The following is a 72,089-nucleotide window of genomic DNA, read 5'->3' as shown; positions in this document are numbered from 1 at the left end:
CCTGTTATGCCAGTTGCTGGAAGGCTTCTGTGCTGGCTAGGGTTCGAGTCTCCTGGTGGGAAAGTGTTCTAAAGTTGTACACTTCACTGTCGTGTTTAGGAGAGTTGTGCCTTAAGCATAGACACTGTGTCTTCCCATATTAACAGGGACTTGATGAAATAAACGTATAAATGACCCCTCACTTGCTCTAGTGCTCTTGGGAGGTGATGGTCTTTGGTGTATTTAAATACTCCGAAATTACCATCTCTTTTAAGGGTCTGAGCTGGTGGTGGAGCGGGTTAAGGCGTAACTGTTATGCCAGTTGCTGGAAGGCTTCTGTGCTGGCTAGGGTTCGAGTCTCCTGGTGGGAAAGTGTTCTAAAGTTGTACACTTCACTCTCGTGTTTAGGAGAGTTGTGCCTTAAGCATAGACACTGTGTCTTCCCATATTAACAGGGACTTGATGAAACAAACGTATAAATGACCGCTCACTTGCTCTAGTGCTCTTGGGAGGTGATGATCTTTGGTGTATTTAAATACTCCGAAATTACCATCTCTTTTAAGGGTCTGAGCTGGTGGTGGAGCGGGTTAAGGTGTACCTGTTATGCCAGTTGCTGGAAGGCTTCTGTGCTGGCTAGGGTTCGAGTCTCCTGGTGGTAAAGTGTTCTAAAGTTGTACACTTCACTCTCATGTTTAGGAGAGTTGTGCCTTAAGCATAGACACTGTGTCTTCCCATATTAACAGGGACTTGATGAAATAAACGTATAAATGACCCCTCACTTGCTCTAGTGCTCTTGGGAGGTGGTGATCTTTGGTGTATTTAAATACTCCGAAATTACCATCTCTTTTAAGGGTCTGAGCTGGTGGTGGAGCGGGTTAAGGCGTACCTGTTATGCCAGTTGCTGGAAGGCTTCTGTGCTGGCTAGGGTTCGAGTCTCCTGGTGGGAAAGTGTTCTAAAGTTGTACACTTCACTCTCGTGTTTAGGAGAGTTGTGCCTTAAGCATAGACACTGTGTCTTCCCATATTAACAGGGACTTGATGAAATAAACTTATAAATGACCCCTCACTTGCTCTAGTGCTCTTGGGAGGTGGTGATCTTTGGTGTATTTAAATACTCCGAAATTACCATCTCTTTTAAGGGTCTGAGCTGGTGGTGGAGCGGGTTAAGGCGTACCTGTTATGCTAGTTGATGGAAGGCTTCTGTGCTGGCTAGGGTTCGAGTCTCCTGGTGGGAAAGTGTTCTAAAGTTGTACACTTCACTCTCGTGTTTAGGAGAGTTGTGCCTTAAGCATAGACACTGTGTCTTCCCATATTAACAGGGACTTGATGAAATAAACGTATAAATGACCCCTCACTTGCTCTAGTGCTCTTGGGAGGTGGTGATCTTTGGTGTATTTAAATACTCCGAAATTACCATCTCTTTTAAGGGTCTGAGCTGGTGGTGGAGTGGGTTAAGGCGTACCTGTTATGCCAGTTGCTGGAAGGCTTCTGTGCTGGCTAGGGTTCGAGTCTCCTGGTGGGAAAGTGTTCTAAAGTTGTACACTTCACTCTCGTGTTTAGGAGAGTTGTGCCTTAAGCATAGACACTGTGTCTTCCCATATTAACAGGGACTTGATGAAATAAACGTATAAATGACCCCTCACTTGCTCTAGTGCTCTTGGGAGGTGGTGATCTTTGGTGTATTTAAATACTCCGAAATTACCATCTCTTTTAAGGGTCTGAGCTGGTGGTGGAGCGGGTTAAGGCGTACCTGTTATGCCAGTTGCTGGAAGGCTTCTGTGCTGGCTAGGGTTTGAGTCTTCTGGTGGGAAAGTGTTCTAAAGTTGTACACTTCACTCTCGTGTTTAGGAGAGTTGTGCCTTAAGCATAGACACTGTGTCTTCCCATATTAACAGGCACTTGATGAAATAAACGTATAAATGACCCCTCACTTGCTCTAGTGCTCTTGGGAGGTGGTGATCTTTGGTGTATTTAAATACTCCGAAATTACCATCTCTTTTAAGGGTCTGAGCTGGTGGTGGAGCGGGTTAAGGTGTACCTGTTATGCCAGTTGCTGGAAGGCTTCTGTGCTGGCTAGGGTTCGAGTCTCCTGGTGGGAAAGTGTTCTAAAGTTGTACACTTCACTCTCGTGTTTAGGAGAGTTGTGCCTTAAGCATAGACACTGTGTCTTCCCATATTAACAGGGACTTGATGAAATAAACGTATAAATGACCCCTCACTTGCTCTAGTGCTCTTGGGAGGTGGTGATCTTTGGTGTATTTAAGTACTCCGAAATTACCATCTATTTTAAGGGTCTGAGCTGGTGGTGGAGCGGGATAAGGCGTACCTGTTATGCCAGTTGCTGGAAGGCTTCTGTGCTGGCAAGGGTTCGAGTCTCCTGGTGGGAAAGTGTTCTAAAGTTGTACACTTCACTCTCGTGTTTAGGAGAGTTGTGCCTTAAGCATAGACACTGTGTCTTCCCATATTAACAGGGACTTGATGAAATAAACGTATAAATGACCCCTCACTTGCTCTAGTGCTCTTGGGAGGTGGTGATCTTTGGTGTATTTAAATACTCCGAAAATACCATCTCTTTTAAGGGTGTGAGCTGGTGGTGGAGCGGGTTAAGGTGTACCTGTTATGCCAGTTGCTGGAAGGCTTCTGTGCTGGCTAGGGTTCGAGTCTCCTGGTGGGAAAGTGTTCTAAAGTTGTACACTTCACTCTCGTGTTTAGGAGAGTTGTGCCTTAAGCATAGACACTGTGTCTTCCCATATTAACAGGGACTTGATGAAATAAACGTATAAATGACCCCTCACTTGCTCTAGTGCTCTTGGGAGGTGGTGATCTTTGGTGTATTTAAATACTCCGAAATTACCATCTCTCTTAAGGGTCTGAGCTGGTGGTGGAGCGGGTTAAGGCGTACCTGTTATGCCAGTTGCTGGAAGGTTTCTGTGCTAGCCAGGGTTCGAGTCTCCTGGTGGGAAAGTGTTCTAAAGTTGTACACTTCACTCTCGTGTTTAGGAGAGTTGTGTTTTAAGCATAGACACTGTGTCTTCCCATATTAACAGGGACTTGATGAAATAAAAGTATAAATGACCCCTCACTTGCTCTAGTGCTCTTGGGAGGTGGTGATCTTTGGTGTATTTAAATACTCCGAAATTACCATCTCTTTTAAGGGTCTGAGCTGGTGGTGGAGCGGGTTAAGGCGTACCTGTTATGCCAGTTGCTGGAAGGCTTCTGTGCTGGCTAGGGTTCGAGTCTCCTGGTGGGAAAGTGTTCTAAAGTTGTACACTTCACTCTCGTGTTTAGGAGAGTTGTGCCTTAAGCATAGACACTGTGTCTTCCCATATTAACAGGGACTTGATGAAATAAACATATAAATGACCCCTCACTTGCTCTAGTGCTCTTGGGAGGTGGTGATCTTTGGTGTGTTTAAATACTCCGAAATTACCATCTCTTTTAAGGGTCTGAGCTGGTGGTGGAACGGGTTAAGGCGTACCTGTTATGCCAGTTGCTGGAAGGCTTCTGTGCTGGCTAGGGTTCGAGTCTCCTGGTGGGAAAGTGTTCTAAAGTTGTACACTTCACTCTCGTGTTTAGGAGAGTTGTGCCTTAAGCATAGACACTGTGTCTTCCCATATTAACAGGGACTTGATGAAATAAACGTATAAATGACCCCTCACTTGCTCTAGTGCTCTTGGGAGGTGGTGATCTTTGGTGTATTTAAATACTCCGAAATTACCATCTCTTTTAAGGGTGTGAGCTGGTGGTGGAGCGGGTTAAGGTGTACCTGTTATGCCAGTTGCTGGAAGGCTTCTGTGCTGGCTAGGGTTCGAGTCTCCTGGTGGGAAAGTGTTCTAAAGTTGTACACTTCACTCTCGTGTTTAGGAGAGTTGTGCCTTAAGCATAGACACTGTGTCTTCCCATATTAACAGGGACTTGATGAAATAAACGTATAAATGACCCCTCACTTGCTCTAGTGCTCTTGGGAGGTGGTGATCTTTGGTGTATTTAAATACTCCGAAATTACCATCTCTCTTAAGGGTCTGAGCTGGTGGTGGAGCGGGTTAAGGCGTACCTGTTATGCCAGTTGCTGGAAGGTTTCTGTGCTAGCCAGGGTTCGAGTCTCCTGGTGGGAAAGTGTTCTAAAGTTGTACACTTCACTCTCGTGTTTAGGAGAGTTGTGTTTTAAGCATAGACACTGTGTCTTCCCATATTAACAGGGACTTGATGAAATAAAAGTATAAATGACCCCTCACTTGCTCTAGTGCTCTTGGGAGGTGGTGATCTTTGGTGTATTTAAATACTCCGAAATTACCATCTCTTTTAAGGGTCTGAGCTGGTGGTGGAGCGGGTTAAGGCGTACCTGTTATGCCAGTTGCTGGAAGGCTTCTGTGCTGGCTAGGGTTCAAGTCTCCTGGTGGGAAAGTGTTCTAAAGTTGTACACTTCACTCTCGTGTTTAGGAGAGTTGTGCCTTAAGCATAGACACTGTGTCTTCCCATATTAACAGGGACTTGATGAAATAAACGTATAAATGACCCCTCACTTGCTCTAGTGCTCTTGGGAGGTGATGATCTTTGGTGTATTTAAATACTCCGAAATTACCATCTCTTTTAAGGGTCTGAGCTGGTGGTGGAGCGGGTTAAGGCGTACCTGTTATGCCAGTTGCTGGAAGGCTTCTGTGCTGGCTAGGGTTCGAGTCTCCTGGTGGGAAAGTGTTCTAAAGTTGTACACTTCACTCTCATGTTTAGGAGAGTTGTGCCTTAAGCATAGACACTGTGTCTTCCCATATTAACAGGGACTTGATGAAATAAACGTATAAATGACCCCTCACTTGCTCTAGTGCTCTTGGGAGGTGGTGATCTTTGGTGTATTTAAATACTCCGAAATTACCATCTCTTTTAAGGGTCTGAGCTGCTGGTGGAGCGGGTTAAGGCGTACCTGTTATGCCAGTTGCTGGAAGGCTTCTGTGCTGGCTAGGGTTCGAGTCTCCTGGTGGGAAAGTGTTCTAAAGTTGTACACTTCACTCTCGTGTTTAGGAGAGTTGTGCCTTAAGCATAGACACTGTGTCTTCCCATATTAACAGGCACTTGATGAAATAAACGTATAAATGACCGCTCACTTGCTCTAGTGCTCTTGGGAGGTGATGATCTTTGGTGTATTTAAATACTCCGAAATTACCATCTCTTTTAAGGGTCTGAGCTGGTGGTGGAGCGGGTTAAGGCGTACCTGTTATGCCAGTTGCTGGAAGGCTTCTGTGCTGGCTAGGGTTCGAGTCTCCTGGTGGGAAAGTGTTCTAAAGTTGTACACTTCACTCTCGTGTTTAGGAGAGTTGTGCCTTAAGCATAGACACTGTGTCTTCCCATATTAACAGGGACTTGATGAAATAAACGTATAAATGACCCCTCACTTGCTCTAGTGCTCTTGGGAGGTGGTGATCTTTGGTGTATTTAAATACTCCGAAATTACCATCTCTTTTAAGGGTCTGAGCTGGTGGTGGAGCGGGTTAAGGCGTACCTGTTATGCCAGTTGCTGGAAGGCTTCTGTGCTGGCTAGGGTTCGAGTCTCCTGGTGGGAAAGTGTTCTAAAGTTGTACACTTCACTCTCGTGTTTAGGAGAGTTGTGCCTTAAGCATAGACACTGTGTCTTCCCATATTAACAGGGACTTGATGAAATAAACTTATAAATGACCCCTCACTTGCTCTAGTGCTCTTGGGAGGTGGTGATCTTTGGTGTATTTAAATACTCCGAAATTACCATCTCTTTTAAGGGTCTGAGCTGGTGGTGGAGCGGGTTAAGGCGTACCTGTTATGCTAGTTGATGGAAGGCTTCTGTGCTGGCTAGGGTTCGAGTCTCCTGGTGGGAAAGTGTTCTAAAGTTGTACACTTCACTCTCGTGTTTAGGAGAGTTGTGCCTTAAGCATAGACACTGTGTCTTCCCATATTAACAGGGACTTGATGAAATAAACGTATAAATGACCCCTCACTTGCTCTAGTGCTCTTGGGAGGTGGTGATCTTTGGTGTATTTAAATACTCCGAAATTACCATCTCTTTTAAGGGTCTGAGCTGGTGGTGGAGTGGGTTGAGGCGTACCTGTTATGCCAGTTGCTGGAAGGCTTCTGTGCTGGCTAGGGTTCGAGTCTCCTGGTGGGAAAGTGTTCTAAAGTTGTACACTTCACTCTCGTGTTTAGGAGAGTTGTGCCTTAAGCATAGACACTGTGTCTTCCCATATTAACAGGGACTTGATGAAATAAACGTATAAATGACCCCTCACTTGCTCTAGTGCTCTTGGGAGGTGGTGATCTTTGGTGTATTTAAATACTCCGAAATTACCATCTCTTTTAAGGGTCTGAGCTGGTGGTGGAGCGGGTTAAGGCATACCTGTTATGCCAGTTGCTGGAAGGCTTCTGTGCTGGCTAGGGTTTGAGTCTTCTGGTGGGAAAGTGTTCTAAAGTTGTACACTTCACTCTCGTGTTTAGGAGAGTTGTGCCTTAAGCATAGACACTGTGTCTTCCCATATTAACAGGCACTTGATGAAATAAACGTATAAATGACCCCTCACTTGCTCTAGTGCTCTTGGGAGGTGGTGATCTTTGGTGTATTTAAATACTCCGAAATTACCATCTCTTTTAAGGGTCTGAGCTGGTGGTGGAGCGGGTTAAGGTGTACCTGTTATGCCAGTTGCTGGAAGGCTTCTGTGCTGGCTAGGGTTCGAGTCTCCTGGTGGGAAAGTGTTCTAAAGTTGTACACTTCACTCTCGTGTTTAGGAGAGTTGTGCCTTAAGCATAGACACTGTGTCTTCCCATATTAACAGGGACTTGATGAAATAAACGTATAAATGACCCCTCACTTGCTCTAGTGCTCTTGGGAGGTGGTGATCTTTGGTGTATTTAAGTACTCCGAAATTACCATCTATTTTAAGGGTCTGAGCTGGTGGTGGAGCGGGATAAGGCGTACCTGTTATGCCAGTTGCTGGAAGGCTTCTGTGCTGGCTAGGGTTCGAGTCTCCTGGTGGGAAAGTGTTCTAAAGTTGTACACTTCACTCTCGTGTTTAGGAGAGTTGTGCCTTAAGCATAGACACTGTGTCTTCCCATATTAACAGGGACTTGATGAAATAAACGTATAAATGACCCCTCACTTGCTCTAGTGCTCTTGGGAGGTGGTGATCTTTGGTGTATTTAAATACTCCGAAATTACCATCTCTTTTAAGGGTCTGAGCTGGTGGTGGAGCGGGTTAAGGCGTACCTGTTATGCCAGTTGCTGGAAGGCTTCTGTGCTGGGTAGGGTTCGAGTCTCCTGGTGGGAAAGTGTTCTAAAGTTGTACACTTCACTGTCGTGTTTAGGAGAGTTGTGCCTTAAGCATAGACACTGTGTCTTCCCATATTAACAGGGACTTGATGAAATAAACGTATAAATGACCCCTCACTTGCTCTAGTGCTCTTGGGAGGTGATGGTCTTTGGTGTATTTAAATACTCCGAAATTACCATCTCTTTTAAGGGTCTGAGCTGGTGGTGGAGCGGGTTAAGGCGTAACTGTTATGCCAGTTGCTGGAAGGCTTCTGTGCTGGCTAGGGTTCGAGTCTCCTGGTGGGAAAGTGTTCTAAAGTTGTACACTTCACTCTCGTGTTTAGGAGAGTTGTGCCTTAAGCATAGACACTGTGTCTTCCCATATTAACAGGGACTTGATGAAACAAACGTATAAATGACCGCTCACTTGCTCTAGTGCTCTTGGGAGGTGATGATCTTTGGTGTATTTAAATACTCCGAAATTACCATCTCTTTTAAGGGTCTGAGCTGGTGGTGGAGCGGGTTAAGGTGTACCTGTTATGCCAGTTGCTGGAAGGCTTCTGTGCTGGCTAGGGTTCGAGTCTCCTGGTGGTAAAGTGTTCTAAAGTTGTACACTTCACTCTCGTGTTTAGGAGAGTTGTGCCTTAAGCATAGACACTGTGTCTTCCCATATTAACAGGGACTTGATGAAATAAACGTATAAATGACCCCTCACTTGCTCTAGTGCTCTTGGGAGGTGGTGATCTTTGGTGTATTTAAATACTCCGAAATTACCATCTCTTTTAAGGGTCTGAGCTGGTGGTGGAGCGGGTTAAGGCGTACCTGTTATGCCAGTTGCTGGAAGGCTTCTGTGCTGGCTAGGGTTCGAGTCTCCTGGTGGGAAAGTGTTCTAAAGTTGTACACTTCACTCTCGTGTTTAGGAGAGTTGTGCCTTAAGCATAGACACTGTGTCTTCCCATATTAACAGGGACTTGATGAAATAAACTTATAAATGACCCCTCACTTGCTCTAGTGCTCTTGGGAGGTGGTGATCTTTGGTGTATTTAAATACTCCGAAATTACCATCTCTTTTAAGGGTCTGAGCTGGTGGTGGAGCGGGTTAAGGCGTACCTGTTATGCTAGTTGATGGAAGGCTTCTGTGCTGGCTAGGGTTCGAGTCTCCTGGTGGGAAAGTGTTCTAAAGTTGTACACTTCACTCTCGTGTTTAGGAGAGTTGTGCCTTAAGCATAGACACTGTGTCTTCCCATATTAACAGGGACTTGATGAAATAAACGTATAAATGACCCCTCACTTGCTCTAGTGCTCTTGGGAGGTGGTGATCTTTGGTGTATTTAAATACTCCGAAATTACCATCTCTTTTAAGGGTCTGAGCTGGTGGTGGAGTGGGTTAAGGCGTACCTGTTATGCCAGTTGCTGGAAGGCTTCTGTGCTGGCTAGGGTTCGAGTCTCCTGGTGGGAAAGTGTTCTAAAGTTGTACACTTCACTCTCGTGTTTAGGAGAGTTGTGCCTTAAGCATAGACACTGTGTCTTCCCATATTAACAGGGACTTGATGAAATAAACGTATAAATGACCCCTCACTTGCTCTAGTGCTCTTGGGAGGTGGTGATCTTTGGTGTATTTAAATACTCCGAAATTACCATCTCTTTTAAGGGTCTGAGCTGGTGGTGGAGCGGGTTAAGGCGTACCTGTTATGCCAGTTGCTGGAAGGCTTCTGTGCTGGCTAGGGTTTGAGTCTTCTGGTGGGAAAGTGTTCTAAAGTTGTACACTTCACTCTCGTGTTTAGGAGAGTTGTGCCTTAAGCATAGACACTGTGTCTTCCCATATTAACAGGCACTTGATGAAATAAACGTATAAATGACCCCTCACTTGCTCTAGTGCTCTTGGGAGGTGGTGATCTTTGGTGTATTTAAATACTCCGAAATTACCATCTCTTTTAAGGGTCTGAGCTGGTGGTGGAGCGGGTTAAGGTGTACCTGTTATGCCAGTTGCTGGAAGGCTTCTGTGCTGGCTAGGGTTCGAGTCTCCTGGTGGGAAAGTGTTCTAAAGTTGTACACTTCACTCTCGTGTTTAGGAGAGTTGTGCCTTAAGCATAGACACTGTGTCTTCCCATATTAACAGGGACTTGATGAAATAAACGTATAAATGACCCCTCACTTGCTCTAGTGCTCTTGGGAGGTGGTGATCTTTGGTGTATTTAAGTACTCCGAAATTACCATCTATTTTAAGGGTCTGAGCTGGTGGTGGAGCGGGATAAGGCGTACCTGTTATGCCAGTTGCTGGAAGGCTTCTGTGCTGGCAAGGGTTCGAGTCTCCTGGTGGGAAAGTGTTCTAAAGTTGTACACTTCACTCTCGTGTTTAGGAGAGTTGTGCCTTAAGCATAGACACTGTGTCTTCCCATATTAACAGGGACTTGATGAAATAAACGTATAAATGACCCCTCACTTGCTCTAGTGCTCTTGGGAGGTGGTGATCTTTGGTGTATTTAAATACTCCGAAATTACCATCTCTTTTAAGGGTCTGAGCTGGTGGTGGAGCGGGTTAAGGCGTACCTGTTATGCCAGTTGCTGGAAGGCTTCTGTGCTGGGTAGGGTTCGAGTCTCCTGGTGGGAAAGTGTTCTAAAGTTGTACACTTCACTGTCGTGTTTAGGAGAGTTGTGCCTTAAGCATAGACACTGTGTCTTCCCATATTAACAGGGACTTGATGAAATAAACGTATAAATGACCCCTCACTTGCTCTAGTGCTCTTGGGAGGTGATGGTCTTTGGTGTATTTAAATACTCCGAAATTACCATCTCTTTTAAGGGTCTGAGCTGGTGGTGGAGCGGGTTAAGGCGTAACTGTTATGCCAGTTGCTGGAAGGCTTCTGTGCTGGCTAGGGTTCGAGTCTCCTGGTGGGAAAGTGTTCTAAAGTTGTACACTTCACTCTCGTGTTTAGGAGAGTTGTGCCTTAAGCATAGACACTGTGTCTTCCCATATTAACAGGGACTTGATGAAACAAACGTATAAATGACCGCTCACTTGCTCTAGTGCTCTTGGGAGGTGATGATCTTTGGTGTATTTAAATACTCCGAAATTACCATCTCTTTTAAGGGTCTGAGCTGGTGGTGGAGCGGGTTAAGGTGTACCTGTTATGCCAGTTGCTGGAAGGCTTCTGTGCTGGCTAGGGTTCGAGTCTCCTGGTGGGAAAGTGTTCTAAAGTTGTACACTTCACTCTCGTGTTTAGGAGAGTTGTGCCTTAAGCATAGACACTGTGTCTTCCCATATTAACAGGGACTTGATGAAATAAACGTATAAATGACCCCTCACTTGCTCTAGTGCTCTTGGGAGGTGGTGATCTTTGGTGTATTTAAATACTCCGAAATTACCATCTCTTTTAAGGGTCTGAGCTGGTGGTGGAGCGGGTTAAGGCGTACCTGTTATGCCAGTTGCTGGAAGGCTTCTGTGCTGGCTAGGGTTCGAGTCTCCTGGTGGGAAAGTGTTCTAAAGTTGTACACTTCACTCTCGTGTTTAGGAGAGTTGTGCCTTAAGCATAGACACTGTGTCTTCCCATATTAACAGGGACTTGATGAAATAAACGTATAAATGACCCCTCACTTGCTCTAGTGCTCTTGGGAGGTGGTGATCTTTGGTGTATTTAAATACTCCGAAATTACCATCTCTTTTAAGGGTCTGAGCTGGTGGTGGAGCGGGTTAAGGTGTACCTGTTATGCCAGTTGCTGGAAGGCTTCTGTGCTGGCTAGGGTTCGAGTCTCCTGGTGGGAAAGTGTTCTAAAGTTGTACACTTCACTCTCGTGTTTAGGAGAGTTGTGCCTTAAGCATAGACACTGTGTCTTCCCATATTAACAGGGACTTGATGAAATAAACGTATAAATGACCCCTCACTTGCTCTAGTGCTCTTGGGAGGTGGTGATCTTTGGTGTATTTAAATACTCCGAAATTACCATCTCTTTTAAGGGTCTGAGCTGGTGGTGGAGCGGGTTAAGGCGTACCTGTTATGCCAGTTGCTGGAAGGCTTCTGTGCTGGCTAGGGTTCGAGTCTCCTGGTGGGAAAGTGTTCTAAAGTTGTACACTTCACTCTCGTGTTTAGGAGAGTTGTGCCTTAAGCATAGACACTGTGTCTTCCCATATTAACAGGGACTTGATGAAATAAACGTATAAATGACCCCTCACTTGCTCTAGTGCTCTTGGGAGGTGGTGATCTTTGGTGTATTTAAATACTCCGAAATTACCATCTCTTTTAAGGGTCTGAGCTGGTGGTGGAGCGGGTTAAGGCGTACCTGTTATGCCAGTTACTGGAAGGCTTCTGTGCTGGGTAGGGTTCGAGTCTCCTGGTGGGAAAGTGTTCTAAAGTTGTACACTTCACTCTCGTGTTTAGGAGAGTTGTGCCTTAAGCATAGATACTGTGTCTTCCCATATTAACAGGGACTTGATGAAATAAACGTATAAATGACCCCTCACTTGCTCTAGTGCTCTTGGGAGGTGATGATCTTTGGTGTATTTAAATACTCCGAAATTACCATCTCTTTTAAGGGTCTGAGCTGGTGGTGGAGCGGGTTAAGGCGTACCTGTTATGCCAGTTGCTGGAAGGCTTCTGTGCTGGGTAGGGTTCGAGTCTCCTGGTGGGAAAGTGTTCTAAAGTTGTACACTTCACTCTCATGTTTAGGAGAGTTGTGCCTTAAGCATAGACACTGTGTCTTCCCATATTAACAGGGACTTGATGAAATAAACGTATAAATGACCCCTCACTTGCTCTAGTGCTCTTGGGAGGTGGTGATCTTTGGTGTATTTAAATACTCCGAAATTACCATCTCTTTTAAGGGTCTGAGCTGCTGGTGGAGCGGGTTAAGGCGTACCTGTTATGCCAGTTGCTGGAAGGCTTCTGTGCTGGCTAGGGTTCGAGTCTCCTGGTGGGAAAGTGTTCTAAAGTTGTACACTTCACTCTCGTGTTTAGGAGAGTTGTGCCTTAAGCATAGACACTGTGTCTTCCCATATTAACAGGGACTTGATGAAATAAACGTATAAATGACCGCTCACTTGCTCTAGTGCTCTTGGGAGGTGATGATCTTTGGTGTATTTAAATACTCCGAAATTACCATCTCTTTTAAGGGTCTGAGCTGGTGGTGGAGCGGGTTAAGGCGTACCTGTTATGCCAGTTGCTGGAAGGCTTCTGTGCTGGCTAGGGTTCGAGTCTCCTGGTGGGAAAGTGTTCTAAAGTTGTACACTTCACTCTCGTGTTTAGGAGAGTTGTGCCTTAAGCATAGACACTGTGTCTTCCCATATTAACAGGGACTTGATGAAATAAACGTATAAATGACCCCTCACTTGCTCTAGTGCTCTTGGGAGGTGGTGATCTTTGGTGTATTTAAATACTCCGAAATTACCATCTCTTTTAAGGGTCTGAGCTGGTGGTGGAGCGGGTTAAGGCGTACCTGTTATGCCAGTTGCTGGAAGGCTTCTGTGCTGGCTAGGGTTCGAGTCTCCTGGTGGGAAAGTGTTCTAAAGTTGTACACTTCACTCTCGTGTTTAGGAGAGTTGTGCCTTAAGCATAGACACTGTGTCTTCCCATATTAACAGGGACTTGATGAAATAAACTTATAAATGACCCCTCACTTGCTCTAGTGCTCTTGGGAGGTGGTGATCTTTGGTGTATTTAAATACTCCGAAATTACCATCTCTTTTAAGGGTCTGAGCTGGTGGTGGAGCGGGTTAAGGCGTACCTGTTATGCTAGTTGATGGAAGGCTTCTGTGCTGGCTAGGGTTCGAGTCTCCTGGTGGGAAAGTGTTCTAAAGTTGTACACTTCACTCTCGTGTTTAGGAGAGTTGTGCCTTAAGCATAGACACTGTGTCTTCCCATATTAACAGGGACTTGATGAAATAAACGTATAAATGACCCCTCACTTGCTCTAGTGCTCTTGGGAGGTGGTGATCTTTGGTGTATTTAAATACTCCGAAATTACCATCTCTTTTAAGGGTCTGAGCTGGTGGTGGAGTGGGTTAAGGCGTACCTGTTATGCCAGTTGCTGGAAGGCTTCTGTACTGGCTAGGGTTCGAGTCTCCTGGTGGGAAAGTGTTCTAAAGTTGTACACTTCACTCTCGTGTTTAGGAGAGTTGTGCCTTAAGCATAGACACTGTGTCTTCCCATATTAACAGGGACTTGATGAAATAAACGTATAAATGACCCCTCACTTGCTCTAGTGCTCTTGGGAGGTGGTGATCTTTGGTGTATTTAAATACTTCGAAATTACCATCTCTTTTAAGGGTCTGAGCTGGTGGTGGAGCGGGTTAAGGCGTACCTGTTATGCCAGTTGCTGGAAGGCTTCTGTGCTGGCTAGGGTTCGAGTCTTCTGGTGGGAAAGTGTTCTAAAGTTGTACACTTCACTCTCGTGTTTAGGAGAGTTGTGCCTTAAGCATAGACACTGTGTCTTCCCATATTAACAGGCACTTGATGAAATAAACGTATAAATGACCCCTCACTTGCTCTAGTGCTCTTGGGAGGTGGTGATCTTTGGTGTATTTAAATACTCCGAAATTACCATCTCTTTTAAGGGTCTGAGCTGGTGGTGGAGCGGGTTAAGGCGTACCTGTTATGCCAGTTGCTGGAAGGCTTCTGTGCTGGCTAGGGTTCGAGTCTCCTGGTGGGAAAGTGTTCTAAAGTTGTACACTTCACTCTCGTGTTTAGGAGAGTTGTGCCTTAAGCATAGACACTGTGTCTTCCCATATTAACAGGGACTTGATGAAATAAACGTATAAATGACCCCTCACTTGCTCTAGTGCTCTTGGGAGGTGGTGATCTTTGGTGTATTTAAGTACTCCGAAATTACCATCTATTTTAAGGGTCTGAGCTGGTGGTGGAGCGGGATAAGGCGTACCTGTTATGCCAGTTGCTGGAAGGCTTCTGTGCTGGCTAGGGTTCGAGTCTCCTGGTGGGAAAGTGTTCTAAAGTTGTACACTTCACTCTCGTGTTTAGGAGAGTTGTGCCTTAAGCATAGACACTGTGTCTTCCCATATTAACAGGGACTTGATGAAATAAACGTATAAATGACCCCTCACTTGCTCTAGTGCTCTTGGGAGGTGGTGATCTTTGGTGTATTTAAATACTCCGAAATTACCATCTCTTTTAAGGGTCTGAGCTGGTGGTGGAGCGGGTTAAGGCGTACCTGTTATGCCAGTTGCTGGAAGGCTTCTGTGCTGGCTAGGGTTCGAGTCTCCTGGTGGGAAAGTGTTCTAAAGTTGTACTCTTCACTCTCGTGTTTAGGAGAGTTGTGCCATAAGCATAGACACTGTGTCTTCCCATATTAACAGGGACTTGATGAAATAAACGTATAAATGACCCCTCACTTGCTCTAGTGCTCTTGGGAGGTGGTGATCTTTGGTGTATTTAAATACTCCGAAATTACCATCTCTTTTAAGGGTCTGAGCTGGTGGTGGAGCGGGTTAAGGCGTACCTGTTATGCCAGTTGCTGGAAGGCTTCTGTGCTGGCTAGGGTTCGAGTCTCCTGGTGGGAAAGTGTTCTAAAGTTGTACACTTCACTCTCGTGTTTAGGAGAGTTGTGCCTTAAGCATAGACACTGTGTCTTCCCATATTAACAGGGACTTGATGAAATAAACGTATAAATGACTCCTCACTTGCTCTAGTGCTCTTGGGAGGTGGTGATCTTTGGTGTATTTAAATACTCCGAAATTACCATCTCTTTTAAGGGTCTGAGCTGGTGGTGGAGCGGGTTAAGGTGTACCTGTTATGCCAGTTGCTGGAAGGCTTCTGTGCTGGCTAGGGTTCGAGTCTCCTGGTGGGAAAGTGTTCTAAAGTTGTACACTTCACTCTCGTGTTTAGGAGAGTTGTGCCTTAAGCATAGACACTGTGTCTTCCCATATTAACAGGGACTTGATGAAATAAACGTATAAATGACCCCTCACTTGCTCTAGTGCTCTTGGGAGGTGGTGATCTTTGGTGTATTTAAATACTCCGAAATTACCATCTCTTTTAAGGGTCTGAGCTGGTGGTGGAGCGGGTTAAGGCGTACCTGTTATGCCAGTTGCTGGAAGGCTTCTGTGCTGGCTAGGGTTCGAGTCTCCTGGTGGGAAAGTGTTCTAAAGTTGTACACTTCACTCTCGTGTTTAGGAGAGTTGTGCCTTAAGCATAGACACTGTGTCTTCCCATATTAACAGGGACTTGATGAAATAAACGTATAAATGACCCCTCACTTGCTCTAGTGCTCTTGGGAGGTGGTGATCTTTGGTGTATTTAAATACTCCGAAATTACCATCTCTTTTAAGGGTCTGAGCTGGTGGTGGAGCGGGTTAAGGCGTACCTGTTATGCCAGTTGCTGGAAGGCTTCTGTGCTGGCTAGGGTTCGAGTCTCCTGGTGGGAAAGTGTTCTAAAGTTGTACACTTCACTCTCGTGTTTAGGAGAGTTGTGCCTTAAGCATAGACACTGTGTCTTCCCATATTAACAGGGACTTGATGAAATAAACGTATAAATGACCCCTCACTTGCTCTAGTGCTCTTGGGAGGTGATGATCTTTGGTGTATTTAAATACTCCGAAATTACCATCTCTTTTAAGGGTCTGAGCTGGTGGTGGAGCGGGTTAAGGCGTACCTGTTATGCCAGTTGCTGGAAGGCTTCTGTGCTGGCTAGGGTTCGAGTCTCCTGGTGGGAAAGTGTTCTAAAGTTGTACACTTCACTCTCGTGTTTAGGAGAGTTGTGCCTTAAGCATAGACACTGTGTCTTCCCATATTAACAGGGACTTGATGAAATAAACGTATAAATGACCCCTCACTTGCTCTAGTGCTCTTGGGTGGTGGTGATCTTTGGTGTATTTAAATACTCCGAAATTACCATCTCTTTTAAGGGTCTGAGCCGGTGGTGGAGCGGGTTAAGGCGTACCTGTTATGCCAGTTGCTGGAAGGCTTCTGTGCTGGTAGGGTTCGAGTCTCCTGGTGGGAAAGTGTTCTAAAGTTGTACACTTCACTCTCGTGTTTAAGAGAGTTGTGCCTTATATATAAATATATATGTATATATATACAGGGCGCCCTGTAGTTACCAGTTGAGTTGCTCCTGGGAGTATGGGTTCGAGTCACTTCTGGGGTGTGAGTTTTCATTCGCATATAGTCCTGGGGACCATTAAGGCTTGTTCGCATATATATATATATATATATATATATATATATATATATATATATATATATATATATATATATATATATATATATATATATATATATATGTCGTACCTAATAGCCAGAACGCACTTCTCAGCCTACTATTCAAGGCCCGATTTGCCTAATAAGCCAAGTTTTCATGAATTAATGTTTTTTCGTCTACCTAACCTACCTAACCTAACCTAACCTAGCTTTTTTTGGCTACCTAACCTAACCTTACATATAAATATAGGTTAGGTTAGGTTAGGTAGGGTTGGTTAGGTTCGGTCATATATCTACGTTAATTTTAACTCCAATAAAAAAAATTGACCTCATACATAGAGAAAAGGGTTGCTTTATCATTTCATAAGAAAAAAATTATAGTAACTATATTAATTCAGGTAAACTTGGCTTATTAGGCAAATCGGGCCTTGAATAGTAGGCTGAGAAGTGAGTTCTGGCTACTAGGTACGACATATATATATATATATATATATATATATATATATATATATATATATATATATATATATATATATATATATATACATATATATATACATATATATATATATATATATATATATATATATATATATATATATATATATATATATATATATATATATATATATATATATGTCGTACCTAGTAGCCAGAACGCACTTCTCAGCCAACTATGCAAGGCCCGATTTGCCTAATAAGCCAAGTTTTCCTGAATTAATATATTTTCTCTAATTTTTTTCTTATGAAAAGATAAAGCTACCCATTTCCTTATGTATGGGGTCAATTTTATTTTATTGGAGTTAAAATTAACGTAGATATATGACCGAACCTAACCAACCCTACCTAACCTAACCTAACCTATCTCTATAGGTTAGGTTGGGTTAGGTAGCCGAAAAAGTTAGGTTAGGTTTGGTTAGGTAGGTTAGGTAGTCGAAAAATAATTAATTCATGAAAACTTGGCTTATTAGGCAAATCGGACCTTGCATAGTAGGCTGAGAAGTGAGTTCTGGCTACTAGGTACGACATATATATATATATATATATATATATATATATATATATATATATATATATATATATATGTCGTACCTAGTAGCCAGAACGCACTTCTCAGCCTACTATGCAAGGCCCGATTTGCCTAATAAGCCAAGTTTTCATGAATTAATATATTTTCTCCAATTTTTTTCTTATGAAATGATAAAGCTACCCATTTCTTTACGTATGAGGTCAATTTTTTTTATTGGAGTTAAAATTAACGTAGATATATGACCTAACCTAACCAACCCTACCTAACCTAACCTAACCTTTCTTTATAGGTTAGGTTAGGTTAGGTAGCCGAAAAAGTTAGGTTAGGTTAGGTTAGGTAGGTTAGGTAGTCGAAAAACAATTAACTCATGACAACTTGGCTTATTAGGCAAATCGGGCTTTGCATAGTAGGCATAGAAGTGCGTTCTGGCTACTAGGTACGACATATATATATATATATATATATATATATATGTCGTACCTAATAGCCAGAACGCACTTCTCAGCCTACTATGCAAGGCCCGATTTGCCTAAGTACCTAGTAGCCAGAACTCACTTTTTGGCCTACTATTCAAGGCCCGATTTGCCTAATAAGCCAAGTTTTCCTGAATTAATATATTTTTTCTAATTTTTTCCTTATGAAATGATAAAGCTACCCATTTCATTATGTATGAGGTCAAATTTTTTTTTATTGGAGTTAAAATTAACGTAGATATATGACCGAACCTAACCAACCCTACCTAACCTAACCTAACCTATCTTTATAGGTTAGGTTTGGTTAGGTAGCCGAAAAAGTTAGGTTAGGTTAGGTTAGGTAGGTTAGGTTAGGTAGTTATTAATTAAAAATAATTAATTCATGAAAACTTGGCTTACTAGGCAAATCGGGCCTTGCATAGTAGGCTAAGAAGTGCGTTCTGGCTACTAGGTACGACATATATATATATATATATATATATATATATATATATATATATATATATATATATATATATATATATATATATATATATATATATATATATATATATATATATATATATATATATATATATATATATATATATATATATATATTTGGCCCGATTTGCCTAATAAGCCAAGTTTTCATGAATTAATTGTTTTTCGACCACCTAACCTTCCTATATATATATATATATATATATATTAGTATATTTTGGTAGCAGTCTTTCCTGTAGACATATATTATTAAATATGACCGAAAAAGTAAGATTAATAATTCTAACACGAATTTTCTCAATCTTTCGTACATTACGCTTCACTGTTGGAGGTAAATCAAAAATCACTTCTCCAAAATTCATTTTTATTTCTAGTCTGACGCGACACGGGCGCGTTTCGTAAAACTTATTACATTTTCAAAGACTTCACAAATACACAACTGATTAGAACGTATCTCTGATTTTATATCTACATTTGAGTGAGGTGGGAAGGGTGATGTGGCATTAACACAAGACAGAACAGGAGGGGATATTAATAGGGTATTAAAAGTATCAACACAAGACAGAACAGAAACAATGGGTATTGAATAGAAGTGTTTGTAGAAAGCCTATTGGTCCATATTTCTTGATGCTTCTATATTGGAGCGGAGTCTTGAGGTGGGTAGAATATAGTTGTGCAATAATTGGCTGTTGATTGCTGGTGTTGACTTCTTGATGTGTAGTGCCTCGCAAACGTCAAGCCGCCTGCTATCGCTGTATCTATCGATGATTTCTGTGTTGTTTACTAGGATTTCTCTGGCGATGGTTTGGTTATGGGAAGAGATTATATGTTCCTTAATGGAGCCCTGTTGCTTATGCATCGTTAAACGCCTAGAAAGAGATGTTGTTGTCTTGCCTATATACTGGGTTTTTTGGAGCTTACAGTCCCCAAGTGGGCATTTGAAGGCATAGACGACATTAGTCTCTTTTAAAGCGTTCTGTTTTGTGTCTGGAGAGTTTCTCATGAGTAGGCTGGCCGTTTTTCTGGTTTTATAGTAAATCGTCAGAAGCATCAAGAAATATGGACCAATAGGCTTTCTACAAACACTTCTATTCAATACCCATTGTTTCTGTTCTGTCTTGTGTTGATACTTTTAATACCCTATTAATATCCCCTCCTGTTCTGTCTTGTGTTAATGCCACATCACCCTTCCCACCTCACTCAAATGTAGATATAAAATCAGAGATACGTTCTAATCAGTTGTGTATTTGTGAAGTCTTTGAAAATGTAATAAGTTTTACGAAACGCGCCCGTGTCGCGTCAGACTAGAAATAAAAATGAATTTTGGAGAAGTGATTTTTGATTTACCTCCAACAGTGAAGCGTAATGTACGAAAGATTGAGAAAATTCGTGTTAGAATTATTAATCTTACTTTTTCGGTCATATTTAATAATATATATATATATATATATATATATATATATATATATATATATATATATATATATATATATATATATATATATATATATATGTGTCGTACCTAGTATCCAGAACGCACTTCTCAGCCTACTATGCATGGCCCGATTTGCCTAATAAGCCAAGTTTTCCTGAATTAATATTTTTTCTCTAATTTTTTTCTTATGAAATGATAAAGCTACCCATTTCATTATGTATGAGGTCATTTTTTTTTATTGGAGTTAAAATTAACGTAGATATATAACCTAACCTAACCAACCCTACCTAACCTAACCTATCTCTATAGGTTAGGTTCGGTTAGGTAGCCGAAAAAGTTAGGTTAGGTTAGGTAGTCGAAAAAACATTAATTCATGAAAACTTGGCTTATTAGGCAAGTCGGGCCTTGCATAGTAGGCTGAGAAGGGCGTTCTGGCTACTAGGTACGACATATATATATATATATATATATATATATATATATATATATATATATATATATATATATATATATATATATATATATATATATATATATATCGTACCTAGTAGCCAGAACGCACTTCTCAGCCTATTATGCAAGGCCCGATTTGCCTAATAAGCCAAGTTTTCATGAATTAATTGTTTTTCGACCACCTAACCTTCCTATATATATATATGACCGAAAAAGTAAGATTAATAATTCTAATACGAACTTTCTCAATATTTCTTTTCACTGTTGATGGTAACTGAAAAATCAATTCTCCAAAATTCATTTGGGTGAGGTGATATGTTACAACAGTTTTGGATGAGGTGAAAACAAACTTTCAACACAAGACAGAACACGAAACTATGGGTATAATATTTTGTAAGTTAAATTGATGAATGGAAGTAACTGCAAAGGGCCTATTGGCCCAAACTTCTTGATGTTTCTATATTGGTGCGGAGTCTTGAAGTGGGTAGAATATAGTTGTGCATTAATTGGCTGTTGATTGCTGGTGTCGACTTCTTAATGTGTAGTGCCTCGCAAATATCAAGCCGCCTGCTATCGCTGTATCTATCGATGATTTCCGTGTTTTTTGTTAGGACTTCTCTGGTGATGGTCTATTTGTGGGAAGAGATTATATGTTCCTTAATGGAGCCCTGTTGCCTATGCATCGTTAATCGCCAGGAAAGAAATGTTGTTGTCTTGCCTATATACTGAATTCCTTCAGGCTTACAGTCCCCAAGTGGGCATTTAAAGGCATAGACGACATTGGTCTCTTTTAAAGCGTTCTGCTTTGTGTCTGGAGAGTTTCTCATGAGTAGATTGGCCGTTTTCTTGGTTTTATAGTAGATCGTCAATTGTATCTTCTGATTTTTTCTGTAGGGATAACGTTTCTATTAACAATATCTTTCAGGACCCTTTCCTCCGTTTTATGAGCTGTGGAAAAGAAGTTTCTGTAAAATAGTCTAATAGGGGGAACAGGTGTTGTGTTAGTTGTCTCTTCAGAGGTTGCATGGCATTTCACCTTCCTTCTTATGATGTCTTCAACAAAACTATTGGAGAAGCCGTTGTTGACTAGTACCTGCCTTACCCTACAGAGTTCTTCATCGACTTGCTTCCATCCTGAGCTGTGGCTGAGAGCACGGTCGACAAAAGCGTTAACAACACTTCTCTTGTACTTGTCTGGGCAGTCACTGTTGGCATTTAGGCACATTCCTATGTTTGTTTCTTTAGTGTAGACTGCAGTGTGGAAACCTCCACTCCTTTCCATGACTGCTACATCTAGAAAGAGCAGCTTCCCATCCTTCTCCATCTCGTAAGTGAAACGCAACACAGAATTCTGCTCAAATGCCTCCTTCAGCTCCTGCAGATGTCTGACATCAGGTACCTGTGTAAAAATGTCGTCAACATACCTGCAGTATATGGCCGGTATTAAGTTCATGTTGACTAAGACCTTTTCTTCGATGTTACCCATGTAGAAGTTCGCAAACAGGACACCTAGGGGAGTATCCATGGCGACCCCATCTACTTGCTTATACATGTGCCCATCCAAGCTCAAGAAGGGTGCCTCTTTAGTACAAGCTTGGAGTAGTTTCCTTAGAATGTTTTCTGGTATGTCAAGAGGAGTACAGGATGGATCACGATACACTCTGTCCGCTATCATCCCGATTGTTTCATCCCCAGTTACGTTGGTAAACAGTGATTCTACGTCCAACGAGACTCTTATCCCTGTGGCCCGTGTTCCCCCACAGTAAGTCAACAAATTCCTTTGGAGACTTCAGGCTGAAGGTGCAAGGGACATAAGGAGTCAGCAAGCTGTTGAGTCGCTTCGCCAGTCTGTACGTGGGTGTGGGTATCTGGCTGATGATTGGCCAATGTGGGATTCCAGCTTATGTGTCTTGACATTTCCATGTGCGTATCCAGGCTTATATTCCCCAATATTCTTTGACAGGTGGAGTCCGGATTTTTTGGCGTTCACAGTTTCAATCAATTTGTTGACCTTTGCTTTCAATTCGGCTGTAGTGTCCTTTGTTACCCTTTGGAATTTTGTTTGGTCAGAGAGAATGCGGTTCATTTTCGCCAGATATTCGTCTTTTTTAAGTATGACGTATATTGGCGACTTGTCACCTCTCCTGACTACTATCTCCTTGTTCTCACAAAGGCTCTTAGCTGCCGCTTTGAGCTCGGGGGAAAGTATGGTGCTTCTGTAATTGCCTCGATTCTTTCCTCCTTCTGCATTAAGTTCTGCTTGTAAGGTGCCGTTGGTGGTGACCTTCGTTTGTGTCTCGAGGTTGAATATGTCGTCCAACAGGATCTCCAACTCCACTTTTCGGGCCATCTCACTTGGTCTGGACATAACGTGACAGTATATACCCAGATTTAGGAGAGTGACGTGGTCCTCAGTGAGGTTGATTCCTGCCAGGTGACTGCCCAGACAGGTACAAGAGGAGTGTCGTAAACGTTTATGTCGACCGTGCTCTCTGCCACAGCTCAGGATGGAAGCAAGTAGATGAAGAACTCTGTAGGGTAAGGCAGGTCCTAGTAAACAACGGCTTCTCCAATGGTTTCGTTGAAGACATCATAAGAAGGAAGGTGAAACGCCATGCAATCTCTGATAAGACAACTAACACAACACCTGTACCCCCACTATTAGACTATTTTACAGGAACTTCTTTTCCACAGCTCATAAAACGGAGGAAAGATATTGAAGATATTAAGTCCTGAAAGATATTGTTAATAGAAACGTTATCCCTACAGACAAAAATCAGAAGATACAATTGACGATCTACTATAAAACCAAGAAAACGGCCAACCTACTCATGAGAAACTCTCCAGACACAAAGCAGAACGCTTTAAAAGAGACCAATGTCGTCTATGACTTCAAATGCCCACTTGGGGTCTGTAAGCCTCAAAGAATTCAGTATATAGACAAGAAAACAACATCTCTTTCCTGGCGATTAACGATGCATAAGCAACAGGGCTCCATTAAGGAACATATAATCTCTTCCCACAACCAGACCATCACCAGAGAAGTCTTAACAAAAAACACAGAAATCATCGATAGATACAGCGATAGCAGGCGGCTTGATATCTGCGAGGCACTACACATTAGGAAATCGACACCAGCAATCAACAGCCAATTAATGCACAACTATATTCTACCCACTTCAAGACTCCGCACCAATATAGAAGCATCAAGAAATATGGGCCAATAGGCCCTTTGCAGTTACTTCCATTCCTCCCTTTAAACTTACCCAATATTATACTCATTGTTTAGTGTTCTGTCTTGTGTTTTCACCTCATCCAAAACTGTTGTAACATATCACTTCACACAAATGCAGGTATTAAAAATGAAAGCCAATAATATATGCTATAATAAAATTATAGCATAATAGAACTCTGTTTAGTGTTTGCAGGTTATAGTTGTGTGTGTGTGTAAACTAAAGTCTTTGAAAATGTAATAAGGTATTACGAAACGCGTTCAAGTGTCGCGTCAGACTAAAAATAAAAATGAATTTTGGAGAATTGATTTTTCAATTACTATCGACAGTGAAAAGAAACATAAGAAATATTGAGAAAATTCGTGTTAGAATTATTAATCTTACTTTTTCGGTCATATTTCATAATATATGTTTGTAAGAAAAACTGCTACCAAAAACATACTAATATTAAAACGCCTAACCCAGCAGCAAGGAATCAAGCCTTCACGATAAAATATCGCCAAGATCTGATTCGAAATCAGATACACAAGGCAGAAAATGAAATCAAAGAAAATAAAACGCAACTACTTTATGCTACAAACAAATGGAGAAACAGCAACATAGACGAAAACCTCCGTACTCGTATCCAACAACACCTCGACATCACCTCACCACTGAAACCAGGATAATCAAGAAACTAACAACATTATATGGAGGACCTATGGCAATTCCACGACCAAGAGACGGCTTCCTGAACCTTGCTGGAATCAGCCTCACTGAGGACCAAGTCACTCTCCTAAATCTGGGTATAAACTGTCACGTTATGTCCAGACCAAGTGAGATTGAAATTGAAATTGAAATAAGTTTATTGAGGTAAAATACATACAAAGGGATGAGGTAGCTCAAGCTATTCTCACCCCGTTCAGTAAAACGTGTTAGTACATACATAGACACACATCACAAACAATAAACATGTTGCCAAACATTCTGAGAGATTAACATGTACATTTCCTCCTTCACAAGTAGTATGGTATCAGACGTACACACAAATACTTTTATGACCTAGTTATACTGTATAGACAATTTGCAAGACATGCAGATAATTCAACAAAATATTACAGTCTTGGTGCAAAATTCTTATATCTCTCAAGAATATCATCAACCTTTCCTTTGTGACACATCCAGGCTATTTGTTCAGGAACAGTCCTTATCTCAGTGTTTCTATATACATTAATCAACGGACAATCAAGAACATAATGGGCAAGGGTGTGAGACCTTAACATACCACATAGTTTACACTTCGTGTCATTATCATGAACACCTATCCCATATTCCCAGTAATATTTGTACCCAAGCCTGAGCCGCATGTACACAGAGTCACTCCAAGCATTTCTCCTTTTACCATAAGTGAAATGGGTGTTTTGACTCACATACATGTAGTGTTGCATGGTTTGACTTCTCTCATACATTATCTCTCTCCTCTCCACTCCTGCCTGTGCCTGAATATTTCTGATTTTGCTTCTTATTTGTCTCATTGTGAATTCACATTCAATGTCAACTTGTGGTTTTGATGTGGCACGTTTGGCCAAGTCATCCGCCACTTCGTTGAGCACTATTCCAACATGAGATGGAATTCACATAAATTTCACACTATGACCTTTCAGCTGTATCTCAGTTATTCTTCTCTTACAATCCTCAACTATAGACATGAAGACTGGGTTTCGACTGTTTAAGGACTCCAGTGCTCCTCGGCTATCGACAAATACAAAAACATTTTTGTCGTCATGACGTACTTCCTCCAAACACGCCAGAATGGCCTGCAGTTCAGCTTGTGTGGATGATATATAGTTACTAAGCCGGAGTTCAATTATCCTGTCCACAGTCCCAAACTCCGTATATTCCCTTATTAGGACACCACACCCGGCCCTGCCATCCTCCGCCACCGACCCGTCGTAATATACATGTAAACTGTTGCCTCTTGGTAACCGAGATATCATGCTTCCATACAAACACCGTAATTGTCCCGGTTCATGATGAATCTTTTTCGCCTTGAGGGGTACAATTTCGACGTCTATTTTCTGTACTTTCCAGGGAGCAGACATATTACACTGTCGAGAGGGTTTACAGCAGTCAAGTACATCGTATTCCCTGAGGTCATGAGCTAATCCCGTCGTGTAGCGTGTCTCCCTCAGTTTCCTGGAAGTGTGTACGTCACTCAAGCAGGTCTGAACCCTCTGAAACAGCTTATCCCCTCTTTTTCTCTGCATGAAACGAATAGATACTTTAGTGTTAATGTCACGGACTCTATCACACACACTCTGTAAATTTGTGTAGCAAGAGGCCGAGTATGGATGTTCCCCGGCCGGTGAATGTTACAGAGCAAGCAAGAGCTCTTACCCAGACACCGGGAGCACAGCAAAACAGTCTGCCCCTAACAGCACCAGTGAACCGGACGAATACGTGGGTAAAGGAGTCACCTTTACTTCGTCAGGCTCAAGCAACAAGCAGCCACGCCACCACTCAGGACTCCGGCAGTGACAGTGTAACGGTGAGTGAAGTGGCTACTGTGGCTCAGAAAGAGGGTCATAATGATATGGTCAAGGAGGTGTGAGCTGAATTAAGAAAAGTTGGTGAGTTCCTCCGAAATCTTGGGCAGAGAATCGAGTCCATCGAGGCGAAATTAAACGTTCAGGAGGTCAAGGAAATTCACAAAACGGTGAAGGAAAATCAGGATATAGTGGTTGAGGGCAATAATGAAATATTGAGTGATGAAATGAAGGAAAGTGAAGTGTGTGTGAATGATGGTAGTCGTAGTGAAAGGAAGAACCCTATAATTACACATAAAATGAAGGAATCATTTGGGCCAATAATGGACGTCACAGGGCTGAAAAAATCTCTTGAGAATCGCAATGTCGCTTTTACTGGTGAACTTGGGAGGAGGTGGGAGATGTTATACAAGGTATGGCTATCATTTAGTGAACTTATTGGGGATGACTTAGGCAGTGAATTGATTAATAATGGATCACCCTAGATTGAAAGTGTTGTCATGGAATGTTCATGGTTTAAGAAACAGGGTTACAGATGTTCATTGTTATGTGATGGGAAATGATATTGATGTTGTAGCTCTCCAGGAGACAGGGGATAGGAATAAAGGCTTATTGAAATTAAATGGTTATAAAGGGTTTAACCTCTTCGCCGCAAATAACATCAGAGGCACGTCGATTTATGTTAAGAACTCCATACCAGCAGAGTTAGTAGAACCGCCATCAAAAACGCAAGGTATAGAGAGTGTCTGTGTTAAATTATCATTAAGGGAAGGGGAATTTATTGTAGTTAATTTGTATGTATCCAGGAACTGCTTCGACGCTAACTATCTACCTGACTGCATTTATACTAATCCTTCACTGGTCATTGGGGACCTTAATGCTCGGCACACAAGCCTTGAAACAGTGGGTAGTATTAATACTAATGGGGTCAAGTGGTTACAGTTTCTACAAGATCATCCAGATACCTGTCTCTTGGGAAACAATGAACCAACTCACATCAGGGGAGGACGGCTTGACTATGCCTGCATTTTAAACTCTCAGGGGATTATGGGGGAGCCTCGGGTTGTTCGGGAACTACTTAGTGACCACTTTGCCTTGAACGTTGAATTACCACTAGGGAAAAAACAAGTCCACTTTCAAAGGAAAAGGCTAAATATTAATAAAGATATGAAAAATTATTTTATTCAAAATATGGGAGATTGGTATCAACAATACACGCCGCTCTGTGTTAATAGTTTTTACGAGGACATGGTCGAGAACATAGAGAAATTAGTACAGAGGGAAAATAACGGGGGCAGGGGAAGCAAGACGCATGGACCTAAGAAATTTAAATATTCCAATGATCAGCAAGTTAAGGGGTGGGAGAGAATGCTACGGAGTGCACATAAAGAATGGTTAAAAAATGGAATGAGGGATGAAGAGAAAAATACAATGTTGGAAGTGGCTAGAGAATGCAGTCAGGTGAGGAAGGAGGCGCGGGACACTTACTGGCAAGACTTTGCTCAGTCCATTGGTAATACTAAGAACCTTAAAGACATATGGAGAGCAGTAAATAAAATCAGGGGTTGTAAGACCAAATTCATTGCTCACTCAGATCCAGGGAAGGTTGCTAATGAGTTAGTAGATAAATGGGCTAGTGCTGCTGGTATGGAGTCCTTGCCAGCAGACACGAGAGTCACCATCGAGTCATGGGAAAATATTAGAAATGGAGTAACTTTATGTGCCTTAAATACAAGATCTATAGCGTGCACTGAGATAACTCACGATGAGCTACTGGATGCTATAAAAAGTGGCAGCTCTACTGCTCCGGGGAAAGATGGAGTAACGTATGACATTCTTAATTATTTAGCCGGTATGAAACCTAGTCCCTTACTTGATTTGTTTAATATGAGTTATAGAGAGGGAAAGTTACCAAGAAAATGGAAAGAGGCTGTCATCATTCCTATCCCTAAGTCAAACGGAGGCTACAGACCTGTCTCCTTAATATCCTGCTTTTGTAAAATGATGGAAAGGATTTTGTTAAATAGGCTACTCTACCTTGTAGGTGATAACATGTCCAGTAATCTCTTTGGTTTCATCAAAGGCAAAAGTACTGCGGATTGTCTCTTAAAGTGTTTGTCTAATATGGATGACAATTGTAGAGTTTTTGTTGATCTACAAGGAGCATTTGATAAAGCCAATGGGGAAGTAATCTTATACGAATTAGCCAATCTGGGAATAACAGGGAGATTGCTACACTGGATAAGGGATTATCTACAGGGCAGAAAAGGTAAGGTGTATTACCAGGGATACATGTCTGAGGAACGGAGGTTTCAGTTAGGTACCCCACAAGGGGGAGTATTAAGTCCCACCTTATTCAATGTATTAATGAACAGATTAGCATCAGAGATGTATCCTCCAGGGGTCACGACGATCATATATGCTGATGACATTCTTATACAAGGCACTTCTGGGAACAAAATTCAAACTGCTCTTAACATACTTGGTACAACCTGTCACAAGTTAGGCTTAGTTATAAATGCAGATAAAACCAAATATGAGTATAGGAAACGAAGAAATATAACACTTACTCTAAATGGTGTGGAACTGAGCCGTGTTCAGAAGTACAAGTATCTGGGCATGTATGTTGGATACACATGTGAGAGTAAAAATGCTGAAATAAATCATATCAGCACCCTATGTAAAGCCCGTCTGCATCCTCTAAAAGCACTGGCTTTTTCTGGTAAAGGTGTTGGGGTACCTATCTTGCGGATGTTATAGATAAGCACTGTTCGGTCCCTAATAGACTACGCAGCACCCGTTTTGTCTTACACAGGCCAAGGCAGAATTAAAAAAATAGAGCTGATACAGAACGAGGCTATGAGGATTATTCTTGGATGTCAAAGAAATGCAATGATTGAAATAATGAGAATGGAATTAAATTTACAGAGTGTGTGTGATAGAGTCCGTGACATTAACACTAGAGTATCTATACGTTTCATGCGGAGAAAAGGAGGGGATAAGCTGTTTGAGAGCGTTCAGACCTGCTTGAGTGACGTACACACTTCCAGGAAACTGAGGGAGACACGCTACACGAGGGGATTACCTCATGACCTCAGGGATTACCTCATGACCTCAGGGAATACGATGTACTTGACTGCTGTAAACCCTCTCGACAGTGTAATATGTCTGCTCCCTGGAAAGTACAGAAAATAGACGTCGAAATTGTACCCCTCAAGGTGAAAAAGATTCATCATGAACCGGGACAATTACGGTGTTTGTATGGAAGCATGATATCTCAATTACCAAGAGGCAATAGTTTACATGTATATTGCGACGGGTCGGTGGCGGAGGATGGCAGGGCCGGGTGTGGTGTCCTAATAAGGGAATATACGGAGTTTGGGACTGTGGACAGGATAATTGAACTCCGGCTTAGTAACTATATATCTTCCACACAAGCTGAACTGCAGGCCATTCTGACGTGTTTGGAGGAAGTACGTCATGCCGACAAAAATGTTTTTGTATTTGTCGATAGCCGAGGAGCACTGGAGTCCTTAAACAGTCGAAACCCAGTCTTCATGTCTATAGTTGAGGATTGTAAGAGAAGAATAACTGAGATACAGCTGAAAGGTCATAGTGTGAAATTCATGTGGATTCCATCTCATGTTGGAATAGTGCTCAACGAGGTGGCGGATGACTTGGCCAAACGTGCCACAACAAAACCACAAGTTGACATTGAATGTGAATTCACAATGAGACAAATAAGAAGCAAAATCAGAAATATTCAGGCACAGGCGGGAGTGGAGAGGAGAGAGATAATGTATGAGAGAAGTCAAACCATGCAACACTACATGTATGTGAGTCAAAACACCCATTTCACTTATGGTAAAAGGAGAAATGCTTGGAGTGACTCTGTGTACATGCGGCTCAGGCTTGGGTACAAATATTACTGGGAATATGGGATAGGTGTTCATGATAATGACACGAAGTGTAAACTATGTGGTATGTTAAGGTCTCACACCCTTGCCCATTATGTTTTTGATTGTCCGTTGATTAATGTATATAGAAGCACTGAGATAAGGACTGTTCCTGAACAAATAGCCTGGATGTGTCACAAAGGAAAGGTTGATGATATTCTCGAGAGATATAAGAATTTTGCACCAAGACTGTAATATTTTGTTGAATTATCTGCATGTCTCTTGCAAATTATCTGTACAGTATAACTAGGTCATAAAAGTATTTGTGTGTACGTCTGATACCATACTACTTGTGAAGGAGGAAATGTATATATTTATCTCTCAGAATGTTTGGTAACATGTTTATTGTTTGTGATGTGTGTCTATGTATGTACTAACACGTTGTACTGAACGGGGTGAGAATAGCTTGAGCTACCTCATCCCTTTGTGTGTATTTTACCTCAATAAACTTATTTCAATTTCAATTGCAATTCTACCCTTCAGACTGAACTATTTGCCTTGATCCTTGCACTGAAATGTGTACAAGTCTCAAAACTTGATACATTAATTGTAAGTGACTCCTTATCATCCTTAAATGCTCTCAAATCTTTAAGACATAACTGTAACATGCTCGTGTCCGAAGCTAGACACAAATACAACAAAATTATTAAGGATGGTAACAGAGTCCATTTCATGTGGTCTCCATATCATGTTGGCCTCCGAATGCATGATAGAGCTGATAAGTTAGCCAAAGAATCTGCCTTTAAAGGAGCCGTTGAGTGTAACCATGGATTGTCAATGAGCAATCTGAGAGCAGCAGTACACCGAGAACTTCAACAAGATCTGGTAGATCTGAGGCAAAGTGAAATTGACACCAGTAATTCCATCTATCATCATACTATCATGCAAGAGGAGCCACACATCTATGGATCATCCAATAAAATCAGCAGACTTCTAGATGTTACTACTGCTCGGCTTAGACTCGGTTACAAGTATCTTTGGGAATTCTCATTATCTGCTGATGTAGACCTGACCAAATGTAAACTGTGTCAACAAAATTATTCGCACACCCTCCGTCACTATGTGATGGAGTGCGAAAAGATACGTGAATTTAGAGACAATTCTATAACCAATGTTCCAGCGATGTGTCAATATTTCATTCAAAATGATCTGCTACCAGAAATTTTAGCCAAATATCCCCAGTTTGCTAACTGTAGGTAGTAACTAAGTGATTGTAACCTATCCACCGCCGCCCACTGGATGGGGGGCGGTGTGCAGGACAAACATATAAATTTTGACACTAGCTCTCCACATATGTCGGTTGCTTAATTTAGAACCTGTACTTGAGGTCGATCTCGAACCCATTGTTGATGTGATGACTTATATTGAATTTTGTTACTAGCTCATCAAGATTGTACCTTGCTTAGCTAAATGAATTGTGGGGTTCAGTCCCTGAGCCCATTATGTGCCTCTGTAACCCTTTCCACTACCGCCCACAAGATGGGTATGGGGTGCATAATAAATGAACTAAACTAAAAAAAAATTAAGATAGGGCTTTTTAAGCCCAAAGGGTCAATGGTTTGCTGACGAAGAATAATAATTTCCTCATTGTTAAACAAAAGGTTTTTCCTTCTACAATTTTATATTCAACTCTTCAGAGGTGGTGTCCCATTCTATACCAGGGACTTTCAGGGTTTGAGGTACCTTGTACCCTAGGAATTCAGCTTCTATTAACTGATTTAATGGTTAATTGTTAGAGGCCCTCGATTAGATAAGCATATTGGCCCTTAATAATTCGTGGTTAGCCTCATGATATATTTCAATTAGTTTTGACTGGCCACTAGTGGTCCCATGGAAATTATCAACGTACAGAATATTGCTGATTTCGGTTTTGTGAGGATTATGGAATTTCTTAAAAAGCATTTCCAATGTTGCCAGTAGCAGAAACGGAGAAAAGGTCGCCCTAACTAAGACCGAAGCAAATCTATAGGTGATAGTTTCACTGTTTGGATCTTTAGGATCCTTTATCCAGATGAATTTAGTGAAATTTTGGTCATCCTCTTGAAAGCCTTACATATATCGGCAGTGTAGGCATAGGCTCCAATGCAAAACCATAACAGTACATCATAAAGTCTCTGTGTTAGACTCGGGCTAGTTTGAAGGCAATCATTTAAGGAGACACAATTGGTCTTTGCTTTGGCACTACATTTGAACATAATTCTAATTGTTCTCGTAACTGAATCTTTCAGTACCACGTGGTGAGGTAGATAATGTCCCTCTTTATAGTTGTAATTTTCTACAATTTCAATAAACGTTTTTAAAGGAGTCTAAAGTGTAAAAGAAATCTAAAGGAGGTAAACGTGCCTCTGATTGAGCTGTACCAGGTTGAGACACTGTTAGGTTAGGTGCTGCTTTATGTGCATTTATCAAATTAGGTAGAGGATTGAACTTTAATTGGGTCTCATCCACATACATAGGTGCTTCTGCTATGATCTGATCTATTATATCAGGATCAGTGTCACTCTCATTCAACACATTCATATATGATCCAATCATAGCCTTGATTTGTTCAAATTTGCGATTCGCTACTCGTAGAGATATTTCTAGTTGATTATACTCAACTGGGATTCTCTTGATAAGTTCTCAGACTTATTGAGTAATCATGTCAAGTGACCGTAAAGGCCTATTAAGGATCTCTTTATTTTTCTGGAAAAACAATGTTGGCTTTGTGTTCATGCCTTGTGTGACTTGTACAGTTGTTGCTTATATAACTAGGATACTTGTTCATATAGTTGCAACAAGAATTGTAGTGATAGCCTAGTATTTAAATATTCCTACAATAGGCTATATTATCCTACGTACAGTAGAGGTTGGCAAACAAATTAAAGATTAAATATATACAAGATTTGTGTGGTGTTTTAGTATCCCTACAGGTAATTCCGCAGGTTAGTCCTTCATTTTTGCCTTTGGATGGAACAGTGATACTTAGTAACACTCAAAGATGAAACACAATAAGAGAAATAATAAATATGGTAATAAGTATGGTAAATATGAGAAATAAAATTTGAGTTGTTTGTTAGTTGTTCTAATTGAATTCCATTTCTTGGTTTGGGTCTGCACAATATTAAATTTTGGCTATAAGTATGAGGTCCACTACTACCCACAAGATTGGTATGGGGTCCACTACCACCCACAAGATGGGAATAGTTCACTAGCACCCACAAGATGGGGTATAGGGTTCCACTACCACTCATAAGATGGGTATGGGATCCATTACCACCGACAAGATGGGTATGGGGTCCACTACCATCCACAGGATGGGTATGGGGTCCACTACCACCCATATAATGGGTATGGGATCCATACCCATTAACAATTTAAATCCATACCCATTAAATAATTTAAATAAACAAATTAAATCCTGAGAATTTCCCACATAACAATTTTATTGCTAACTTCGAACCGAATAGTCAAAACTGACTATCCAATAAAGAGTCAGTGCATTAAATTTAACATTTAATCAAAAGCCAGAAATTTGGCTACTCATAATTAAATTAATGTATATGGCAGTATGTTATTGCCACAAAACTTAGCCTAACTTGGCCAATCTTCATTAACAACTTAAGTAACAACTGCTAGGCACATAGGCTCTCTACAGCTGCTCGGCTATAAGCCTAATGCATAAAGTAGCAATAGTGGACCACAGCCAATTGCTCACAGTAATAACTCACATACCTGACATAGAAGTAAATATATTCAGGTCTCCAGGAGATATGGCTCATAACTTTTACAGCAATCCTGTACTACCAGCAGCTTTGGAGTGGCTACATTATTTAACAATCATTTTTCTCGGTGGTAACGACATACATCCAACTCGCCACCCAGACGAATCAATCATCTCAGAAATATAATTCATTCCTTTAGGGAAAATAACTGCACAGTTGTGTTCAATCTGGTGGAACCTCACCAACCAATAAAAAATAATCATTGAGGAGGAAGTTCAGAATTTTACAAAGGTGCAGTTAACTACATAAACTTTCGGCTCAGAAGGAGTGTGAAATTGGAGGCTACCCTAAATACATTTCACAGGTCGACTGTTGCGTGAAAATATTTCTCCAGAGGGAGTGCACCTATCACGGGAGTCTAGAACACATGTGGCCAACAAACTAATTAATACAATCAATTATCATAGGAGAGTGTTGAGTGAAGGCAAAATATAATCTATAATATTCCCTGTGTAACTGTACATATTCTTATATAAACAAAATCCCCCCAAAATAGCACTACTCTTAATTTTGCACATCATTATTATAATATTATGTCATGCCATATATGGATGGATTTCTCATATATGGATGGATTTCTTAGGCTGGAGATGTACTGAGCAATGCACAATCCTAGCCTAACATATTACTTATGCCACCTTATATAGGGTAGGATTTCTTAGGCTGGAATTGTTCTGAGTAATGTACAAACCTCATACCCATCTTATAGTTGGTAGTGGACCCCATACTCATCCTGTGGGCGGTAGTGGACCCCATACCAATCCTGTGGGTGGTAGTGGATCCCATACCCATCCTGTGGGTGGTAGTGGACCCCATACTACCCATCCTGTGAGTGGTATTGGACTCCATTCCCATCGTATGAGTGTTAGTGAACCCCATACCTATCTTGTGGGTGGTAGTAGACCCCATAACCATCTTGTCTGTAGTAGTGGACCCTATACCCATCTTGTGGGTGGTAGTGGACCTAATACCGTTCTTGTTAGTGGTAGTGGACCCCATACTCATCTTGTGGGAGGTAGTGGACCCCATACCCATCTTGTAGGTGGTAGTGAACCCCATACTCATCCTGTGGGCGTTAGTGGACCCCATACCCATCCTGTGGGTGGTATAGTGAACCCCCATACCCATCTTGTAGGTAGCATTGGTCCCCATACCCATCTTGTAGGTGGTAGTGGACCCCATACTTGTCCTGTGGGTGGTAGTGGACCCCTTACGCATCCTGTGAGTGGTTGTCGACCACTCACTTACGCATCCTGTGAGTGGTATCGACCCAATACCCATCATGTAGGCGGTAGGGGACCTCATACCCATCCTGTAGGCGGTAGTGGACCCCATACTCATTTTGTGGGCGGTAGTGGCGCATATACCCATCCTGTGGATGGGCATGACCCCAATACCCACCCTGTGGGCGTTAATGGACCCCCCATACCCACCCTGTGGGCGTTAATGGACCCCATACCCACCCTGTGGGCGTTAGTGGACCCCCATACCCATCTTCTGGATGATAGTGGTCCCTAAACCTATCCTGTGGGCGGTACTTGACCCCATGAGCATATTGTCGACAGTAATGGACCCATGCCCATCCCGTGGCTGGTACAGGATCCTATACTCATCCTGTATGCGGCAGTGGAGGCCATACCCATCCTTTGGGCGGTAGTGGACACCATACGTATCATGTGGACAGCAGTGGGCGCCATACCCATCCTGTGGGTGGTAATGGACCCAATACCCACCCTGAGGGCGGTAGTGGACCCCATACGCGTCCCATGGGTGTTACGTAGCCCCATACCCATCCTGTGGGCGGTAGTAGAAGATATACTCATCCTGTCGGCGGTAGTTAAGCATAAACGCATTCCTTGGATGGTACTGGACCCTATTCTCATGCTATGGGCGGCAATGGAGGCCATACCCATCCAGTGAACGGTAAAGGACACAATTTTCATTCTGTGGGTGATTGTGGACCCCATACCCATCCTTTGGGCGGTACAGTGGACGCCACACACATCCTTTGGGCGCAAGTGGAACAAATACCCATCCAGTGGGCAGTAGTGGACCCCATACTCATCCTGTAGATGATAATGGTCCCACAAACCCATCCTGTGGGCAGTAGTGGACCCTATACCCATCCTGCAGGCGGTAGTGGACGCCATACTCATCCTGTGGGTGGTAGAAGACCATATACCCATCCAGTAAGCGGTAGTGGACCCCATACCTATCCTGTGGATGATAGTGTTCCCCATATCTATCCTATGGGCAGTTGTTGGGCCCAGACCCATCCTACAAGTGGTATGGACCCCTTACCTACCTAACAGGTGGTAGTGGATCCTATACCTATCCTACAGTAGGTAGTAGACACTATACCATCCTGTTTGCAGTAGTTTACCCCATTGACATTCGAATGTAATATCGTTTTCTGTAAACGTTTCTACGATACATTCTTTAAAGATTTTAAAGCATTAACTAGTGTATATAATGTTGATTGGTGAAGGCCTTTTATTTTATGTAATAAATTATAGTGCTTATTATAATTTACTAACAACAACTAATATTTCTCAAAACAAAACTACGAACCATCAATAGGATGTAGCTGATTTGTAATATTCTAAGAGCAAGAAAATATAAGGCAAATTTCACAACCCATGTGGGACCTGAAAACTACAATTTTCATTATAATTGAACCAATCACGACTATTCTACTACTCCAATCACGAACCAATCACGACTAATCACAGGTGCATGACTCACCTGTGTCGGGAAAAAAACATGCTTTTTTAGAAAAACAGCGCCATCTGTTGCACGTAGGAGCAACACACGCTGTAATCTCAGAAAGTTCTTCACCAATTGCTTTGAAATTTTGAAACAACGTTGCATTCGAAAACGTGCGTCTTTTTATATACCTACTATATAGATGGCACCCCTTGATAGGTAAAAACATGCATTTTTGAAAAACAGCGCCATCTGTTGCACATAAAGTACATCCACGCTATTCTAAATATGTCACGAATTCCATATCAGTGTTTATGATTGCATTGATAAATTTTATTTTCATAGATTTCAATTTATTTTATTTTATATTGAATTATTTTGTGTGACATTGTCTTGGAATTGAGCTCTGTTTTTTACCATACCGCTCATTTCGATTTTATAAGTATAGATGCCACACCTGTTACAGGTACAAGTATGCTCTTCTTGAAAAACAACGCCATCTGTTGCATGCAAGAGCAACACACATGCTATCTATAAAAAATAAAAATGGAAATGTTCGTTTGTTCAAAATTGCTAAAATCACTTCACCAATTGCCTTGAAATTTTCACACAACGTTCCATTCGCCTCCGAGCGGGTTTTTATATGCATACTATATAGATGTCACGTCATTGACAGTAAAAAAAACATGCTCTTTTGAAAAGCTGTATTTTTCATGTCGGGGAAATCTTCGAAACCTCTTTACCGATTGCTTTTAAATTTTTACACAACATTGCATTCGAATACGCGAGTGTTTTTATATACTTACTATATACATGCCTCACCTGTGACAGGAAAAAAAACGTTTTTTTTTTTTAAACCACGCCATCTGTAGGACATAAGAGCAACATATGCTGTAATCTCCAAAAGTTCTTCACCGATTGCTTTGAAATTTTGACGCAACGTTCAATTCAAATACGTGCGTGTTTTTATATACATACTATTTAGATGTCACACCTGTGACAGGTGTAAACATGCGTTTTTGTTTAAAACAGCGCCATCTGTTGCACGTAAGAGCAACACACGATATACAAAATATCTTATGGTTCCCTTTCATTGTTCCCAATTGCATTGATAAATGGAATTTTCATAGATTTTGATTTATTTTCATTTTGATTTAATTGTTTTGTGTGACATTGCATTGGAGTTGAGCTGTGTTGTTTACCATACCGTTCATTTCGTGGGTATAGCTTATTTGTTTCTTTTTCATGGTTTTCATTTCGTTTTTTTTCACTGTTCTTCTAATTTTTCAGTGCAATTGGTGGTGAATTTGAGCTGTGTCAATTGATCAGCATTTGAATTGAGATATTTCGTTAGTATTTTTTGTTTTTGTTCTGGAAACATGAAAATGGATAACACGTTTATTTCACAGTTGCAAATGTGCAACAAACAGCAATGAATCCACCGGCTACTACGTTAACTGTTTTCTTCACGTTATGTCAAAAGGACGTGTTTGCAAAAACACTGCTGTGTTCGGAAGTGGCTACATATTACACATAGAATGAGAGTAGAAAACTATTTGAATGATGCAAACAAGGAGAGCGAGTCGACAGACAACCTGGCATATTTAAATAAACTACTATAGGCAGACTGCACACGGTGCATCCCAATCAAGATGAATGCTTCCTTCTTCTCATGCTGTTGGTAAACGTGCCCGGTCCAACGTCTTTCCAGTCATTGAGATTTTTCAACGGCATAATTTATGCCACTTTCCGTAGTGCATGTCAAGCTCTTAATTTATTGGAAAACGACCGACACTGGGATGTATGAATAAATGACGCGTCCAACACGTCACATCCAAATCAAATACGAGCATTGTTTGCAATCATACTGACCACCTTCCTCTCCATCAGTTATGGGAGAAATATATATCGCACATGGCTGAAGATATTATCCGTTGAATATGCATTGAAAATTAAAATATGAACATAGATTTCACATCAGAAATCTACAACGAAGCGTTGATAATGACTGAAGATTTGTGCTTAGGAATCGCGAAAAAAATTCCAAAAAAATTGGAAATGCCATCACTGAATCGATCTGCTTCTGCTTCGTTCGAAGTAGAATTGCGTCGTGAACAAAATTACAACACGGGTGATCTGTTGTCATAAACATATATATATGTATATATATATATATATATATATATATATATATATATATATATATATATATATATATATATATATATATATATATATATATATATATATATATATATATATATATATATATATATATATATATATATATTGCTACGGTAATCTCCTTCAAGAGAGATTTGGCCTGCTCTTTCCTATCATCATGTTACTTCAGTACATCTACAACATCTAGATACTACAAGCAAGTGTAGTACATATTGAGTAAAATACGTTTCTGCCAGGCGCATACGTATCAGACACTCGCTCTCCACCTCCCCCCTCCACCTTCTTCGATCACCAAACCACCAGTTCCAGCCAGCACGCTGCTGATTGGTGAATCGTCGTCTGCACCTCTGCACTTCAGCGCCATCTACATAGCCAATGAATGAGCATGCACAAGCCATTGGATTTAGAATATCCTGTGCTCTCAAAGCTGATACAACCATCTGATATATGCTCTATTTATTAGTGGATGTTTTCAGCCAGCGCTTTATTCTCAGCACCTGTTAATTCATTTCTTGTCTTTATTCATTGTAGAGTAGCGTCACCACTGTTTTATTTTATGTTATTTTTTGACTTTCTAATCTTGTTTGTTTGCACTGTACATAGCCAAGGGATTATCTTTGTTCATATTTATTTTCAAGTTAATTAAAGTTTCATTGTTCATATGGTTTGTTTTGCGTGTTTTCCCTTACTTTACCACAGAAGGCAACAGCCAAGCAGTCAACTTTTTTTTTGTAAATGTGATTGGCATTGACACCAGCCATTAGGAGGACTGCCGAACACCTACACTTCTTTTTTTCCATCACAATAAATATATATATATATATATATATATATATATATATATATATGTCGTACCTAATAGCCAGAACGCACTTCTCAGCCTACTATGCAAGGCCCGATTTGCCTAATAAGCCAAGTTTTCATGAATTAATTGTTTTTCGACTACCTAACCTACCTAACCTAACCTAACCTAACTTTTTCGGCTACCTAACCAAACCTAACCTATAAAGATAGGTTAGGTTAGGTTAGGTAGGGTTGGTTAGGTTCGGTCATATATCTATGTTAATTTTAACTCCAATAAAAAAAAATGACCTCATACATAATGAAATGGGTAGCTTTATCATTTCATAAGAAAAAAATTAGAAAAAATATATTAATTCAGGAAAACTTGGCTTATTAGGCAAATCGGGCCTTGAATAGTAGGCCAAAAAGTGAGTTCTGGCTACTAGGTACGACATATATATATATATATATATATATATATATATATATATATATATATATATATATATTCGTTTTATTTAAACTTTGTTCCAGAATAGAAAAAAGTTACATATAGGGGTACAAAAATGATTATCATAAGTTGTCGCGTTCCTCCAGCTCCTCAGATGGAGGCGGGCAGGAACCCTGAATGCACTGTGCATTTCCTTTCTGTACTGCTATGCTGAGGTGTTGGAAAAAGAAGCTAGGGTCGCTTGTTGTTTCAATTACCCTAGAACCCTGTTCCGTCAAAAAACTGGTGGCACTCTTACCCCAGGCGCTGAGTGTTTCAGAAGCAATGGGGACAAAATTGTAGTGGTGATCCAGTTTTCTGTATTTACAGAATTTGGTTGATTCCCTGTGAGTGGCAACGCCATCCGATAGTGCAACACTGAAGTCACTGTAGGTGTTAGCCAGGGTTATTACGCATATGTAGTCCCATACCAACTACTTGCCATTCTTCCAGGGGTTCACTGTAGTACCATTTGGGAGACCAATAATAGCATTAGTGTTACGGGGCGTTAAGTAACAAGGCTTTCTGTCAGCTGGGCATCCAGCTGTGGTGAGGCCCCTCTTGACGTTGTCGTTAACTTCACTGTGCCTCGAATGCCATTTCCCTTTGCTTTGGCAGAGTGGCCAAAGGGAACCCACGTTGGCCGTACCTGTCGGCCACTACGTCGCCGCAAATGCGCCCAAATTTTGTGTGGATTGGGGCAGCAAGACGGGGGCCGTGTGGTGTGAGATTTGTGCCAGTTGCCTACATTGGGGTTGCTAATAGGAAGTCCTCTGCATGTGAAGCTGCTACTCTGTGAGGAGAGCACTGTCGTGTTGTGTTGTTGCAGCACCCATGCACTCTGCAGAAACTTGGTCTACAATGGGGCCATCCCAGATGGATTGCTTGAGGTTGTTGAGGAGATAAGCCTGCACGAGAGGCCCACACGGTGGCACAGTGTATAAAATTGGGAGCGTGTGCACCTGCCAGCTGATGTATGTAGGCAGGTAGAATTTTCTTCACAAGGTCGTCGGATGCCGAGGAGGGGGACAGGAAGGTTGGTACAGCGATTTGCGTTGCTGTTCAAACTCCGAGGCCCCCAAGTGTTATGGCAAGAGAGGATTGTTTCCACTGTAAGTCATAGAGAGAGAGAGAGAGAGAGAGAGGTTGAGGCCTTTTACTAGCACTGATTTCAGTAACAGGTCATACTCATCTAGTTTTTGGCTACTGTAGGATGGTGAACCCCTCAAAAGGTAGGTTAACTTGTAAAGGGACAGGTATAGGTAAAGTGCGTTATGAGCCTCAATATCATCAATCCTCCCATACATCCTCATAAGGTCAAGTTTAAATAGTCTAATAGGGGGAGTAAATAGTCTAATAGGGGGAACAAGTGTTGTGTTGGTTGACTCTTCAGTACCCACTATTAGACTATTTTACAGGAACTTTTTTTCGACGGCTCATTAAATGGAGGAAAAGGTCCTCAAAGATATTGCTAATAGGAACGTTATCCCTACAGACAAAAATCAGAAAATACAGTTGATAATTATTATGAAACCAAAAAAACGGCCAATCTACTCATGAAAAACTCCCCAGGCACCAAGCAGAACGCACAGAAGGAAACCAATGTCGTCTATGCCTTTAAATGTCCACTTGGGGACTGTAAGCTTCAAAGAACTCAGTATATAGGCAAGACAACAACGTCTCTTTCCAGGCGATTAACAATGCATAAACAACCAGGCTCCATTAAGGAATATATAATCTCTTCTCACAACCAGATAATTACCTATCGATGTATCTATCGATGTACCTATTACCTATGTACCTATCGATGATTTCTGTGTTATTTGTTAAGACTTCTCTGGTGATGGTCTGGTTGTGAGAGGAGATTATGTGTTCCATTATGGAGCCCTGTTGCTTATGCATTGTTAATCGCCTGGAAAGAGACGTTGTTGTCTTGCCTATATACTGAGTTCTTTGGGGCTTACAGTCCCCATTTGAAGGCATTGACGACGTTGGATTCCTTTAAGGCATTCTGCTTTGTGTCTGGAGAGTTTTTCATTAGTAGATTGGGCGTTTTTTTGTTTTATAGTAAATCGTCAATTATATTTTGTTTTTTGTCTGTAGGGATAACGATCCTATCAACAATAACTTTCAGGACTCTTTCCTCCATTTTATGAGCTGTCGAAAAGAAGTTCCTGTAAAATAGTCTAATAAAGGGTACATGTGTTGTGTTAGTTGACTCTTCAGAGGTTGCATTGCGTTTTACCGTTCTTTTTATGATGTCTTCAACAAAACCATTAGAGAATCCATTGTTGACTAGACTAGTGGCTGAGAGCACGGTCGACGTAAGCATTGACAACACTTCTCTTGTACCTGTCTGGGCAATCACTATTGGCATTGAGGCACATTCCTTATGTTTGTTTCCTTAGTGTGGACTGCAGCGTGGAAGCCTCCATTCCTTTCCGTGACTGCTACATCTAGAAAGAGCAGCTTCCCATTCTTCTCCATCTCGTAAGTGAAACTCAACACAGAATTCCGCTCGAATGCCTCCTTCAGGTCCTGCAGATGTCTGACATCAGGTACCTGTGTAAAAATGTCGTCTACATACCTGTAGTATATGGTAGGTTTCAAGTCCATCTCAACTAAGACCTTCTGCTCGATGGTACCCATGTAGAAGTTCGTAAACAGGACACCTAGGGGAGAACCCATGGCTACCCAATCTACTTGCTTATACATGTGCCCATCTGGGCTCAAGAAGGGTGCCTCTTTAGAACAAGCTTGGAGTAGTTTCCTTGGAATGTTTTCTGGTATATCAAGAGGAGTACCAGCCGGATCACGATACACTCTGTCCGCTATCATCGCAATTGTTTCATCCACAGGTACGTTGGTAAACAGTGATTCTACGTCCAACGAGGCTCTTATCCCTGTGGCCCGTGTTCCCCGCAGTAAGTCAACAAATTCCTTTGGAGACTTCAAGCTGAAAGCACAAGGTACATAAGGAATCAGCAAGCCATTGAGTCACTTAGCCAGTCTGTATGTGCGTGTGAGTATCTGGCTGATGATTGGCTGAAGTGGGTTTTCAGGCTTGTGGGTCTTGACATTTCCATACACATACCCAGGTTTGCATCCGGCTTGTACTCCTCTTGACATTCCAGAAAACATTCTAAGGAAGCTACTCCAAGCTTGTACTAAAGAGGCACCCTTCTTGAGCCCAGATGGCCAATGTTGCAACGCATGTGTAGTCCCACACCACTAGCTTACTATCCTTCCAAGGAAGCAAGGTCACCCCATCTGGGCACTTCTGAGGGTCGTTGGTCTGAATAAGAGTGGTTCTCTTTGTGCCGGGCAGCGGGCTGTGGCAAGTCTCCTCTTGATGATGTCGTTGACTTCTTCATGTCTTGCAATCTTACCCTGTAATTTACGAAATACCAGACCATGACGACCATATTGGTCTGCCATCGCAGTTCTGCAGATGCACCTATGTTCGGTGAGGATGGGGGCGGCAAGGCAAAGAGCAACTCCAATGCGGAGAGCGTCATGATTGAGGCGAGTTCCCAGGGCTGCATTAGGCACAGCAAATACAAAATCCCCGGCATGGGGTGCTGTTTCCGTTAGGAGGCAGGCTTTGCTTTCAGCATCAGCGTTGTTAGTTATTGCTGTGACAGTCTTTTCCATTATGGGGCTATCCCAGTGGACCTGACTTTGGTCTTTTTGGGTTTGTGGTTGGGGATGAGGGTGTGCAATGGTGTCCAATTGTCTGGCTGCTTCGATAAACGTTTGGTCATGAGTTCCCGCTGTGTCTCTCATACGCTCTGGTATGATCTGCCTTACCAATTCGTTGGCTGCTGTACATGAGGATAAGAATGATACCTCAGTTGCCTTTCGTATGCCTATCCCCACAAATCTCACTGGTAGTGTTGCTTGGTCCCACTGACTGTCATCTAAATCTAGGTTGAGCGCCTTCCGGAATACTGACCTGAGAAGCTCATCATATTGATTTAGAAGTGGGTTGCCAAAAGTGGGTGCACACCTTAAGAAGTATGTTAGCCTGGGCAAGGTAAGGCACTTTGAGAGAAGGTAGAGGGCATCATGGGACTCCAAGTCCCCTTATTCTCGCTTTCATCCTCTTTAGGTCGTTAATCTTTTCGTCAAGGACTGCAGCAATGGCATTGTGGCCCAGAGGTGCTCCAAGTAGTGTGCTGTCGGTGGGTTTAATGACTGAGGCTTCTGGTAAAACTGATTTCTCTGCTCTAATAATTACCTCACTGGATCTAATATTTTCGCACTTGGAGGGGTTAAGAATGAGACCCATGGACTCCCCCCGTGTCTTCACCAGCTGGAGGCCTTCCAGCAGGGAGTCTTGTGTGCTTGCCAGAGTGCCATCATCCAGGAACCAGATGTTGAGCTCACTGGACAGTCTGGTTGTAATTTCTCGAACCGCTATGCAAAAGAGGAAGGGTGCAAGTGGGTCTCCCTGTTAAATTCCCTCTGCTGAGGTGACTTCGTGTTTGCCAAACAGGAGGGTTGAGTCTTTGCTGTAACCTGCTGACACAAACGGAAGAATGCTTGGGCAATGTTATTGAACTGCGGTGAGGATTGCTTCCCTTTTGACCTAGTCGAAAGCGTTTTCAAAATCTAATTTTACTACTGCCTGCTCTTCAGTAAGAGAGCTATTGTAGGCCTGTGCAGCATGGGCCGCTGCTTCACAGCCTTGGGGGACTCCAAACCCCAGCTGGTTGGGTTGCAGCATGGTTGCTTCTTCCATTCGGATACTTCTGACAGCAGCCCTTGGTACTAGGCGTCGAAGGGTATTAGCAACGGTAATGGGTCTGCTCCCTCCCCCATTCTTTTTCAGGGCACATAGGGATGCACCAAAGAAGAATGGTTTGATTTCATCAGGGATTAACCCGGCGAGGCAGTTGTTGACAAACGTTGTGATTTCTGTCAGGAGCGCTTCTGCAGTTGGGCCAAGAACAGGGTTCACCATTTCCTTCACATATTGAGGTCTTACCCCTGTGTAGCCTCCTGAGGAATCCGGGGGAAATGAAACGATAGCTTTATAAACCTCTGACTCCCGGGTTATAAGAGGTTCCCGAGAGGTTCCTGGTTAGGGGGGACCCTGACCTGCGGGGGAGGTCCACCTACGGCCATGAGGGGGTGTTTTTCTCTCAGTGCTTGGGCTGTGGTTTCATCCTTGGGCAAAATTTTGTCCTCACTTGTGATTAACCTGAGTGCCCCGACTGTATTGCCCTCTTCAATTTTCTTGCTGACTTGGGTACCTAATTTTCTGTTGTCGATGATTATCTTACTTGGTCTGCCTCGGCGGTGTTTGGTGTGTTTGGGGATGCGAATTAGGTTTTCAGCCCTACGAAAATCGCTAATTGCTTTATTGACGGATGAGGACAGTGTCTTGCCTCCTCTGTCTGGTACACCCAAGCATGCATTGCCAAAAAGTAAAAGATTGTGCCATGCATTGATGGTATCTGGTTCATCAAGGCTATTTGACCCTCTGTTGACTTTTCCAATGAGGTCCGTGTATTTCCCGGCAGCAAATGGGTGAGAGGCCTTTGGGATATGGGTGAGTGTCCTGGTTGACCTTGCTTTAATTGCCTCTAGCAGGTAGTCTGTTGCGGTTTGCACTGGTGCAACAGGCTCCTGAGTGCTGCCTCCTCCCACGGGAGGCCTCCCTGACCCAGGACAGCCACCATGCTGGCGTATGACTCTGAAGACCGAGTTGATGCTGGTGTTGCTCCCACAAACACTGCATGTGCCTCTCCTTTGTTTGGCATCGGGAGGGGTGAGCTGGCTGGCAGCGGCCTCTTCTGCCATCCCCTTAGGTAAAGTGACTGTCACCTTGCACTGGATTATTTGTCTCTCCCTCCTGGCTGGGGGGGACGAGGTTGCCCCTATACTATGCGTCATGTCTAGCCAGATGCCTGGGGTGGGTGGGCTCGTGGAGGTGGTGGGTGAGGGTTGGGAGGCTGCGCGCTGGCCCGGTCTGGGAGGGGGGGAGGGAAAGGCGCGACCACCTGATCGTGGGAGGTGGGGGCGAGGGAGCGGAAGACACTGCACCCCACTGCGGGGGGCGGGAGACACAACACAGTGGGTGGGGGAGCGGGAGACACTACACTCACTCGGGGGGGGGGGAGGCACTGCACTCAGGGGGAGAGTTGGGGTGGCACTTAACACTTGGATAATTTCCTTTTATGCCACTAAACACTGATGAATGTGTTCTGGCTCACTGGGTGTGTTGCACTCAACACGATACTCACAATGTTCTCCACGGGCCTGCACTCAACTTATCTTTTTCGAACATTTATTGGCACACTGGTGACCCCTTCCCTCTCTTGACCACACCACATGTATCCGTCCACCCTTTCCTGATGAGAGAGCCGCTGGGCGCATGACGTGTGTGTGCGTGGGGTGACGGTGGGCGTAGGGTGCCGATGGGCGAGGGGTAACGGTGGGCGTTAGGTGACGATGCGCGGGAGGTGACGGCGGGCAAGGGGGGATGGGGGTGACGGAGGGTGTTGGTCGACGGTGGACGTTGGTCGGCAGTGGGCGTTGGTCGGCAGTGGGCGTTGGTCGACAGTGGGCGTGGGTGGACGATGATCGTCGGGTCAGCCGCCGGGAGCGGCTGTATAGTGGCCACCGGGAGTATTGATTGAAGACGTATATGGAAATATTCCCTCCCTCCCTTCCTTCTTCTCTCACTCTACCTCTCACTGTATAGCAGCCGCCGAGAGTATGTATAAGTATTTATATATAAGTAATCAGGGCTTTTAATGAATTCCCCAGAGCAGACAACCTGGTCTGCCCCCCCCCCCCCCACCCTCGTGCCAAGAACACCAGCCACAGGACGACCACACAACTAACTCACCTGAAAACGTCAAAATGAGAGCACAGATTACCAGGAAAATAGAAGAGGGCACTATCACAGGTGCCATCAGAATCATAACCCGCGATGACACTATTGCCCCTAGGAACACCACGACAGCACAGGCTCTTCGAGAAAAACACCCTCACAGAGCTCCAGACAGTAGCAGAGATCCCCAGGAAAACAATGCTGGCATAGAACCCTTGACTGTTCAAGAATCTGAGGTGTACAAAGCAGCCATGTCTTTCCCAACAGGTTCAGCAGGGGGCTTTACAGGCCTAAGACCCCAGCACATCAAACAAATGCTGAACCCGGTGCTTGGAGATACTGCAAAGGTCCTTCTAGTGGAACTTACAGATTCTCCAACAAGTGTTTGGCTGGCGGGATCCCTGAAGACATCAGGCCGGTCTTTTATGGAGCAGCACTCTGTGTTCTAAAGAAGAAGGATAGGGGAATCAGGCCCATTACCGTTGGCCACACCCTCCGACGCATCGTACCTAAGGCTGCAGTGAGATCTATCAGCCAGGAAGCAGCCACCTGGCTGAAACCTAATCACCTTGGGTTTGGGATACCCCTAGGTTGTGAAGCTGCAGCACATGCAGCACGGGCTTACATTGTTGATCTCCCGGCCCAGAAGGCACTAGTAAAGCTAGACTTTAAAAATGCCTTCAATCAACTCAGAAGAGACGCTGTCCTCAGGGCTGTACACAACCATTTCCGTCTCCTTTACCCATTCATCCGATCGTGCTACAGTGGGGATTCTACTCTTCTTTTGGGGGAACTTGAAATAGACTCCAGTGAAGGTGTCCAACAAGGTGACCCCTTTAGCCCCCCTCCTTTTCTGCCAAATTATCAAAGAGGTCACTGATAGTCTGACAAGCGAGCTAAACATCTGGTACCTGGATGATGGCACTCTCGCCGGAACCCCGGATACCATTTTTGAAGATATAAGGAAAATCCAGGAGCAAGGAGCAGCCTTGGGCCTCATTCTCACTGCATTCAAGTGAGAAATAGTCTCCCGCAACCCAGACATCACTGGCCAAATAAAAAATGTTCTCCAGACATTCTCGTTGTCGAGTCACCAGACTGCACCCTCCTGGGTACCCCCATTGGTCCACAAGCAATCGATGAGGTCCTGGATGCAAAAATCACGGCTCTCAAGAGAATGCTGGACAGGATTGACAAGATTGATGCCCATGATGCTCTCTTCCTCCTCACAAGATGCCTGTCTCTCCCTAAGTTGACCTACTTTCTGAGATGTTCTCCATCCTACAGCAGCCCTAAATTAAATGTGTATGACACCCTTCTTAGGTCCATGCTGGGGAAAGTCCTCAACCTGCCATTGGACGACTCTCAGTGGGAGCAAGCAACCCACCCTGTAAGACTCGGCGGCCTTGGTGTCCGCACAGCCTCCCAGATTGCTCTACCAGCCTTCCTTTCCTCCTCCCATGCATCGCACGACCTCGTCAGAGATATCTTACCTAAAACTCGGAGGGATTCAGAAGGAATACAGAATCCTGTTTTCACTGAATGTTCAAATCAGTGGGATGCTCTTGCAGCCCCAGCACCCATTATAGAGCCAAGAAAAAACATAAACAGTCCGGCTGGGACAACCCACTAGTGGAAAAAGTAGCTGATGCCATGCTCAGTGCCGCAACATCAGACAAGGACAAAGCCTGCCTCAGAGCATTGCTTGCCCCCCCCCCCCCCCCCCATGCAGGAGAGTACCTCCTGGCAGTACCCATGTCAGCAATGGGCACGCATCTAGATCCAGAATCCTTTCGTGTAGCAGTGGCCCTCCGCCTTGGTGCCCCAATTCACACTAAATACAAGTGTATTTGCAACTGGGTGGAAGCAGACCAATATGGACTGCATGGGATGCATTGCGGAAGCACAAAGGGCTGGCATGCAAGATACAAGGAGGTCAATGACGTCATCAAGAGAAGCCTCGTCTTATTTGGTGCCCAGCAGAGAGAGAACCTCACATCCTAGGGAACCAATACCCGAATGACCCCGCACTTCGCTCTGATGGTATCATAATATACTCTTGGAAAACCGGCATTGGTGTGGGACTACACATGTGTATCTACCCCTGGCTGACACCTATGTACACTTCGGTGCAGATCAAGAAGGTAGGGGGCTAACCACAGGGAAACAGCAAAATCACTCAAGAATAGGCGACTAGAAGTTCAGTACATCTTTGTTCCCATAGCATCTGAGACGCATGGCCCCCCTGCGGTAAGATGTCCTTGGATTTCTCAAGAAATTGGGCTCAAGCTCATTGACGTCACCAGAGACCCAAGGGCTTCCAGTTTTTTGTTTCAGTGCCTCAGTGTGGCGATCCAGAGGGGAAATGCCTGCTGCATCCTTGGTTCCTGTCCACATGCGGAGGAGCTTCAAGATATCCATAACCTTAAGGTATTTTTTGTATCAACCCATGTACATCTTGTAACCTTTAAATACATAATAAAGTACAAAAAAACACAAAAGGAAGGGGGTGGTAGGAGAAAAGCACACAGAAACTGTATTAGAGGGGACCTAAACATTCCCTCTAATGCGTTATGTGTGGTTTCCTCCAAGGTTAAGAGTCCCCTTCTTCCAGAGGTGGTACTCCCTTCTCTATATAATAAAATACTAGCAGTACCCGCCACGTGTTGCTGTGGCCCAGTCTGGTTAAATGGAAAAGAAACAAAAGAGAAAGCGCACGTTCCTAATATGTTTAATTTCACAATGCTTTTGGGTATATAATATATTTTGTTGTTCCATTGTCTGTGGAGATATAGAGATTGTCTGGTTTGCCGACTCTAGAACACGCAACATATAATTGACCCTATGAGAAGCATTCTGTATTTAGATATAAACTGCACAATTCTAAAGATTGGCCCTGAGCTTTGTTGATGATGATTGCAAACGCCAATCGAATTGGAAATTACAGTATCTTAAATTGAAATGGCATATCTGTTGGAATCATAGGAATGCGAGGAATGAGGACATCGATATTTCGCAACATGATAACTGCCACGCAGATTTTCAATTGCCATACGTGTGATGGTATCCCTGGCAGATCAGATGAATTAAAAAATTCATTTGGATAACTAACTGCTCCATCTGCTTCCTCGACACTGTCGACGGACTTGTATTGAGGAATTATAGGTAATGTTTTTTTTTAAATCTTCTGCAAGCAATAATAATGAGTTCCCAAATGGTCTGATGTTTCCATGCAAATCTTGCAATGATCGATCAAGAGCCTTGAGCAATTTTTTGTGGGCCATTGTGCATTCATCCCAAACAATAAGTTTACATTTCTGCAATACTTTTCCCATACCGGATGCTTTGGAAATGTTTCACGTGGGAGTTTCAATAAATTGCATGTTCAATGGCAATTTCAAAGCCGAAGTAGCAGTTCTTCCACCTGGTAACAATGTCCCAGCTATTCCGGACGATGCAAAAGCTATGGTTATGCCATTTTAGGATCGTGTTATGGAAGAGTATGTGTTTTGGGAGTGTACTCACCTAGTTGTACTCACCTAGTTGTGCTTGCGGGGGTTGAGCTCTGGCTCTTTGGTCCCGCCTCTCAACTGTCAATCAACAGGTGTACAGGTTCCTGAGCCTATTGGGCTCTATCATATCTACACTTGAAACTGTGTATGGAGTCAGCCTCCACCACATCACTTCCTAATGCATTCCATTTGTCAACCACTCTGACACTAAAAAAGTTCTTTCTAATATCTCTATGGCTCATTTGGGCACTCAGTTTCCACCTGTGTCCCCTAGTGCGCGTGCCCCTTGTGTTAAACAGCCTGTCTTTATCAACCCTGTCAATTCCCTTGAGGATCTTGAATGTGGTGATCATGTCCCCCCTAACTCTTCTGTCTTCCAACGAAGTGAGGTTTAATTCCCGTAGTCTCTTCTCGTAGCTCATACCTCTCAGCTCGGGTACTAGTCTGGTGGCAAACCTTTGAACCTTTTCCATTTTAGTCTTATGCTTGACTAGATATGGACTCCATGCTGGTGCCGCATACTCCAGGATTGGTCTGACATATGTGGTATATAATGTTCTGAAAGATTCCTTACACAAGTTTCTAAAGGCCGTTCTTATGTTAGCCAACCTGGCATATGCTGCTGCTGTTATCCTCTTGATATGAGCATCAGGGGACAGGTCTTGGCGTGATATCAACCCCCAGGTCTTCCTCTCTCTTGGACTCTTGAAGTATTTCATCTCCCAAGTGATACCTTGTATCTGGTCTCCTGCTTCCTACCCCTATCTTCATTACATTACATTTGCTTGGATTAAACTCTAACAGCCATTTGTTCGACCATTCCTGCAGCTTGTCCAGGTCTTCTTGAAGCCTCAAGCTGTCCTCCTCTGTCTTAATAATTCTCATAATTTTGGCGTCGTCAGCAAACATTGAGAGGAATGAGTCTATCCCTCTGGGAGATCATTTACGTATATCAGAAACAGGATAGGTCCAAGTACAGAGCCCTGTGGGACTCCACTGGTGACTTCACGCCAGTCTGAGGTCTCACCCCTCACTGTAACTCTCTGCTTCCTATTGTTTAGGTACTCCCTTATCCACTGGAGCGCCCTACCAGTTACTCCTGCCTGTCCGACAGTCCAAAAAAATGCAGTCCGCCCACCCTTCTCTTTCTTGTTTAATCTTTGTCACCTGATCGTAGAATTCTATCAATCCTGTAAGGCAAGATTTACCCTCCCTGAACCCATGTTGATGGGTTGTCACGAAGTATCTTCTCTCCAGATGTGTTACTAGGTTTTTTCTCACAATCTTCTCCATCACCTTGCATGGTATACAAGTTAAGGACACTGGCCTGTAGTTCAGTGCCTCTTGTCTGTCACCCTTTTTGTATATTGGTACTACATTAGCAGTCTTCCATATTTCTGGTAGGTCCCCCGTTTCCAGTGACCTACTATACACTATGGAGAGTGGTAGGCAAAGTGCTCCTGCACACTCTTTCAAGACCCATGGTGAGATTCCATCCGGCCCAACAGCTTTTCTCACATCCAGCTCCAATAGGTGCTTCTTGACCTCATCTCTTGTAATTTCGAACCCATCCAAGGTCACCTGGTTTGCTGCCACCTCTTCTACCGCCGCGACATCTCCCTGTTCTATTGTAAAGACCTCCTGGAACCTTTTGTTGAGTTCTTCACACACCTCTTTGTCATTCTCTGTGTACCTGTCCTCGCCCACCCTAAGTTTCATCACCTGTTCCTTCACTGTTGTCTTCCTCCTGATGTGACTGTGTAGTAGCTTGGGTTCAGTCTTGGCTTTATTAGCTATATCATTTTCATACCTTTTCTCAGCTGCTCTTCTCACACTGACATACTCGTTCCTGGTTCTCTGGTATCTCTCTCTACTTTCTGGTGTTCTGTTATTACGGAAGTTCCTCCATGCCCTTTTGTTCTGCTCCTTTGCTTTCATACATTCCCTATTAAACCACGGATTCTTCCTTTGCTTCTCTGTTTTTTCCTGTCGGGCTGGGACAAACCTGCTTACAGCCTCCTGACATTTTTGGGTGACATAGTCCATCATGTCTTGTACGGACTTGGTTCCGAGTTCTGTGTCCCAATGTATATCCCATAGGAATTTATTCATTTCCTCATAGTTTCCCTTTCGGTACGCCAGCCCTTTGGTTCCCAGTTCTTTTTTGGGGGTGATAATTCCCAGCTCTACCAGGTACTCAAAGCTCAATACACTATGATCACTCATTCCCAAGGGGGCTTCCAACTTAACTTCCCTTATATCCGACTCATTTAGGGTAAATATCAGATCAAGCAAGGCTGGTTCATCCCCTCCTCTCATTCTTGTCGGTCCCTTGACGTGTTGACTTAGAAAGTTTCTTGTTGCCACATCCAGCAGCTTAGCTCTCCATGTGTCTGGGCCTCCATGTGGGTCTCTGTTCCCCCAATCTATCTTCCCATGGTTGAAGTCTCCCATGATTAGAAGTCTGGATCCGTTCCTGCTAGCCACAGAAGCTGCTCTCTCTATTTTATTGATGGTGGCCAAGTTGTTTCTATCATATTCCTGTCTGGGTCTTCTGTCATATGGTGGGGGGATTATATATGACTACTATTATAATTTTCTGTCCTCCAGTTGCTATGGTGCCTGAAATGTAGTCACTGAAACCTTCACAGTTCTGAATTACCATCTCTTCGAAACTCCAACATTCTCTTAGTAGCAGAGCTACACCACCTCCTCCTCTCCCTTCTCTCTCTTTCCTCACTACATAGTAGCCCTGTGGAATGTATGAATGTATGTATGAATGAATGTATGTATGAATGAATGTATGTATGTAGCTGCACTGAGAGGGCCACTAGTAATAATTAAAGGCGTTCCGAAAATCAGTGGAGAACAGATAGGCCTGGCCCACAATAAGAATACAACCAGCACTAAATTACTGGCTTTAAAGTAATTTCGGCAGTCTAGTGGTAGATCACTGCTCCACTTCAACAGGAAGAGGGGATACTCCTTTCTTAGTACTTATTTATTGATCCCTCTAATAACCCCCCATATACATTAATACCATTAACTACTTTACCATTCTATCTTACGTTAACTACCTTGGTCCACTTAGGCAGGATACAAGGTTTACACTTACAAAAAACTAGGGTAAAGTCTACTTATATAACAGCGCTTGTAAGGCTTGAAGCCCTGGGTAGGTATGACCCACGTGGTACCCTAGTCCCAATGGACTACACTTAGTGATGTCAAAACACTGGCTTAAAAACTGCCTCTAACAAAACACAAACTTAGCCAGTAGCACAGTAAACACACGGAACAGTAATACTAAGGAACTTAACTGTAGAATAAACCCAGAATAAGGTAAGGGAAAGGAGGAGTAGGAGGAAACAGAGTCCCACAGGGGAGGTCAGAACACCACAGATGCCAGCCAGAGAGAAAAGAGAGCATGGATGTTCGACCTCATTTAAATATGCTGTCACGACGGATACTCAGCTGATCGTACAAGAGACATCATCCCAAGTTTACTCAGACATTCATTACTAGTTACTTTAATAGTTCTAGGAATAGCTGATAACTAGTTCAATATTATATTTAATAATCAACAAGATCAGAGTGTGAATAATCTGTGAGAAACAATATTCGTCTTATGTCTGGGCAAGGAAGATATGAACAAAAGCGCATCAGTGGTGAGAGAAGCCAGAGTATAAATGTTATTGTTAATTAACTAGCCTTCTCATATGATCCAATCCTATCAATTAATGTAAAGTAATTATTTAGAGCTCAATTTGACCTCTGGTTTCCAACTAAGGAACCCAGGGTAGTAACACTCCTCCCCCTCAGAGAAAAAAAAAGTGTCTAGTACGATAGTAGTCATATTTTTTGTATGAGTATACAGAGAATAAAAAGGAAAATCTATGCAGTAAAAGAAAATCAAACAAAAACAAAAATATCTCTGCAAGAAAAAGCATGAAATAATTATCTGAAAGAAAAAGCACACACACACACACACAAAAAGGGGAAGTAAACAAATTTGACACGGAATATTTAATATCACAGGAGAACCTAAAAAAATTACTAAAGTATGACAGTTGGTATATGGCTTCCTGTGACTCAGATGAATGTTACTCAGGTAACCGGACAGCACATTGGCTATCACGTTGAGCCGGCCTGGTTGGTGGATAATGGAAAGATTGAATTCCTGTAGGTACAATGCCCACCTGAGGGTGCGTTTATTTTTCTCCTTCATCTGGTTTATGAACACTAGTGGGTTATGGTCCGTGTAGACTTCCACTATATTACCTGTTAGATATACTTCAAATTTTTTACATGTTAACACTAGCGCCAATGCTTCTTTTTCTACCACTGAATAATTGCGTTGCGCCTTGTCAAATTTTACAATAATAGTCATTAAGAGTAATTCACAATAAAAAGTAATAGTATACTGGATGGTCCACTTGATCATCCCCAGTTTGCAACAACACTGCACCAGCTCCGGAGTCAGATGTGTCAACGTGGATTTTAACGATCGGTCGAACCTGTACTAGGGAGCACTGGGGCGGAAGCTAAGATCAATTTCAAATTTTTAAAAGCCTCTGCACAGTCAGTTGACCACTAAAATTTAACAGCCTTTCACAACAAGTCCGTGAGAGGAGTGGCGACATGGGAAAAGTTCTGACAAAAGCGTCGGTAGTACGAACACATACCGATAAACCGTTGCACTTGCTTTTTAGACTGGAGCACTGGATACTCCAGAATGGCACTGATTTTATCTGCCCGAAGTAACACTTTTCCTTGGCCCACTTCATAACCGAGATACGTCCCCGTGCCTTGGCCAAAATGACTCTTTTTTTGCATTTAAAGTTAGATTTGCACTTTTCAAAACTGTGAACAACTGGCGTAACCTTGCTATGTTGTCAGTCCAATTACTATAAAAAAGCCCAATGTCATCTAAATACGCACGACAATTTGGCACATTAGCCAGCAGAAAGTTCATTAGCCTTTGGAACGTTGCAGGGGCATTACGCAATCTGAACGGTAACACTTGATACTCGAAGACACCATCGGGTGTTACGAATGCAGTTAGTTTCTTTGCATGCTCGGTGAGCGGGATCTGATAATATCTCTTCGAGAGATCGAATTTCGAGACGTACGTGGCGTTTCCGATCTCGGAAAATCGATCTCAGATGCCTATCCTCTGCCCCTTCTAGGAGGGGCAGCGGATAGGCATCCACAATGGTCACCTTGTTGAGCTGCCGATAGTCGGTGCATAATCGCCAGGAGCCATCTCGTTTCGGGACCAAAAAGTAGGGCGAGCACCAAGAGCCTTGGCGCGGCAGGATGAGGGCGTGCTGGAGCAGAAAGTTGACTTCGTTCCTTACGATGGCCATTTTTTCCGAGCTCATTCGATAGGGTTGAAGAAGAAAGAGGGGCAGGGGTGTAGTCCGTCAACTTGACACCATGATAGATGGCATCAGTCTGGGTCGGGACCTCCCCGAACAGGCTGGAGAAGTCGTCAAGTAACGACTGCACCTCTTCACGTTCGGCCATCTGCAAATGCGACAGTGTTTCCTCCACAGCATTCACAGAACTAGAATTATTGAGAATGAGATTAGTTGGGTCCCCAGAACAAACATCCCCTCCCTCACTGGAAAAGGAATCATTGGTTAGAGCGATTGGTCTGGGGCCCTGGAACTTCTTCAGAGGGTTCAAGTGTACAAGCATCACCTGGTTACACTTGTCAGAGTGCCTTACATTGTACATGAGGTCCCCAACCTTTTCTGTCACAATATAGGGGCCTTCGTACTTGTGAGACATTGTTCACTAGTCGAGGCTTTAATACCAGGACAGGGTCACCAGGCTGAAATACCCTCAACGTAGCCTTAGCATCGTGTCGTTCTCTCATATTTTCTTGGGCCTTCCCTAGATACTTTAGTGCAGCCGCCTTGCGGTCACTGAGTCTCTGGTGGTGTTGCGCAAAGAAAGCCGAACTTTCGGTCAACTTTACGTTCCCTAACAGATTCTCCTGTAACATTTGCAAGGGTCCATGAACCTTAAAGCCAAAAACTAACTCAAAAGGAGAACAACCCAGTGAACTTTGTAACCCCTCTCGAGCAGCAAACAAAACATAAGGCAGGTTTTCATTCCAGAATTTAAGGGAATTCTCGCACGATGTCTTCAACATCTGCTTAAGTGTTTGATGGAACCGCTCAATTACCTCCTGACTCTGTGGATGGTATGGGCTAGAAACCTTATGAGTTATTCCATGGTCTTACAAAATTGTTAAAAAAATGACAGACTTAAAATTAATACCATTGTCGGTTTGCACGACCTGAGGCAGTCCAACAGTAGAAAAAATGCAACATACGAGCAACAACAGTCTTTGCTCGGATGTTCCTTACAGCAAAAGCCTCAGGTGTAACGGGTCGTGATACACATCATCGTGATTAGGTAAATATTACCAGATTTAGTTCTAGGTAATGGTCCAACACAGTCCATTACCACAACGATGAACCTGGCGAGTAATGATGAAGACCTTAGTATACATACCGACGTTCAACCAAATTAGGAAGTTGAAATCTGAACTATTGAATTTGATAAACCGGAAAGCTATGTTTTACTTGTGTTGCTTTAAAAAGGGGGCATGAGCATGGTTTTGTTTAAAGTGGTTCAATGTCAACAAATATTTTTTGACTAGTTGAATATGAAAGGGCTGCAATTGTTTCAAGATTCAGTACTGCATCGTATATAGAAAGGGATATTTTTATTTTTTTATTTTTTCAACGAATTTTACACATTTTCAAGTGTAAATAATCAAACACACCTTTCAAATATAATCATTCTATGACACTTTTTTGCAACCCGTTCTCACACAAGACAGCACATATATGACTTAATGCTTAAAGTCAATATGTTGAATATGAATTAGTAAATATGTGATATATTCCCAGTTACTTTTTTTACCAAGGCCCAAACTCTTCCTCACGTACCAGTTTACGTGTCACAGTACCCGTCCGTCAACATAGATAGCAGAATATTCGTGATTGGTTCAATTATAAGGAAAATTGTAGTTTTCAGGTCCCACATGGGTTGTGAAATTTACCTACTGTTGTCCATGCTCTTATAATATTACAGATCAGCTATATCCTATTGAAGGCTCGTAGTTTTGTTTTGAGAAATATTAGTTGTTCTTAGTAAATTATAATAAGCACTATAAATTATTACATAGAATAACAGTGCTTCACCAATCAATATTATATACCATAGTTTGGCTTTAAAAATCTTTAAAGAATGGTTTGTAGGAGCGCTAACAGAAAACGATGTTACATTTGAATGTCTATGGGGTAAACTACTGCAAACAGGACGGTATTGTGTCTACTATACCAACTATAGCTAGGATGGGTATATTGTCACCTACCGCCTGTTAGGTGGGAAAGGGGTCCAATACCACCCACAGGATGGGTATGAGGGTCACATCCACCCACAGGATGAGTATGGGGATCACATCCACCCACAGGAAGGGTATGGGGTCCAATACCACCCACAGGATGAGTATGGCGTCCACTACAACCCACAGGATGGGTATGGGGCTCCAACCACCCATAGAATGGGTATGGGGCTCCAACCACAAATAAAATGGGTATAGGGTCCAATAATATCCACTGGATGTTAAAGGCGTCCATTGCCGCGCGTCGAGCTCGAAAACCGCAGCATTCATCGCAGAACCATGCCTATTTCACACAGATTCCTTAATAAACGTAAGAGTTTTATATGTCACAAGAAAGATAGAAATATAAGCTTCATTCTAAATACCTTACCATGGGCATATTTAAATTTAAAGCGAAGATACGTGTACTTTTATAATAGCCGAGCTTTAACCCCGGACAGATTGATCGACCGAGCAACTCTCTCTCAGAACAATGTTTATTTCACGTGAATTCGTTAGTAAACATATATGTTTTATATGTCTCAAGAAAGGCAGACATATAAGCTTCACTTTAAACACTTTACCATAGACATATTTAAAGTTCTAATGAAGATACATGTATTTTAAAAATTACGGAGCTCCCACCCCGTACAGACTGAACGACAGAGCAACTCTCTCTCAGATCAATGTTTATTTCACGTAAATTCGTTAATAAACACAAATGTTTTATATGTCTTAAGCAAGATAGAAATAAGAGCTTCATTTTCAATACATTACAATAGACATATTTATAGCTCAAGTGAAGATACATATGTTTTTATAGTAGCGCTCAGTAGCTTGTCGGGCATGGAGTGCAGACGCCTACGCACTTGCCGATATATTGTATAATTATCAAAGATACGCTAATAAAGCCTAAAATCTTATATGCCTCCAGAAAGACCGAGATATGAACATTATTATGATTTCACCAAATGAAATATATCATGTTCGAGAACAAAGATATATCAATTTTAAATTAAGTTTCGACTCTTGCTCGGGCGAGAGAGGGAGCGACTCTCGCCCCATCTATTGGAGATTCTGTCCACTAAAGACCCAAAGCTACTCAAACCCTCCTAGCATTATTTAAGTAATGAAGTAATATGGTATATTTACTATAATGTGGGTGCTGAATGCAGAACATGATAAAACATATATTTACTCCAAACTAATATAATTTCATTATGAAATAAGTAAATAAGTAGCATCAAAGGAAGTCGACGGTCCAAGCGTCAATGTTGTGGAACGACTTATCCAAGATATATCGTTGTTTGGAAAGTGTTTGTTGGCATATCCAGTTGTCGCACTTCTCTGCACAAATTATCACAAATTTAAATTATAATGTTAACAAGTAGAATACGTATTTTTAATAAAATCTAACATAGCTAGCCAGAAAACATTTAACATTTATTAAAAAAATATATGTTTGGAAGTTAAATCGACTTCATAGGACAATAGTGTTGTTATATATACTCGTTATTCGTTGACATGCGTTCGCTACTTAAACTACCATGTACTGTACTTATGTGAAATCTCCCATGTCTCTTCGCTCATCTCACCGAACCCTACAGGCTCTGTGATATATTGCTTAATTAATTGAGATTCACAAATAAAGCTTATAATTGTATATGTTATCAAAAAGGCAGAGCTTATTTTAGTTCATTTATTATGCACCCCATACCCATCCTATGGGCGATAGTGGAGTGTTACAGAGGCGCATAATGGGCTCAGGGACTGAGCCCCACAATTCATATAGCCAAGGAAGTTATAATCTTGATAAGCTAGTTACAAAAGTCAATGCACATTGTCACATCAACAATGGGCTCGAGACCGACCACAAGTACAGTTTATAATTTAAGCAACTGACATATATGGAGGGCTAGTGTCACAATTGATTTGTTTATCCTACACATAACCCCCTCTCCCCCATCCAATGGGCAGCGGTGGATAGGTTACAATCAAGTCGTTTTTTGCGTTTTATTCAGAGATTAGATCTTATTGGGTGAGGAAAGATATTCATATTTTAAAGAAGGCTTCTTGGCTGATGCTCTCCATTGATGGAAAATATACAACCTTTTGAAAATCAATGTTAGTTTGATCTAGATATTGTAATTAACGAAAGTATTTATGTCATCTGAAAGGTAGAAATATAGGTTACATCTAAAATCCTTTGTCATAAATATAACTGAAGTGAAAACGAAGATATATGCGTTTTGATAGTTACTTGATGGCTAGCTCTGAGAGTGTGAAGCCCTGCACACCAGCCAATAAATTGTATAATTAGTTTCCATATATTTTAATTAATCTTAAAAATCTATATGTCAGAAGAAAGGAAGATGTAGCCGTTAATGTGACAACATTTAAAAATATATATATCTTAAGTTAAATAAATAATATCACCTTATCGCCGGTGTCCGGACACATAAAAATTACCTAGGTATCAGTATCCAACCAGGCGGGGATCACAGGCTGCACAATACTGATAAATTATGTAATGCACTACTTGTGGTCCATCTCGAACCCATTTATGATGTGACAACTTATAGTGAATTTTGTAACTAGCTCATCAAGATTGTAACTTGCTTAGCTAAATGATTTGTGGGGTTCGGTCCATTCATTTTCTTTCTTTATTATGCACCCCATAATACACATCCCGTGGGCGGTGGTGTAAAGGATTACAGAGGCACATAATCGGTTCAGGAACTGAACCCTCTAGTTCGTTTAGCTAAGCAAATAACAATCTTTTGACGCTAGTTACAAAATTATTAATGTACACATACTTATGCATACATGTACATATTCATACGTATACATATATACATACACATACATATTTAATCACCACCACAAATACACACATCAGTAATCTTTTGTGTCACAAGTGATTCAGCAAGAGGCTCACAACAGTCACTATACAAGGCACTTTACATTTATGAGGAGTCGCACAGTTACTAGTCTTGCTGCACACCCACCCAACTGGGCGGCAGCTTTACAGTCATGTGCTCCACACCCACCCAACAGGGCGGCAGCTTTACAGTCATGTGCTCCACACCCACCCAACTGGGCGGCAGCTTTTCAGTCATGTACTCCACACCCACCCAACTGGGCGGCAGCTTTACAGTCATGTGCTCCACACTCACCCAACTGGGCGGCAGCTTTACAGTCATGTGTTCCACACCCAGCCAACTGGGCGGCAGCTTTACAGTCATGTGCTCCACACCCACCCAACTGGGCGGCTGCTTTACAGTCATGTGCTCCACACCCACCCAACTGGGCGGCAGCTTTACAGTCATGTGCTCCACACCCACCCAACTGGGCGGCAGCTTTACAGTCATGTACTCCACACCCACCCAACTGGGCGGCAGCTTTACAGTCATGTGCTCCACACCCACCCAACTGGGCGGCAGCTTTACAGTCATGTGTTCCACACCCAGCCAACTGGGCGGCAGCTTTACAGTCATGTGCTCCACACCCACCCAACAGGGCGGCAGCTTTACAGTCATGTGCTCCACACCCACCCAACTGGGCGGCAGCTTTACAGTCATGTACTCCACACCCACCCAACTGGGCGGCAGCTTTACAGTCATGTGCTCCACACTCACCCAACTGGGCGGCAGCTTTACAGTCATGTGTTCCACACCCAGCCAACTGGGCGGCAGCTTTACAGTCATGTGCTCCACACCCACCCAACTGGGCGGCTGCTTTACAGTCATGTGCTCCACACCCACCCAACTGGGCGGCAGCTTTACAGTCATGTGCTCCACACCCACCCAACTGGGCGGCAGCTTTACAGTCATGTACTCCACACCCACCCAACTGGGCGGCAGCTTTACAGTCATGTGCTCCACACCCACCCAACTGGGCGGCAGCTTTACAGTCATGTGTTCCACACCCAGCCAACTGGGCGGCAGCTTTACAGTCATGTGCTCCACACCCACCCAACTGGGCGGCTGCTTTACAGTCATGTGCTCCACACCCACCCAACTAGGCGGCTGCTTTACAGTCATGTGCTCCACACCCACCCAACTGGGCGGCAGCTTTACAGTCATGTGCTCCACACCCACCCAACTGGGCGGCTGCTTTACAGTCATGTGCTCCACACCCACCCAACTGGGCGGCAGCTTTACAGTCATGTGCTCGACACCCACCCAACTGGGCGGCAGCTTTACAGTCATGTGCTCGACACCCACCCAACTGGGCTGCAGCTTTACAGTCATGTGCTCGACACCCACCCAACTGGGCGGCAGCTTTACAGTCATGTGCTCCACACCCACCCAACTGGGCGGCAGCTTTACAGTCATGTGTATGAATTACCTACAGTAAGCAAATTTTGGATACTTCGCTAAGATTTCGGGCAGCACATCATTATGAATGAAGTACTTACACATTTCATGGACACTATTGATGTTGTTATCTTTAAATTCCGCTATTTTTCACATTCCATTATATAATGACTCAAAGTATGCGAATAGTTCTGCTGACAGAGTTTACATTTAGTCAAATCTAGATCATCAGATGTTACAAACTTCCAGAGGTACTTGTAGCTGAGCCTAAACCTAGCAGTGGTAACATCTAGAAGTCTGCTAACATTATTGGATGACCCATAGACGAGCGATTCATCAAAGTTTATACAATATTGTGAAATTGAGAGTCAGTGTAGTAACATAAATTGGTAAATAATAAATATTGTAAGTTAAGAATCTGATGCATGTGTGTGTGTTGGGGGGGGGGGGGCGGGGGTTATACCCTTGGTAAGCGAGAGTGAAAAGTAACCTTAGACGTACTGCGGTCAATGTGGGGGGGGGGGAGGGGGAGGGAGGGTGGGGGAGTCAAATCCACCCTCCAACATCTGGACATAGTACCACCAGCCTCCACAACACTCCATCAGCCTCCAGCTGATGCTTGTAGATGCCTCATCTAACCTCACTTATGTCACACATTAACCTACAGTTCCTGTGATATTTAAACTCCTCATCACAGTGGCGTCTCACCAATATAAACTGTATTGGATTTTGTCCCGAAATAGCTATATGCTGACTGGACGTGTATGTATGTATGTATGTATGTATGTATGTATGTATGTATGTATGTATGTATGTATGTATGTATGTATGTATGTATGCATGTATGTATGTATGCATGTATGTATGTATGTATGTATGTATGTATGCATGTATGTATGTATGCATGTATGTATGTATGTATGTATGTATGTATGTATGTATGTATGTATGTATGTATGTATGTATGTATGTATGTATGTATGTATGTATGTATGCATGTATGTATGTATGTATGTATGTATGTATGTATGTATGTATGCATGTGTGTATGTATGTATGTATGTATGTATGTATGTATGTATGTATGTATGTATGTATGTATGTATGTATGTATGTATGTATGTATGTATGTATGCATGTGTGTATGTATGTATTCCCAATCACGTTAAAGACTCCCCCTCTATCATCCAGTTAAAGAGAAAAACAACTATACTAAATAATCAACTCCTTGTAACTTTAATTATGCTGACCTTCCTATCTGTATTCAGACTGAGCCTACCATCATTAAAGGTGATTATAACGCTAGCCATAGGAATATTGGTAATTCGCAGTTCAGTAATCGTAACGGCAACCAACTGGTGTCACTATTAGGTAGCCACGATGATGCACAGATTGTGGGTGACCTTGAACCAACGCATATCTACGGAGGTATTCTTGATCTATGTCTCGGTGTCAACGTCTCCCACACCGTGTGCGTCAATAGTGCCAATATGCCTCGTCAATAGTGCCAGTTATGGCGTCTGATCATCTGGCCATATTAGCCACTGTAAGCATTGGAAGCTCTATCCTCCCTGGTGGAGTGTTCAAGCGGAAGAGGCTGGCTGTGCCCATCGATCAACGAGACAATCTTGTTGCTCATGTGTGTCAGATTGGTGCAGTTCATCTGAGCTTTCATCAGTTGAAGATTTTAACAATGAGCTCACAGGTACTATCGAGCAGTTTATAGAATCACTTGATTCATCGTCCAGGCCACGTAACCCAAATTACACTGGTCATAGCACTTATGCTTATTATAATGATTCTAAATTGCATGCACTAAAACGCACTGCCAGAATAATTGGACTAGCTTGTAGAAGGACCCGCACTGCTGAAATGCTTCGGCTCTTTCAAGCGGCTCTGGCTAAGGCCAGGGAACGTATGGTGGAGCTGAGGCAGACAGACTGGGAAACTTTTGTCCGTGGTCTAAATTCTCACACGCCACTAAGTCGGGCATGGAAGGATATCAACAAGATCAAAGGGAAAAATGCTGCAGAGATCTCGTACCCTAATCCTCTGCACAGAGCAAATGATCTTGTTGATGCTTGGGCCACGACTTCCAGCTTTGACAGTCTTCCTCTACCCTCACAGAATGAATTAAATGATAGATATACTGATAGGGCAAGGTTCCTTGACTTCATGCTTCATCAAGAGAATGACTGTGACATGCTTTTTACTGAATACAAACTAGATTCTGCTCTACATAAAGGCAAAGCTACATCACCCGGGGAGGATGGAGTTACTTACGGCATACTGCTTATGCTTCTGCTAGTTCCAAGGAATACCTTTCTTCAATTGTATAATATGAGCTATGTAACTGGGGAGCTTCCTAAGTCATGGACCAACAGTGTTATTATTCCCATTCCTAAACCTCACCAGCCGAGTGCTTTATGCCCAGTCTCCCTCACTAGTTGTCTCTATAAGTGTCTTGAGAAGATGGTTCTCAACCGTCTCCTTTACAAAATTAATAATATGTTGTCTCCCCAGATATATGGCTTTATGCATGGAAAGAGTGTACATCACTGTATTACCACATTCCTCACCCTGCATACTGATAGGTCATATACCACTTTCCTAGATCTTAAGTCAGCCTTTGACATTGCTAACCCACACGTCATTATGAGAGAACTTGCTAAAATGAATGTTGGAATGTTAAAAATTGTTCAAACTGAAATAAATATATAACACTGTACGGTACAGTTGTGTTTAATTATGTTTTGCGATTCCTATGGAAAAGGTATTTGTGCACCAAGTACTACTAGGTCATTATGAGATATGCTGAATGTTGTCAATATACCATCTGAATACGCTTCACTTTGCGTTAATCATTGGACGTCCTAATGATTAAGGTCCCCAAAAGGACTTAATCAGACCTCAGTGGATAATTTTACTCTCTCTCTCTCTCTCTCTCTCTCTCTCTCTCTCTCTCTCTCTCTCTCTCTCTCTCTCTCTCTCTCTCTCTCTCTCTCTCTCTCTCTCTCTCTCTCTCTCTCTCTCTCTCTCTCTCTCTCTCTCTCTCTCTCTCTCTCTCTCTCTCTCTCTCTCTCTCTCTCTCTCTCTCTCTCAGAGCATCCCCTTATGTGTTGTATGTGGGTGCTGAAGTTCAGTCTCTTGTCTATGTATAGGTGAAGGAACTTTCCATAATTGTTATTGCTAATGTTTACTTGTAATACTGGGTATACATCCGGTGTTCTTACCCTCGACCGCGGCGAGGGTAAGCCGTGGCCGTATGGTCTGAAACCCACAAATATTTACAATGGGTGGTGGGGGGATAACATTTCCTCTTCAAGCACGCGCACACAAATGAACTATGTTACTTAACTGGAAGCACTCGTACAACATAATTTACACGATTTCTCAGGATAATTATACTTCTTACCAGCATATATACAGTATAGTACCTAGGAGGTTCTCTTCAATGATATCTAAGATAATTAAATGAACCCAAGCAAACCACTGTGGAAATGTGCAGGACAAACATATCAATTGTGACACTAGCTCTCCACTTATGGCATTTGCTTAATTTAGAAACTGTACTTGTGGTCGATCTCGAACCCATGTTGTTGATGTGACGATGTGTTATGAATTTTGTGGCTAGCTCCTCAAGATTGTAACTTGCTTAGATAAATAAATTGTGTGTTCAGTCCCTGAACCCATTATGTGATAAATTAACTAAACTAAAAACTATAGTCTGGCGACGAAGCCTGAACTGCATAATGTAAATAGGGATTAACCAGAAAAAGATATAGGTGAAGAATAACATCAGGTAACTACGTTAATTACAATATTAGATCAAACTAACATTGATTTTCAAAAGGTTGTATATTTTCCATCAATGGAGAGCATCAGCCAAGAAGCCTTCTTTAAAATATGAATATCTTTCCTCACCCAATAAGATCTAATCTCTGAATAAAACGCAAAAAACGACTTGATTGTAACCTATCCACCGCTGCCCATTGGATGGGGGAGAGGGGGTTATGTGTAGGATAAACAAATCAATTGTGACACTAGCCCTCCATATATGTCAGTTGCTTAAATTATAAACTGTACTTGTGGTCGGTCTCGAGCCCATTGTTGATGTGACAATGTGCATTGACTTTTGTAACTAGCTTATCAAGATTATAACTTCCTTGGCTATATGAATTGTGGGGCTCAGTCCCTGAGCCCATTATGCGCCTCTGTAACACTCCACTATCGCCCATAGGATGGGTATGGGGTGCATAATAAATGAACTAAAATAAGCTCTGCCTTTTTGATAACATATACAATTATAAGCTTTATTTGTGAATCTCAATTAATTAAGCAATATATCACAGAGCCTGTAGGGTTCGGTGAGATGAGCGAAGAGACATGGGAGATTTCACATAAGTACAGTACATGGTAGTTTAAGTAGCGAACGCATGTCAACGAATAACGAGTATATATAACAACACTATTGTCCTATGAAGTCGATTTAACTTCCAAACATATATTTTTTTAATAAATGTTAAATGTTTTCTGGCTAGCTATGTTAGATTTTATTAAAAATACGTATTCTACTTGTTAACATTATAATTTAAATTTGTGATAATTTGTGCAGAGAAGTGCGACAACTGGATATGCCAACAAACACTTTCCAAACAACGATATATCTTGGATAAGTCGTTCCACAACATTGACGCTTGGACCGTCGACTTCCTTTGATGCTACTTATTTACTTATTTCATAATGAAATTATATTAGTTTGGAGTAAATATATGTTTTATCATGTTCTGCATTCAGCACCCACATTATAGTAAATATACCATATTACTTCATTACTTAAATAATGCTAGGAGGGTTTGAGTAGCTTTGGGTCTTTAGTGGACAGAATCTCCAATAGATGGGGCGAGAGTCGCTCCCTCTCTCTCGCCCGAGCAAGAGTCGAAACTTAATTTAAAATTGATATATCTTTGTTCTCGAACATGATATATTTAATTTGGTGAAATCATAATAATGTTCATATCTCGGTCTTTCTGGAGGCATATAAGATTTTAGGCTTTATTAGCGTATCTTTGATAATTATACAATATATCGGCAAGTGCGTAGGCGTCTGCACTCCATGCCCGACAAGCTACTGAGCGCTACTATAAAAACATATGTATCTTCACTTGAGCAATAAATATGTCTATTGTAATGTATTGAAAATGAAGCTCTTATTTCTATCTTGCTTAAGACATATAAAACATTTGTGTTTATTAACGAATTTACGTGAAATAAACATTGATCTGAGAGAGAGTTGCTCTGTCGTTCAGTCTGTACGGGGTGGGAGCTCCGTAATTTTTAAAATACATGTATCTTCATTAGAACTTTAAATATGTCTATGGTAAAGTGTTTAAAGTGAAGCTTATATGTCTGCCTTTCTTGAGACATATAAAACATATATGTTTATTAACGAATTCACGTGAAATAAACATTGTTCTGAGAGAGAGTTGCTCGGTCGATCAATCTGTCCGGGGTTAAAGCTCGGCTATTATAAAAGTACACGTATCTTCGCTTTAAATTTAAATATGCCCATGGTAAGGTATTTAGAATGAAGCTTATATTTCTATCTTTCTTGTGACATATAAAACTCTTACGTTTATTAAGGAATCTGTGTGAAACAGGCATGGTTCTGAGATGAATGCTGCGGTTTTCGAGCTCGACGCGCGGCAATGGACGCCTTAAACATCCTGTGGGTATTATTGGACCCTATACCCATTTTATTTGTGGTTGGAGCCCCATACCCATTCTATGGGTGGTTGGAGCCCCATACCCATCCTGTGGGTTGTAGTGGACGCCATACTCATCCTGTGGGTGGTATTGGACCCCATACCCTTCCTGTGGGTGGATGTGATCCCCATACTCATCCTGTGGGTGGATGTGACCCTCATACCCATCCTGTGGGTGGTATTGGACCCCTTTCCCACCTAACAGGCGGTAGGTGACAATATACCCATCCTAGCTATAGTTGGTATAGTAGACACAATACCGTCCTGTTTGCAGTAGTTTACCCCATAGACATTCAAATGTAACATCGTTTTCTGTTAGCGCTCCTACAAACCATTCTTTAAAGATTTTTAAAGCCAAACTATGGTATATAATATTGATTGGTGAAGCACTGTTATTCTATGTAATAATTTATAGTGCTTATTATAATTTACTAAGAACAACTAATATTTCTCAAAACAAAACTACGAGCCTTCAATAGGATATAGCTGATCTGTAATATTATAAGAGCATGGACAACAGTAGGTAAATTTCACAACCCATGTGGGACCTGAAAACTACAATTTTCCTTATAATTGAACCAATCACGAATATTCTGCTATCTATGTTGACGGACGGGTACTGTGACACGTAAATTGGTACGTGAGGAAGAGTTTGGGTCTTGGTAAAAAAAGTAACTGGGAATATATCACATATTTACTAATTCATATTCAACATATTGACTTTAAGCATTAAGTCATATATGTGCTGTCTTGTGTGAGAACGGGTTGCTTTTTTGATACATTAGTATATAATATAGGAGCCGGAGTTAGGGAGTTTCGAAAACATTTTTAGATGTCCTAATACAAATAGTCAAAGTTTCCCCCCAAAAATTATACAAATATGTCATGTTTATTGCAATTATAAAATCAATAAATAAACTTAGGAACAAACGCTTACTTGGTTTTTTAGAGACATACACTTTACATATAATATGTAAGGTTCATGTAAATTGAATAAAAAATGAAAGAGTTATTTGAATGTTTATGTTACTTGAAAATATTGAAAAAAATAAAAAAAATAATTAAATCTAAGGTGCTGCCATCTGTGGCTGAGGTTGACATCAACCAGTTTTCTCCAAAATTGGCACCCTTACAGATAGGCTTATGTGCAGTCAGGTGTATAAGTTTAATGCAAATCGTCCGTTAAAAAAAAAACAAATTGGAAAAAAATATGTATATTTTTATAACTTAATTATTTTTCTAATAAAACTAATTATAATATTTTTTTTAATATATGCTATTGTGATAGCCGAGAGTCATAGATATGATTTCAGTTGACACTTGTGTTTGATAATCATTTTTGACCATTTTGGAATAATTTTGACACCTACTAGAAACAATGGGCAGAGTTTCTTTCACCCTATGCCCCTGTTACCTAGCAGTAAAATAGGTACCTGGGTGTTAGTCAGCTGTCACGGGCTGCTTCCTGGGGGTGGAGGCCTGGTCGAGGACCGGGCCGCGGGGACACTAAAAAGCCCCGAAATCATCTCAAGATAACCTCAAGATACTTCAATATTTTTTTCTCCCTTCCTATTTATGCTACGATGCTGAGACTTGAACCAGATGAAACCCTTTTCGTACACAACTAGTAAAAAAGTTTGATTGAAATCGAACTAGTTTTCATTTCATGCATTTTTGGAGTCTATGCCCCCCAAACTAAACTAATCTAACCTAATCTTACTAGGCATAATACACGATATCTGAGGCCTAATATAGTACATATGTGTGCAATACTAAAACTATTAATATATAAGTTTGTTTTTAGCTTCATTAATTTTAAAAAAATTCTTTACTTTTCAGTATACAACTATCTAAAAGCTTGGTATGTACGAATTCATGACTATTGACGACCATCACAATAGGAACTATCTAAACAGGAAGATGGATTGCTAAATATATTTTATATATGTATGTATGTGTATACAGGATACGTGGAAGCTGGCCAGAATTGCATTTCACCTTTGTAAATGCACATTAATGACACTGTAAAAAGACACCTCGAACACTGTTTATGTAGGACAGATGTAAATCTGTGTATTTATGTTTGTAAGTTAGATTAACCTTTTAAAACACAACAATCAACCACAGATTGTTCAATAAATCGCTCAACTATATGTGTAACAGATCACTAACCGTATCCATGGAGGACAGAAGAAAATATATATATGCTGGTTAGCATTGTAAATGTGTGGCTTTGTCTTTCCTTTGGACAAAAAAGTCTTTGGTAGAAAAAAATACTTACATACATTAATTTTTCTGTCTTTTACGGATCCTCCTTTCTTCTCATTTCTTTGACATCAAAATTTCGTATCATCATGCTTTCTGTTAAAGCAAACCGTATAGTACTCGTGGATATCGAGTATAAACAGACTGGTATTCCACTCGTTTCAGTATCGAAAGACATATTTTGTTCGGAGGAAGTAAAAAACTTCTTTATTGAAATCGTATTCCCAGAACTGAACCAGAATTGACATGCAAATTTTTCTCTGCATATTTACGCGCTTGAGCAACTCACATAGAGGCCGAAGGAAGACTAGCTGTTGCCCTAAAACCTGATCATTGAAGGTTTAGATACTATTGAAAGATTTGTTGGAGGAAATGTTTTACTCAAAAGATTACGAGTCTCTTATGTGTCTGTATTTATAAAAGAGACTAACTGACTATTTGCCTGTCTGTCTGTCGGAGGTTGGAGGCCCGACGCTTGAGGCTAGCCTCACCCAAGTTTTCAAAACGACGCATGGGAGATATAGGAGTGCCATCATAGGCAAATGATCCTTCGTCTCTACGACACTTAGAAATTATCGGGAAATATAGCGAATCCAGCTGCGAGTGTTGTGCTGCCATGTCCGAAATAAAGATGATGTTTTCTGCAGACATGTTTATCAGTTTAAGTTCTTCATTATATTAAACTTGAACTGAAAACAAATTTTTTCAGCTATAATATTAGAATTTTTGGAGGGTATGAAGAAACTGAAAAATTTTGGGGTATTACAAACTCTTCCATATTTCCAATATTTACATGAATTTTTATTTTTTCATTAATTTTGATGAAGAGATTGAAATAATACATGAAATTGGGAAGAGTTTACAATACCCGAAAACATTTTTGGGTTGCTCGTAAAGGCAAGCTAATCGTAAGTTTTAATAATCATGTCCCCAAAGCTCAACCAGAAATTAGAAACCCATTAGCGGTACATTATGCAGTAGGATTTGGAACAACTTTCCCCGGTTTTTAAGATCCTTAATATCAATTTGGTGTTCAATAATAGAAAGATCAAGTCCAATTTAATACAAAATTTCTCGCTTACAGCTGGTTGTGTGTATTTGATTCCCTGCAATGATTGTGAGTCTGTGTACCGAGTCTGTGAATATATATATATATATATATATATATATATATATATATATATATATATATATATATATATATATATATATATATGTCGTACCTAGTAGCCAGAACGCACTTCTCAGCCTACTATGCAAGACCCAATTTGCCTAATAAGCCAAGTTTTCCTGAATTAATATATTTTCTCTAATTTTTTTCTTATGAAGTGATGAAGCTTCCCATTTCATTATGTATGAGGTCATTTTTTTTATTGGAGTTAAAATTAACGTAGATATATGAACGAACCTAACCAACCCTACCTAACATAACCTAACCTATCTTTATTGGTTAGGTTGGGTTAGGTACCCGAAAAAGTTAGGTTAGGTTAGGTTAGGTAGGTTAGGTGGTTGAAAAACAATTAATTCATGAAAACTTGGCTTATTAGGCAAATCGGGCCATGCATAGTAGGCTGAGAAGTGCGTTCTGGCTACTAGGTACGACATATATATATATATATATATATATATATATATATATATATATATACACACACACACTACCTGCACCCGGCCACGTGTTGCTGTGACTCAGCAACGCATGTGCGTTGCTGTTCTTCTTCCCTCTTCTCCCAACCTTTCGCCACTCCCGAGTCCTCTCGTCCTCCCCATTATTCCTCTCCTCCCCCGTCCTTTTGTCCAACCCAATATCCCCCACTCCAGCGTCTGCTCGTCCTCCTAACCATCTTGAGGTTATCTTGAGTTGATTTCGGGGCTTTTTTAGAGTCCCCGCGGCCCGGTCCACCCCCAGGAAGCAGCCCGTGCCAGCTGACTAACCCCCAGGTATCTATTTACTGCTAGGTAACAGGAGCATAGGGTGAAAGAAACTCTGCCCATCGTTTCTCGCTGGCGCCCGGGATCGAACCCGGGACCACAGGATCACAAGTCCAGTGTGCTGTTCGCTCGGCTGACCATTCCCCCAC

Source organism: Procambarus clarkii, chromosome 61 (genome assembly GCF_040958095.1).
Source record: "Procambarus clarkii isolate CNS0578487 chromosome 61, FALCON_Pclarkii_2.0, whole genome shotgun sequence".
Taxonomy (NCBI): Eukaryota; Metazoa; Arthropoda; class Malacostraca; order Decapoda; family Cambaridae; genus Procambarus; species Procambarus clarkii.
The sequence above is the reverse complement of the archived record's forward strand: the minus strand, read 5'-3'. Positions refer to the sequence as shown.